Source organism: Momordica charantia (assembly GCF_013281855.1).
Source record: "Momordica charantia cultivar OHB3-1 chromosome 6 unlocalized genomic scaffold, Mcharantia_2.0 BLBB01000006.1, whole genome shotgun sequence".
In the NCBI taxonomy this organism is placed as follows: domain Eukaryota; kingdom Viridiplantae; phylum Streptophyta; class Magnoliopsida; order Cucurbitales; family Cucurbitaceae; genus Momordica; species Momordica charantia.
In genome coordinates this window covers 18,966,435-19,038,523 of record NW_028275164.1, presented here as the reverse complement: position 1 = coordinate 19,038,523, position 72,089 = coordinate 18,966,435, and the positions used below count along the sequence as shown (strand labels likewise).

At 38.4% G+C, this 72,089-nt stretch overlaps 4 protein-coding genes and 1 long non-coding RNA gene across 6 annotated transcripts; 3 read left to right on the top strand and 2 right to left on the bottom strand.

The window, feature by feature from the left end:
* Window positions 1-507: 507 nt before the first annotated feature.
* On the bottom strand, window positions 508-2,018 carry LOC148210865 (rubisco accumulation factor 1.1, chloroplastic-like). Its single transcript, XM_088126118.1, has one exon. It carries the CDS (start codon window positions 1,934-1,936, stop codon window positions 590-592), a length of 1,347 nt encoding a protein of 448 aa, XP_087982244.1. The 5' UTR covers window positions 1,937-2,018; the 3' UTR covers window positions 508-589.
* Window positions 2,019-24,494: 22,476 nt separating this feature from the next.
* LOC148210864 (uncharacterized) lies at window positions 24,495-26,423 on the bottom strand. Its single transcript, XM_088125226.1, has 6 exons — window positions 26,333-26,423; window positions 25,693-25,956; window positions 25,436-25,644; window positions 25,143-25,300; window positions 24,753-24,867; window positions 24,495-24,539 (listed from the first exon to the last, which is right to left on the bottom strand). The coding sequence occupies exons 1-6, from the start codon at window positions 26,421-26,423 to the stop codon at window positions 24,495-24,497; spliced, it is 882 nt and encodes a 293-aa protein (XP_087981352.1).
* Window positions 26,424-46,275: 19,852 nt separating this feature from the next.
* LOC148210863 (uncharacterized) lies at window positions 46,276-47,321 on the top strand. 2 transcript variants are annotated; one of them, XR_015791855.1, is made up of 2 exons: window positions 46,276-46,415; window positions 46,891-47,321. It is a non-coding gene; the product is annotated as an uncharacterized LOC148210863 (long non-coding RNA). The 2 variants fall into 2 exon arrangements; XR_015791854.1 differs by having other exon boundaries at window positions 46,276-46,611.
* Window positions 47,322-49,718: 2,397 nt separating this feature from the next.
* LOC111023488 (uncharacterized) lies at window positions 49,719-51,200 on the top strand. The gene is made up of 4 exons (XM_088125225.1): window positions 49,719-49,832; window positions 50,012-50,280; window positions 50,386-50,854; window positions 50,946-51,200. Exons 1-4 carry the CDS (start codon window positions 49,719-49,721, stop codon window positions 51,198-51,200), a joined length of 1,107 nt encoding a protein of 368 aa, XP_087981351.1.
* Window positions 51,201-52,289: 1,089 nt separating this feature from the next.
* Window positions 52,290-53,926, top strand: LOC148210862 (uncharacterized). Its single transcript, XM_088125224.1, has 2 exons — window positions 52,290-52,633; window positions 53,551-53,926. The coding sequence occupies exons 1-2, from the start codon at window positions 52,290-52,292 to the stop codon at window positions 53,924-53,926; spliced, it is 720 nt and encodes a 239-aa protein (XP_087981350.1).
* The last annotated feature ends 18,163 nt before the right edge of the window (window positions 53,927-72,089 follow it).

Below are 72,089 nucleotides of genomic sequence, written 5' to 3'. Positions count from 1 at the left end.
TTTAATATAAATTTATGCCTAAATGTCAATATATAAGTGTCATGTTGTAAGAGTTAAAATATATGTGACCAAAATAATATTATCGTGCTTGTCGACATATATTTTATGTACTCTTGGAAGTTGAATAACATAAAACTATGCAGGTAGATCTTGCCCGTAAGCGCAAAAAGTTGTATCATGCATTTCTCATTTCACATACTTAACATTAATACTCCCTTTCTCCATTCTAATTTGCAAACAAATATTTCTTTATGACCCATTTAATAACTAGTAAGATCCTATCAGTAATAACTTATCTTTTATGTCACCATCACTTGTCGAAAAATTGACAACTCAAACGAGTAAGAACTTAAATATTTTACTTATTACTTTGCATTTTCACAAATTTTAAAAGTGTTTCTAAGACATAAATAAAGGAGGTTTTAAGAAAAAACATAAAAATAATTTTTAAAATTTGGAACAGAGCTCCTGGAGCAGAGAAGAGACATGAAAAGTGGAAAAGAGAAGTGAAACAATATGATATGAAATTGAATAAGCAAAATAATGAGGCGAGGAAATGTTTGTATATGAATGACTAAAATGTGTTTATTCAGTCCCAATCTTCATCACTTAATTGGTCATCCTCCATCTCCTTTGGAGGCCTAACCACCAGCAACACTGTCCCTAAACTCTCCTTCACTCCCATTTCTATCAATGCATTTCCTCTCTGCACCTTCAAATCTTCACCGCCGCCGCCCACGGTCGCTGCCGTCAGATAAAACCCTTCTCCGGCCACCACCTCCTTCCTGCTCCGATCTGCCACCACCAATATCGGCTCCTCCTTGTACCACCTGTTCACCCGCCATGGCAGAGCCCTAGCATCCCCGAACGCCACCACTACTCCGCCCCTCCCGACCCCCACCACCGGTTCCCACCCCGGCAGCACCACCCACAGCCGCCACCCCTCCTCCGCCACCACAACCCCAAATTCCCCCTCGCTCTTCACCTCCCACGGCGCCTCCAAAATCCCCCTTCCTCCCTCCTCCGCCTTGCACACCGGCATCACCACCACGCTCGTCGCCTCCGCCACCTCTCCCATCTTCATCCTCACCACCGGAACCCTCACTCCGCCTTCCATTCCATCGCCGTCGCCACCCTCTTTTCCCTCGTCTCCCCCCTCCAGATCCTTCAGAATCAGGCTCTTCGCCTCCTCCGTCGCCGCAACCTTCAGTGCATCCTCCAACGCCGCCGTCCTCGCCTCCGATGGATTCCTGTACTCCTTACTCAGCCTGAAATACATAAACGCCAAACAATCCCCTGGAAAATCGTAATCGAAACTCTCCCAACCTTTTTCCCCTTTTCGGCGGGGAAAGTCCTTCATCGCTCGAGCCAGATCCTGCGCGCCCTTGCCGTCCAGCCTGTTCTCCACGATGTATCGAGCCGCCGCCGCACGCTTATCTGTACCGAGGAGCCGAATTTCATACAGCAATTCGGCGCCGCCGGTATCGAATTCCGCAATTACTTCCGGATCGGTGTTGGCCTGGACGAGGGACTCCCGAACCTGAGCGCCGACGACGAGGGCGTTCTGCTGGACTCCGGTGATTCCAGTGGCCTCTTCGATGGTGGGAGGAGTGAAACCCTCTTGAATCAAGGACGAAATCAGGGGTGCGTACTCGAACCAGAGGCCGAGGCGGCTACCGAGAACATCGAGCTTGCCGACGGCGTCAAGGGACCGATACTGAGGGGGGAGAGGAGAGGGAGGCGGCCGGAATGGCTGGTACACCTGTGGCTTCGCGGCCAACGACGATGGGGGAGTATTCAGAGTGGCGGAGATGATGGAGGAGCGGCGAGGAGCGCGGCGGAGGAAGAGGAGGAGAGGTGAGTCTCGGTGAGAATGGAGGAAGGGGTGGGCGGCGGCGGCGGAGAGAGAGTTGACGGAGGCGGAGACTGAGAGCATGGTGGAAGGGAAGGATGAAAATGGTGGGAAGAGAAGCGAAGGACTTTCGGGGGCGTATCTTATCTCATACTCGTTGCCCTGTCAGAAGCAGATATTTTAAGAATTGGGCAAAATAGTAATAATATGTATATTTTTTTAATGTCATTTAATTTTTTTTTCCTTTTGGAGAAAAATATTATTTTTTGCTCTCAACTCCATAAATTCACTTGTATAAATAAAAGTAAAAAACGTTGCAATATTTACCTTCTAACAAGTTTTAGATTTAAATAATCGATGCAAAATATATTATTGACGTCTAATAAATTATAAAACATATAATTAACTTTTACAAAATTGACACGATTTAGACTAAAATATTATTAGAATTGAATTTAAGAAAAAAATTGTAAGTTCTGGCAAAGTCAATCAAAATTAAACTTGTAGAAATCTTAGTTTTGATTTTCTTAAGTTTTTATATTTTTTTTCCGCTTAAATTAGTGGGTGAATTAACAAAAACTTTATAGAAGGTAAAAATTGCAAAAGTTATCTAAATTCATGGTCCAATTATTTAATGAAATTATAAATTTATGGTGAGAATTGGTACAATCAGCCAAGTTTAGGTTCAAATTTTTATTTTCCCCCTATTTTTTATTTATATTCCACTTATTTTATTTTTTTAAATTGTGTTTCCAATATTTTAATAATTTCAATTTGAATTCTCACCAGAAATGCTTAATGTGCAAATCATCTTCATAGATAAAGTCAAATGTTAATGATGTTTCATGTCTACGTGGCATCGCATGAACTCATGAAGTAGCATAGTCCCTTTTATTTACATAATAAATTGAAAGAATGTACACCACATCATAACATTTAACTACTCAAATGTTTAATATTCATACATGAAATAATATTCCCGATCTAAACAGACCGTACATTAACTGATTTTAGTGAAATGACTTGAGTTTCACGAGACCGCGATTAGTGTGGTTAATTTGGAAACTTGATTTGAAATAACTTTATACCGTTTAGAATAAAATTTTTTAACCATGTTTTACTTGGGTAATTGTGCTGGATGTGTGTGACATGATTTTACCTCTCAACATATGTCATCTACAATCCATGATGAAATCTATACTTAAACATTTTCCTACAAAGCATTTATATGTGTGTATTATATGATAATGACTCTAATTTTCTATATGTATTTAATAATCTTAAATTGAGATAATTATTCATAAAACATAATTTCATTAAAATTAAATAAAATAAAAACTTGGTCTTTTATTGAAAACGTAAACTTAAAATATAAATCTCCAACAGCAGAAATCATAAATCATTATGAAATAAAACAAAATAAAAATATGGTCTAGTCATAATTAAAAGTATCAATTAACAATAAATTCAAGCATGTCTTATATCTCCTCCCCATTAATGCCAATGTCATCCTCGACGTTGTTGTCGTCATCTATAATTATCTGTAAAAAAAATTGAAAACTACATTGAGTAAACATAAAAATATTCAGTAAGTAGTTCCTATCATAAAGAACTTTCATGCTCAAACACATGCATCATGCTTACATGGTTGCATATTTCAACTTAACATATAAACCATGGAACAACCTAACTTAATGTATTTGTGCTTGCTAACATAAACTTACATACCTAAATCTTTAATTTGGTGCCATGCTAAGTACGAATACCTCATACCATAACCGTCAATTCTGCATGCAATATTTATCAAGTACCTCGTAAATACCATTAACATAAACTAGTTTTTTTCATGGGCCCAGCTCTTAGCTGAAATCATACATGTCATATCATACATCTAGCTGCATAACATAATTGCTTCATTTGGATATTTCATGCCTAACATTAATCTTACCTAAATCCATGACATGTAAGACTACTAACTTAACTATAATGCAATGTGTCACACATATGTCATGCTGTACCTAAACAAGTTTTGCTATTGAACATACTAAAAATGAAATGATAAAGTCACATAACCATAACATGATTTGCAATACATCAAATTTAACCATAACAACCATTCAATAACAAAATATATTTAAGCAATATGAATAACATAATTTAATAAGAAACAAGGTAACATATTTTAAAGGATAAAATGTATGCCCTAGTTTATTGTATTGTACTTTATAGTATTGTATAGCACTCACTGCTACAAGCTTTTATACATCCCATTAGAGTTTAGTTCTTGGGTTTTATGCCCTAAACTCGTGGTTTGTAAATGCAAAACAAATATTTATACAATTAGCCTGTTATTGAAGTTCATTTTAGATTTGCATTAACCCAAATCTAATAAACTAAGATTCGAGGCTATGTCATGTAACTAGAATAGTATATAATCGATATAAAATATATAATTGATATACAAGGTATATATTTAATATACAGTATATAATTAATATACAGTGTATATATTTAATATACATTATATTCGATATACAAGTGGATAATGTTTCAGTAATAACCTAAAGGGTCTATAGTACATGGGTAAGGCTGGGTACCTGTTGCGTCCACACAACCATGTTGACAACACACGCAAGTATACATGAAATTACCGATTGTAGCACGAAACGAGGTCGAATCCACAGGGACTTCGTATTATATTCTAAACTATGTTTGCAGATACCAAAATGTAAAACCAAGGAAATATAGATGATTGTGTTGTATGTAAAAGGAATATCATAAACAAAATAGTAAATGATCTCAACAGCGGATACACTTCGGAAAGCTGATAATAGAAAGAAGTTATAGCACAAAATAGCAAAAATGAGGGTAGCAAAAATGAGGGTTAACAGATATGAAAAAGTGGGAGAGATATAACATGCTTTCACTGACTTTTCAACCTACCCTCTAGTATGACAACATTCATTAGTGCTAAACTCAACATGGTTCCCTTCCGAGACACCCAAACATGGATACCCACAACTCCCGTTGCTAAATTTCCAAGCAATATAAACAAGTTCTAAGCAGGATTAGGGAATCCCATTCTTGAGCATCCACAAATTACTAGAAAAAAGTAACTAATCACAAACAGAGCAAGTCAGCAACCCGTAAGCCCTCCCAGGTCAATACAGACGCTAGCATATAGAATAGAATGACCAACAACGTTAGGTAAGATTTAAGAAATGAATACAACTCTATTTAATAAGAAATGAAGCAGCTAGAGGTTTGCTTGTTCATCAATTACAGCATGTAAATCTCCCCCGTAATGGGGTTTAGCTCATGGAGAAAGAAGAAAATACAATGGGCAAAGGAAGAAGACAACCCATTTTAAGAAAATAGTAGAAAATCGAGAAAGTAGATGACAGCTCGAAGCAGCAGTCGAATATCTTCCTCTGTCGTCAGCTTTCTCCCCGAAAATGGAGAGATTCCTCCTCCTTATCGTTTTAGCTCTCAAAAGTGTGTCTCTATTGGGATCTGTGTGTGTCGGCTAGGGTTAAATGTCTCTTTTATATCGGGTCCCATTTTTAGGACACCCGGCTGGAGATTGTAAGGACATGGTAAATTCCTGTGTCTTGCTATTAACTGTGCAGTAAATCCATGCTCCAGCGTTGCTTCACTCCAGCTTTTGTCTGCTCTGTCTTGCAAATGCTTCATTCACTCTTTTCTGGTCTTAGCACTCTCTTCATGCTTTGTCTTTCGTTTCTAAACCTATGCATTTAAGCAAGAAATAAGAGCATTTAGCGCAATTTTTAGCCAAAGCATTCAAGACCTAGGACTTTTAGCTCGAACTTCACTTTCTAATATTATCTATCGTATTTAAGAGCTAAAATGGACACACTTTGACAATTCTTTGCAAAGAAACACCCAAATATACACTATAATGACTCTCTTTTGGAGAGTTATCATACCCCCAAACTTAAAATCTTGCTTGTCCCCAAGCAAGAGCATGCACTTTACCTTTGTTCACAAAAGAAGAATGTTAGAAATCTGTACTTCAAGCATCTACCCTTGTGCCTTAACCCTTCATTTTGATCAAAACTGCTAGAACTTACATACTCTGCTAAAGTACTTCAATTGGATCAAAGAAATGAAAGCAGCATAGGTTTGTTCACACTCTGGAAGACGTTATTTTCTGCCCAACTCTAGCTTCCTTCTGCTTCCCAACCTCAAGTTTAACTTCTCCTAGGGATTCATTTCTCAAGCCTCTTTCACTCGCCTAACCCTTTAACCCTTACACTACCAACTTGGGCTTCTTTAACCATGAGCTACTAGCCCTTCCTAATCTTGCAGCCTCTTTATGCTCTGGATGCGGGCTGCTAGCCCCTCCTTTATTAATGATTGTTTTTTTAAAGCTGAATTACAGGATTAGAAAGATTCATGGTTGTATACAAATACTAATAAAGGTATAAGAACTGAAAGTTCACTCCCCCAAACCTAAAAGGTTGCATTGTCCTTAATGCAGCTAATGACATCTAGAATGTAATGCTCTTGCACACCCCCAAACTTAAAACGCGACTAATATGAGACTAAGAGGAATGGTCGCTAAGTGTATACTACAAGAGTAAGGGGCGATTGCTAACAACTAAGGGGATCTAAAGGAACAGGTCCATGTTGGCTGTGTAAAGATAAGGGTTGGCGTTGGATATATAGCTATTGAAATTCCTCCCTAGGGTAAGTGATACCTGGGGCCAGTACTACTAGAGGGATGCTACGACATGGACAGGCAAACATGAACCAGAGGGCGAACATAAGAAAGCTAACCCTCAGCAAAATGCTCCAGCATCAACAGGAACACATCACACTAGTAGGCTCTAGCATTAAGACTACACAAAAGGCAGAACAACAAACAGATGTTGAAAAATAGGATTTCTAACTTCTTCTTCATTAAATTCAGTGTTGGGGGGGGGGGGGGCGGGTTCACATATTGACTGAAATAAAAGAAAAACAAAAACTACTCGACATCAAAATTAAAACAGAAATTAAATGTAGAAATTTTAAAACATAGAAATTTAAATCTAAGCTAAAAAATAGGATTTCTAACTTCTTCTTCATTAAATTCAGTGTTGGGGGGGGGGGGGGGGGGTTCAGTTGTTAAAGCAAAAAGGAAGGGCAACTCCCTTTTTGCCGATCAGGCAGATCTTCCTTCATTGCTCTCTTCCTCTTTCGAAGAGTCGCCTGAAGGCTGTTATTCCTCTTTGGAACTGCCAGATTACTCCAGTAGAACTTTCAAGCTAGCAGGCGATGCAGTTGATGTAGATGGGGTTGCTGTCTTCAAACGCTCTAGTGCTGCCAAAATGCCAGCTTCCCTCTTCTTTGCCTGATTGGCAAAGGCCGACTGCCATACGCGTTAATTGCTTTTGGATATTTACGAATTAGGCCATCATTTCATTGATGACCGTGGTATGCATAGCTCCATGCCGTGTAGGCTCTTAGTGTTGGGTGTGTTGCCCTAAAATCGTAGTTTGTATTATGTAAAAACAAATGTATATTCAATAAAGTTTTATTCAATAAATTTGTTGTTGAAACATAGCATTGGATCTGTAATTAGCTCACTCTACTGGATCCACAAACCTCTGAAAGGTTGCTTCGTGCGAGGGCACGATGTTGATTCTCTTAGTGGAGCTAGGTGTCGGTGGGACCTGCAAAATAGAGGGCATGCTACTGCGCCGCTTCCCCTCAGATGGGAAAGCGGACTTTACCGATTTTGATTTAGCGGGCTGCGCCTGAGGTCCTTTTGGGGCTTTGTGCTTTTTGGTTGGGCTAGGGCTGGATAGGCAGTATGAGGGGCATTTGGTCTTGCGTGTACGCGAGGTAGTACCGAAGGCGGAAGGGATTTTTGGGGCCACCAGCGGGTGGATTTCCTCGACAAAAATGGATGAATGGACAGTGGAGATGGGAGTGGGGTTGGTGGGGGTTTGTGAGACAACATTTTGGATGGGAGGAAGGGGTGGAGTTTCATGAGTGGAGAGCGATTCAGTGGTTGGGACGAAGGGAGGAGCAGTTGATTTAACGGGGCTGAACGACAGAGGGTTTTCAATATAGGGGGGAGGGTTGTCGGGTTGGACTTACTGAAGAGGAGCGGCGAGGTCAGAAGCACTTACAGGAGGGTTGGCGACTGGCGGAGGCGGCGGCTGGAGTTCTGAATCAGCGGAAGTGTGCTCCAAACTGATCGGAGTGTGCTTGACAGGGCTCCGCTCGCCTGAAGCTTCCGGCGGCGGAATCATCTCCGGAACTCATCGCTAGAGCCTTTGCTCGCAGAGACCTCCAGTGTAACAACCCGTATTTTCTAATACGGTCATTCTGACAAAATGCGGAAACGTAACTTTCAAGAAACCTTAAGAACTAAAATTATTCAGCGGAAGCAATTTCTTTACAGAATTTTTCTAAACTAACTTAACTAAATAGGAAGATGACTTTCAAACTCATGCCAGTATGCTAAACTTCACCTTCTACCAGAACGATCATTCAATCCTTCATCTGAAAAATATTTAGGAAAACAAAGATGAGTACAAAAATACTCAATAAGCAATTTCCATATCGAATTTCAAAATTCATTTTCCTTTCAAAACATTTGTAAAAAAAAAAATACGAACAGATCAAAACTTTTAAAGTCCTTTAAAATATTTAATACAATTTTCAAAACTTTCAAAACAAACTAAATTTTCAGAAACAAAGTCTTCAAATAAGGTAACATTTTTAGTCAATCAAAACAAACTTTCATTCATTCAAAACGAACTTTCATTTGATCAAACTCAAAATCCTTCAAAACAAACTTTCTTCCAATCAAAACCTTCAAAATTCCTTCTAAAACATTTGGTACAACTTTCAAACTTTCGAATAACTAAATCATTCAAACATTCAAAACAATCTTACATTCATTCATACTTTCAAAATCAGAGTGGAATGTTGCATTATTTGGGTAGCCTATAAAACATATGTGGTTACCCGTCGGTAACACCAAATCAATCAGAAGCTTCTATCAGAGTTGTCGTATTAATATCGACCAGAACAGAGTTGTCGAAATAATATCGACCAGAACAAAGTTGTCGAAATAATATCGACCAGAACAGAGTTACTTAGGTGTGAGGCCATGTGAGTGAATAACACACACATGAATCTTCATTCCCAAGGAATGTCAAACCACAAAAGTGCATTCCCACAAATAAGCCAGAAAAGAAATCCATCTAATTGGCTACTACCCCAAATAAGCAAAACGTTCCTCAAAATAAAATCATGGCATATCCGGATAGCCCTATGAAATCAATCAAAATATCTTTCAAATAAAATGCAAAACAAATACTTACTTTCAATATTAAATTAATTCAAAACATTGAAATAATTTAAAACAAACTTTATCAATCATCCCAAAACATGATTTTAAATATTTCACAAATAAACAAAATATCAATTTCAAACCTTTAAATACATTTAAACAAAACTTTATCAAATCATTTAAGAATATTTCAAATACTTTGCAAATAAACATAATTTCAATTGCCAAATTAGTTTTCAAATCTATAATAAAACTTCAATTTCATATGCAAGATATCAATTTCAAATCTTCCTATCAAATCCAAAATACATTTTAGTTTTTGAAATACGACAAATCACTTACAACACTTTTCGAAGGGATATGATAAATTACTTACAATACTTTTTCGAAGGGATATGGAAAATTACTTACAACACTTTTCGAAGGGATATGGTAAATTACTTACAATACTTTTTCGAAGGGATATGACAAATTACTTACCTCTTTCAGAAATCCTAAGAATCTAATTAACTTCTTCCTTGGTAGATGTCATCTTAGAGGCCTAGAAACAACCAATATCCAAAATCAATTCTTAAATCCTATCCAAGGATTTAAAATTCAACCAATTACTAACTCAAATCCTATCTACCCAAATTTCCCATTCAAAACACTTTTTTATGTAAAATAATTAGGAAAGTATGGATTTGGGGCTACAAAACCAGATCTGAAAACTAGGTTAAAAAGCCTCTAAATTCAACAATAACAAATTTTAAAACTAGAAGAATCGATATAAATCAATACGAACAAAATTTACAAAAAGTTTCTCAATAAAACCAGCTTAAAAACCTTCTAAACAATTGAAAATTTGGGGATTTTAAATCTGAAAAATTTTCTGTTTTATAAAATAAAACTTCCAAGAATTTTCCATAAAACAATTAATAATTTATTGATTTTTATAGAAAAATCAGATCTGATAACTTTATAGAAAACCTTTAAAATTTGGTAAAAATATATATTTTTTCATGTAAAAATCATAACAACAGACTATAATTTATAGGATACAAATAGGTAAATTTTTTATGCAAAACAACTCTCAAAATAACCCAAAAACAGTCTCATAAACAAAAAGATTCAAACAAAAAATTCTGGAAAATTTTTAGGATAAAAAGTCCTTAAAATCTTTTATTCTAAAAAACAAAGACCTCAAAACTTTTCCCAATAAACTGAATTAAAGAACTACAAATCAAGAAAAATAAAACTAAAACAATGAGAAGAAAATCTTACCGATCTTTGAGAGAAAATACCAAACTCTTCTTCTTTTCTTTTCTTTTTTCTCTTTGAGAGAAAACTAGGTCTAATAGTTTAAGAAAATAAAACCTAGGGTTTAAGGGCTTTTATAATAAATCCTAATGAATCCTTATTTAAAAAGGATAATAAAAAGATAAAGATTTAATAAAACTCTTTCTTTTTATTTTTTTCAAATTCTAAGAACAAATTATCTTTCAAAAATAATTTCTAAACCAAAAAGGTTTATCTTTGAGAAAATAAAAGTAAACAACTAAAAAATAATAATAATTTAAATATATATATTTATATTTTTTTTCGGTTGTTACATCTAGCTTATATGCCTTCTTCCGGTTTGCTTTGTGCTTGATTCTAGGCATGACGAGGTTAAGGTTTCTGGTTTGCACGGAGAGAGGAAGGGATTTTTGGGGAAGCTTAAAGGAGATTGGGGGGGGGGGGGGGGGGGAAGGGGAGGGGTAGCAGTTAAGGGAGAAGGGTGTGGGGAACGTGGGCCTTACGTGGGTCTTAAAAAGAAAAAACGGGATTTGCAATTAACACAAATCTTCCCTATGATTCTTCAATTTGAAAGTCCCTCCCAAAATCATAAATACCCCCAAATCATGATAATTATTTTCTTTGCCTCAATATCATGATAATTACTTACCTCTTTCCTAAAATGATGTAGCCGTATTTGCCTTAAATGCAAACCTGCGTGCCTGCCACTCTTCGACGCTCCCAACTGCCCTCTTTCTTTGTCTTCGTCAGCGACATCACTTCATCATTACTGTTGCCCACCTTTTCTTGTAAACCACTTTAAGCTTGATTTCAACCTTATCCCCTTGCAAAATAAAATTAACAAATTTAACTTGCAAGAATTAAAGACAAACCAATCAAAATATCTAAAATTCAAAATTAAAATGTGGGAGCATGGAAATAATTTGGCACTGAATCGTGCTCCGTTATTCCTTCGTTGATTGTTCTCAGTCTGCGGCGAAGTTGTGAGCTCCGACATTTCTCACCACGTTCTCGCTATAGAAATGCTTCAGCCTCTGTCCGTTCACCGTAAATTCTCTTCTCGAATCAATTTCTTGCACCTTAATAGCTCCATGAGGATACACATGTGAGACCAAAAATGAGTCTGACCATTTGGATTTGAGCTTTCTTGGGAAGAGCTTCAACCTTGAGTTGTAAAGCAACACTTGCTGGCCTTTTTCAAACTTCCTTAGCTAGATTCTCGCATCATGCCATCACTTTATCTTTTCCTTATATATTTTGGCATTTTCATACACGTCTCGTCTAAACTCCTAAAGCTCTAGAATTGCAAGCGACATAAATACCCTGCTGCAGCATGTTCCAGATTTAGCTTCTTGACGACCCAGAATGCCTATGCTCCAGCTCTAACGAGAGGTGGCATGGCTTTCCACAAACCAATTTGTATAGAAAAGTACCCAGAGGTGTTTTGAATGCTGTGCGGTAAGCTCATAGAGCATCATCCAGCTTTATCGCATAGTCTCTTCTATTAGTGCTGACTACCTTCTCCAAAATATTATTGATCTCTCTATAAGACATCTCAGCTTGCCCATCTGATTGGGGATGGTAAGCTGTAGATACCTTATGTCTAATGTTGTACTTAGCAAGGAGTGATGCTACAACTTTGTTGATGAAGTGGGAGCTTTTGTCACTGATCACAGCTTTCGGTGTGCTTGTTGGGAATTGCTCTACCTTTAAAAAGATTAGAGACTTGTGCAAGCGCACACGGTCACAAGTAATACTCAGAAGTAATCCAAGGTCGAATCCTCAGGGACTTGTTGCTTTTCAAAATCAAGTAATGCCGTGAAATGATTCAAATATGCAATTGCGATTTAGGAAGAAAAATGTGATGAAATATTGTTGTTTGGGGTTTTAACTAACAAGTAATTTAATAAAACTCAACCTCTTTGTTTCCTACCTTAGTTTTGATGCAAAACATGGAAAACACACTTTGTTGGGAAAATGCACCAGGGGCAATTCTAGCTTTTTTTTGGAAATCTGAGTTCTACTTTTTCACTACCGCGTTTTGTTGCTGCAGAGGCTAGGGTAACCTATAATCATATGTCTACGTGTGATTACAATCTTAGGGAATAATTATCAACTCACATGCATTATGGGTCAGAGGGCAGGTCTAGGACCATATTTATGCACTTATGTCTAAGTCACATCCCATATTTGTTTCCTAATATTTTACCTAACTCACCCTTCTCAGGGTTGCACTTTAGTGTATAAATCAAGTTCCTACTGGCCAAATGGAAAAAAAACGTAAAGAGAAGTTTTTAGAAACCAACCGAAAAAAGTGCTAGGCGCAATTATGGACAAATCCCGTGCGTGTTGAAAATCAAATCATTTTGACTAAGGCATTCCACAAAGAGGTTGATAACTAATTTAGAACATCTTTAAAGGATATAAAATGCACGAAAACGTAAAGGAAGTATTTTTCATTGAATTAAAACAAATAAACGAGTCGTACAATGAGTTCTAGCTTGACCCTCTTATCTCCCGAGTGTGAGGGGAGTGTAAACTCACTAAAGAACTTAAGAAGAACATAATAAACGAAGAACAAATGATAGAACTTGAATTAAAAACAATAAAGTATGAAAATACAAGCAAATAACAACTAAAACTTGAATCTAAGACTAAGAACGAGTTCTACAATGAAGAGAGAATGTAAATGAAGCTGAAAACGAGCATGGAAGGGATAATTTGCAAGTTGAGGGATGGCTTCCTTATATAGCACCTTAGGACGTGGGTTGAACTCTGCACCATTTTAGGTGGAAATGGGTTGAGATTTCACCTAACAAACCCTCTTGGACTTGGACTCACGGTTATACTTTGATTCAAACACATGGAAAATGTCCTCCTTGCCCCTCATTAATCAAAACGCACGTTTTGCCCAATTTGGTCTTCAAAATTGCGCTAGGCGCAATTCCTGCAAAACATGGAACTGTTATTTTCTTCCAACTTTGACTGTATTTCCTCATATTTTTCCTAAAGTACTATAGTTTGACTTTTATGCATAAATGTTCTATGCATGTTCTACTTTAAGAATATGTGGTCATTTTTGGCAAATAATGATAGAAAAAGGGTAAAAAAACATGGTCAAACAGGGCTACCGACACATGTTTCTGCAGTAAAAAGTCAACCCTAACAAACACACCCCCAAAATTAGCAATTTCTTGTCCTCAAGCAAAAACAACAACAACCAATCTAAAACAATCAACATGCTAGAAATATGAATGAGCGAAAATCCTAAGGTTATAAGTAAATGAATCATATACGTCTCAGGAAAGGCTCGACAAGCTAAACGTCCTAACTTTAATCTCAAGCCAACAAACCATAAACCATCCTTTGTTTTGAAAATAAAAATGATTCTAAATCCTCTTCTTTCTAAAACACAAATCTCTTTACAAAACCGAGGAATATGCACACTTCCTTTTTACTTCAAAAAGTTTTACATCCAAAAACACACATGGACCGGCTACTAGCCCCTGAGGTTTTCCACACACTAACATTGGTTTCAAACCACAGCCACTCATAGAAACTTGTTAGGTAACAACGCGGCATAAAATGATGTCGACAATAGTTTTCACGAAGTCACCTTAATATGTAGGCTACTACCCACAAAGATGCTAACGCCACCCATTTAAAGAAAATGAATGTCTATAATGGGACTTGCGAAAAAGTAAGTGCGTTTTCTTGCCACTCATGTTTTTTACCACCTTGTCTTTCTCTCACTTTTATTTTTCTTTCCCCTCTCTTAAGACTTTTTTTTACTTGTTTTTTCCTTGTTTTGAACTCTTTTTTCATAAGATTCTTTTTATTGCTTGCATTTTCTTGTTGACTCTTTTTCGAAATGTAAAAAGCATTTTCTTTCTAAAACAAAAAAACACACACTGTCCCCCCCCTCCAAACTTAAGCGAAATGGTGTCCTCACTGGGGAAAGAAATTTTGAGAGATGCAAAATTTTGGCACAAAAAGGACAATGACTTCCAAAGCAATGAAAAAGCTTAGGTTTCAAAACAAAAAGAAGCAGAACAATAACCAAAACAAAAAGAATGGAAAATGACTTATGACTTGATCATAAAACTAGGAAATCTAACCTATTCATGCCCTTAATTATCCTCATTGACATGATACAAAAACAAAGAACAAAGGAAAGCATTTCATTAAAAAGATGAATATGTTGAAAGTTTAGAAAAGATGCATTGAAGAAGCTAATGACAAACTAGTAGCTAGAATAAGGAAGCATGCAAGCTTGAACTTTAAACATATGCAAAAACACAACTTATATACATCCTTAAACATCTTTTACAAACAAACAGGTATACCGCCACACAGTACTCTTTGGTGAGACAACCAGAAAGACTTTGTCTGATCCACTTGCTTTCTCGCTTGACTTGAAAACTGGAAAACCTAACAGCACAACATCCCAACAACTAACCTAGAACAAAAACTAAGCTTAACAACCTATCATGCAGACTAGAAAAACAAAAACAACCTACACAACCTAACATACAAAATAATCTAAACAACCTATATATTAAACAACCTAACATACAAAATCAAGATCCAAATATCAAAGCAAAGAGAGGGAGATACTCCCCTAATCATCATCTGAAAATTCATCATCGGTGGAATTGGTAAGAAGACGGGAAGAAGATGGTAAGTCGGTTGCAAGCTCATCGGGGAAAGAAGGTGCATCATCACCGTATATCTTCTTAAGGAACTCGCATGTGGCATGTTGAGTAGCCAAAAGAAGCTCGTACTTGTGCCTAAGCTCATCATATTGCTCCCTTGTCACCACTCCTCGGGTATCAGGATCAAATACCCCCAAACTCTCCTTAGGGATGTGACCGGCTTCTTGAGCGTCACTACATTTGAATCATCGGCCTCCACTCCCGCCTGCAAGCATAACTCAGTTATTATTCAAGGAAAAACAAGGGGACCTACCATTTTCTCCGAGCAACTCCGTATCTCATTTCTTATGAGTTCTCCAAAATTGAACTCAACGCCCTTCATCGGGATGTACACCACCATCGCCCTGTTGCTCTTAATGGAGGAATCGTGAGAAGTTGGGATCAACCCATTTTTCACCACATATGACCAAACCGTTGCTTGTTCACCAATGTCAAGGGGCTTTAGGGAAAGCTTCCCCGTTGGATGGATCAAAATTTCATTACCTATTGCATTAAAGACGTCCAAAAAACCATAGTGAGTGTTAATAATGGAAGGCGAGAATTTTACCACTTTACCCCGTACTCTCACTACATTTCCTCGGTTCGGGTTGATGGCAGCATAAAATTCCTTCACCAAGGCCTCAGATACACGCGTAGTTGGGGCAAACAACGTCTCCCCACTAGTAGAAAGTCGGCCTTCAATGACAGTTAAAATCTGTCATTAACATAATTCATGACAATTATGTAATTGACATCTATTAAAGCATCAAGAAAGATGAGAAGATGACAAATTTGAAAAATTGTCATCAATGCATTTACAACTACAGTTATACTTTGTCATGAATAAATTTTCCATCACAATTAATAAATGTCACAGAAAGTCATTTAATCACAATTTATAGGTGTCACTAAAACAATAAAATAGTTTTATCCTCCTGTCAATAAAGACCTAAAGATGACAGTTTATAAATGTCTCGAATTATTTTGTGACGACTGTTTATAATTGTCATGAACTAGTATTTAACGACGGTTCAAGATTGACATGATTTTTTTTAACGATTGATTATAAATGTCAAGAAAAAATTAACAACGACTATTTACAATTGTCATGAAAACTTTTATAGTGATAGTTTTAACAGTTAATATTGCCAGTTTTAACTATCACAAAAAATTGTATAATGACAATTTAAAAATGTCCTGCAACATTAAATAATAACATTCGATATATGTCACGGAAAAGTTTATAATGACAATTTAAAACTATCATGATATACTTAATAATGTCAACTTTCATGTTTCAGAAATGTCAATAGAAGGCCTTCAATCACATTTTTTAATTGTCACGAAACGGTTTTGAATGTTTTTTTTGTCACGAAACCTATTTTGTTGACATTTATAAATTTAACTTTTCATATAAACCTGTTTTGAAATGTTTTTAAAAATCGCTTTCCATAGTTGTACCTAGTACCTGTCAATTGTGACGTATTTCACATACAAAACATATATATCCATTAGTACACCAGCCCATTTGCAAATATAAAGTGTATACATATAGTAAATTATATATACATCAACGAAGGTTTTTCATGTCCATCAACCTCGTACATAAACAAACTACATACCAAGTAACTGCTAACCCAACAAAAAATGGCCCAACAGTCATTTTTAAATATTCCAAGTAGCTACGCACCATGGTTCTCCAGGCTTTTCTTGGAAGACCTAAGCAATGGAAAAAAAACCTCAAATATTTCAGAATAGTATCTGCGAAAGGTTAAACTACAACAAATGTAGCTAACATATTACTATTATATGTTGTTAGAGTTCATATCGTGTAAACGTGAAAGGTCAAACTACAAAATGTAGCTAACATATTACAGAAACTCTCGCCCCTGCTTCCTTCAACCCTTGCTCCCACATGTTGAACAACATATTCAAAACAAACAATTAAGAAAACACGAATCTAACTTCGGCAAATATATTCAAAAGTGGAGAACCTAAACTTTCAAATCTCTTACATTGAGTTTACTTCATTTTTCTAGTCATTGTAAAGGTTAACATAGTAGAAAAGAAAATTATATTTCAGACGTTTGAGTAAACTTCGTGAAAAAACAACAAATACAATTTAAGCTAATTTCAACACTGTCAACAAACACATTTTCGAAAATCATAAGCTTGTCTACAATTGATAAGAATGTGACACTTATCTATAAGAAACTACACCTAGATACAAATTTTTGGATATCATAGATACAAATTTTTTGTTCAATCCATAAAGGATCTACATCCATTTTAGGTCATCCACTATGTAATCAGTTTTAACAATTACAAAATATAAACAGAAGACCAACAAACCTTATTTCTGGAATCAACACACTTTCATAGCCTTTATTTAGTGCCTCAATAGAGAGCTAACAATCACAATAAGCACCTAAGATCTTTTTCTTCCCCTCAAAGCATTCACACAAAACTCTTATTTCACAAAAACAAAGAAGCAAAAAGACAATATCAAACAGTTTTTTAAATTCTCCAAATACTAAAGACTTTACCCAAATAAAACCGATTTATGAACAACACAGATGTTGAACACTAACAAGCAAAAACAATCTACTTATCCAAATCTTAATTGGCTATCTTTGCTGCATGATGGCCACAAAATTATCCAACTAGACTTTCAACTATATGCATGACACAAATATAAACAATAAGTCTTAATTGGCTATCTTTGCTGCAGGATAGCCACACAATTATCAACCTAAACTTTAAACCACACAATTATCCAACTAGACATTATACTATATGCATGACACATATATCCACTAAGTCTGAATTGGCTACTTGCACAATCTTACATAAGCAAGTGAAGCCTAAAATTAAGGCACGATATTCACAAAAGAGACCATAGAAGCAGCCAGAACGGGAGAAAAAGACAACCAGAAACAAAATATGAACACACAAATCTAAACAACATAGCTTTAACAAACACAAACAAAAACATTACCTAACACATTTCTCATTTCTCATTGCAAGAACAAGCTTTCAAAATTAGTAAAAGTAATGAAAGCAAAGAATATGAAAGACAAAAAAGTTTGAACACTCTCTACTAGTGCAAAAGTGCTAACTTACAAAGAACGATAGAAAATAGAAACTAAAACTGAGGGAGGGACAGAAGAAATGAAAACTAAGTGTTTCCTCCCCTCCCAATAATAAAACTAAGGGAAGGACCACCCTCTGCCTTTTGCATTATATATATGTACATCTTTTTCTCTCATTCAATTCAATGCAATTTATTGCTTTAGCAATCATTTTGATCTCTTCCAATCTAGTACCCTATATAATATGTATTTTATTTTTCTTTCTACACACCAAAATGAAACGAAACTATATATACACACACATTCTTCTCGACATGCATTACATCCAGACAATGTCTAACATGCAAATGCTTCGCAACCTTTGTCAAGAGATGCTATTTTTAGAACTGACATGAACTTCCTAAGGGGCAAGAAAGACAGCAATAAGTTGAGTTGGCAAACCGCCAATCCGTATTGGAAGAGAAAATCTGCATTCTTTCAGCTCACACATTCTTCTCCTCTTTTTTTTTTGTTTTCTGTATGGATGATATCTTGGTAAAAATCTTCTATGTCCCATGTACACATTTTTTTCCCATGAACCAACCGTATTGAAGAAGTGGCAGTGCCACATATCGGGCAAGCTTTATAACCCTTCACAGTGCATCCACATAAGTTTTCATATGCTAGAAAGTCATTAATAGTCCACAACAGTGCATATGATTCTTGTTTGTGCGTATCATAACATTGAACTCCATCTTCCCACAAAAGTTTCAAGTCCTCAATCAACGGAGCTAGATATATATTTATATCGTACCCCGGTTATTTCAGTCCTGAAATTGACATGGTCAACATCAAGAACTTCCTTTTCATGCACAACCATGGTGGAAGGTTATATAGTGTTGTTATCATTGGCCAACAACTATATTTGTTGTTCATATCCCCATATGGGTTAACACCATCCGTTGATATGCCTAAACGTAAATTTCTTGATTCCAAACCAAAATCCAGCTAAAGGTGATCTATTAACCTCCAAGAGGGAGAGTCAGCTGGATGTCGCAAAACCTCATCTAGTGTCCTACCTGTACTGTGCCATTTCAAATTGTTAGCATGATCGAAGCTCCTAAATAGTCTAATGAATCTTGGAATTATCAGAAAGTACCATAGCTGATTTTCGGAAACTCCTTCTTTCTCCTTATTTGTATCCTTATTTAATTTCGTAAGATGAGCCTAAGTTGGAAAATCTTCATCCTTTACAGTAGCTCTATGTACTTTGTACTACTTTCTATTGGGTGATGTAGTGTAGCCCCACTAGAGAGACTTGTACAAAGAAGGTATTCGTGAACATAAATTTGATTATAATAGTATGGTTTAATTATCTGTTTATTGTATAACATATCATCTATTTTACATTGTTTCATTTATGTTATTTTACATTGTTTCATTTTTCATGGAATGTGTTTATTAGTTTCTTTTTATTGTTTTTGAGTGTTTGTTTTATTTTAACTTGATGCAGATAAAGAACTTTGGTAGGATCCGGTTTCTAAATCGCATATTCAGATTACAGCTACAAACATAAGTCAACTTCTTTAAAAATCCTAAATCATATAACAATTAACCCTATGACATATCCCATCAACGTGATGCTATTTATTGCCACACATCATCTCATAGCTTGTCAAGAAACCAACATCATCTCATAGTTCGTTTCTTAGTTTATGAAACCACAAGAAACCAAAAACTGGGTCCGAAATACACCTACCTTGAAGGGCGAATTGCAGCAGTGCAATGAAGTTGAAGAGATTGCAGAGGAAAACGAAGGTGCAGGTACCCTGCAGAAAAACATGAAGCTTAAAAGAATCCAAACAGAGAAGGGGTTTAGAGCTTTGTATGAAATCGAAAACGAAAACGATACATGTGAAGAAGAAAATCGACAGTAGTGAAGGGAAGAACACGCCCTTCGTCGCTGCTTCGCGTATTGCCGGCGATGTGGAACAGATCGTGGCGCCGGTGGTCGAAGAACAAGATGCTACCATGGACCACTTGAAGGAGATGGAGGTCCACCGCGAGTCCAACGGGATAGCCGAATCTGGACGGGTTGTCGATTCTATGGAGTAACGGTGGAGGGCGCCGCGTCGGTAGTGGGAGGTGGCTGGTGGCTTAAACTCGATTTCGGGGGTACACGAGAGGGAGAAGGGAGGAAGAAGTAGAAGGGGCTAGGGTTTTCCTTCTTTTCCTTATCTTTTATTCTTCTTTTCCTTTTTTTCTTTAACAACATCAATCTAAACAAAAAAAAAATGTATATAAATGGCTAAAGACCTAAAATAAGAGGAATAAATTCATTTTTTGTTGGAAGAAATCTCACTTTAAAACCATTTAGGGGAAATAATTAATTCCCAAAATCCAACCAAAAAAACTAAAAGGGAAAATTAAATTTCCAAATTTTTGGAATAAGGTTTAATTAAAAATATGTTAAAAAAATAAAAATAATTTACCTCAAACATGAGAAGTTAAACTTAAATTATAATTTACCCAAAATTAGAACTTCAAAATTAGAAAATCCAAGAATGGAGGATTGGACGAGCGACGACATTGTATGGCGAATGACAGACCGGCAAAGCTAAGTGATGGTGGTGGGGTTGGCCGACAGAGGTGGGGCTGGGTGACGATGTCCCAATTATTTCTTGATTTTTTTAGTCAATAGTCGGGAAAGTCCCGAATATTATTCTTTAGTCGGGAAAAAGATGTTTGCCCAGCGTCGAGAATAATAGAGTCGGAAAAAACTCATAATTCTTGTAGTGCTAATGATCGATTATGTGAATTTGCGTCATCTAAGTAACGAAACTAGAACAACAACACAAGGAAGATGAAGGATGACGGCAAAGGCAAAAAGAGCGCGAGGAAGATAACGTTTGGCGTATCCATAAGTCTCACTGATCTTGAGTTCGATTCGCACATGTAATTGAATATGTTTTTATTTATATGTTTTAATTTTTTTTTTTGATAAAAAGAAATATCTACTAAGTTTTTTTTTATTTTATTGAAAAAAATTGTTTCTATTTTCTTTTAAAAATTTTCAATATTAATATTCTTAAAAACTTAGGCTGGAATGTAATTGAAAAAAAAATTCAAAACTAAGATTTAATTTCTTTTCCTTTTCTTTTATTCTCCTTTTCCTTTTTTTCTTTAACAACATCAATCTAAACAAAAAATAAAATGTATATAAATGGCTAAAGACCTAAAATAAAAGGAATAAATTCATTTTTTTGTTGGAAGAAATCTCACTTTAAAACCATTTAGGGGAAATAATTAATTCCCAAAGTCCGACCAAAAAAACTAAAAGGAAAAATTAAATTTCTAAATTTTTGGAATAAGGTTTAATTAAAAATATGTTAAAAAAATAAAAATAATTTACCTCAAACATGAGAAGTTAAACTTAAATTATAATTTACCCAAAATTAGAACTTCAAAATTAGAAAATCCAAGAATGGAGGATTGGACGAGCGACGACATTGTATGGCGAATGATAGACCGACAAAGCTAAGTGATGGTGGTGGGGTTGGCCGACAGAGGCGGGGCTGGGTGACGATGTCCCAGTTATTTCTTGATTATTTTAGTCAATAGTCGGGAAAGTCCCGACTATTATTCTTTAGTCAGGAAAAAGATGTTTGCCCAGCGTCGAGAATAATAGAGTCGAAAAAAACTCATAATTCTTGTAGTGCTAACGATCGATTATGTGAATTTGCGTCATCTAAGTAACGAAACTAGAACAACAGCGCGATGAAGATGAAGGATGACGGCAAAGGCAAAAAGAGCGCGAGGAAGATAACGTTTGGCGTATCCATAAGCCTCACTGATCTTGAGTTCGATTCGCACATGTAATTGAATATGTTTTTATTTATATGTTTTATTTTTTTTATAAAAAGAAATATCTACTAAGTTTTTTTTTATTTTTTTGAAAAAAATTGTTTCTATTTTCTTTTAAAAAATTTCAATTAATATTCTTAAAAACTTAGGCAAGAATGTAATGAAAAAAAAAATCAAAACTAAGATTTAATTAATAGATTAATTTTCGTAAGTAGCCATTTTTTCCGAGCAAAAACGCGCCTCTACCTTTTCGTGACATTTTTCACTATCATCGAAAATTCGATTTTCGTGACAGTTTTTAACTGTCATAAAACTTGAAAAATCTGAAAAGTTCCATTTTTTCCTGCCAAAAACGCGCCCCAATCATTTATGATAGTTTTTTTTCCTCCCGATCTTTTTATTGTTCACAATTATCATGGAAGCCCATGTTTCTACTAGTGCCCAACCATTCTCCATAAGCCTCCTCCTAACATATTCTGGGACGAGCTCTTGTGCTTCATCAAAGCCCCTCTCAACTAGGATATCACGTTCTGTGAAGTCGGGCATTCTCACTTCCAATCTCACCATTTTGAATCTTGATGGTGTTTGTTCGGTAGAATCGTGCCCCTCTTTGTTGGCCTCCTCAAGTGGCTTTTCTGCCAATCTTGGCACCCTAGTCCTCTTGGCTTGTTTAGATGGACCAGCTTCGACCTCTTTTTGGGCAGCCAAACGTGCTACAGTGGCTCGGGTCCTTGGCCTGGAAATTGTGTCAGGCGCAGTGGCGCAATTTCTGCAACATTTTTCTTCTTTCGAGTTTTCTTCTCCACTTGGGTCAACCACACCTCTTCCTCTGAGGTCTGTGTAGTAGCAACAAAGTTGGGGTCAGAAACATTCAAACTTGATAAAGAAGGGGACTTACCTTTTGAATAAGAAGATGAAGAGGAGTCTTCCGTGGCCTCATTAGGGATATCCACAGGATCAGATGTTCCTTCTTGTTATTGTGTAGGGGGCTCGTCATCATCTTGCTGAGATTCGTGCACCGAAGTTCGTACTCTTACTTCATATTGAGAGATATCGTCATTTTCTTCTTCCTGCTCATACTCATCCCCATGTACTTCTTGGGGTAATTCGCCTATATCTTCATTTTCTCCGTCAACATCTAATCTTTCTTGTGCTTCCCCACTGGTTCCATCATCCTCCAATGGATCTTTTCCTCTCGCTTCTTTCAAAGCCACCAAAATTTCGGTAACTTTTGACGTTGTCTTTTCCAGCTTTGAATCATAAAAAACTAAGGGCGTTTTAGTCAAGATAGGATCTGGAAAAGATAGAGACAAAATACCTTGTAGAGTGGCTGGTGGACTATCCTCCAAAATTGCGCCAGGCGCAATTTGGCAGTGTATTTTGACCGTGGCCAAATCTGAATGCTCCAAGGGCTCCGTGTCGTGTTTTGAGTCTCCACTAACATGTTCTTCACCTTCAACATTTATAGCAACAATAGCAGAAATAAGGAGAGGGATAGATACTTCTAAAGATTCGGAAACGGGGTTATCTTGAGAATAATTCAACCTACAACGTATACTCATACTATTTAACTCAAGCTGAATCTCTTCACTCACTTTCTTTGAGTTTTCCATGAATTCTTGCCATTTTATGTTTAGTTCTTCAATCTTAACACAAACTCTCTCATTTTCATTATCCCTAATTTCTTTATTTTTATTTACCATGTCCGCTATATCATTAAGCCTAACTATTTTCTCATCTAAAGCAACATCTCTTTCCTCCAAAGATTGATTTTTTTCGAAGATAGACCTTACTAACTCCCCCTAATTTCTTCTCACAATGAACTTCTTTGTTACCCCTAGCATCATGCGATTCTACATTGATTCTTTCAGAATTTGCACCACCTATTCATAGATTCCTTCTAGGGCTCATTCTTAAAGCTTCCTCATATATTCTTCTTTGTTCCTTAGGATAAAAAACTAGCTTTTCATGAGAAATCCTAGGAGGTTCAAGAGGAATCATATCCGGTTTAGTTGGTGGCGGCAACAATACCCTCTTCTTCCCCTTCTCTTTGTCACAAGGCTTAGAGGAGTAAGAGCCTTCCATGGGTTCTTTAGCTTGCTTCACGATCAACAAAGAAAAACCCCTCAATCAAACCCTAAATGTGCCGAAAAGAGAAGAAGGTGAGAAAAATTTAGGATTCTTGAAGATTTCTTAAGAGAAGATTTGGAAACAAGTGAGGGATTTGGGAGGTGGAAATCGCAAATGAGGGTTTTGAAACTCTAGGGCTTTTTGTTTTATGTTTTAAAACATATTAGAAACATAATTGGGTTTAATGTTGGGCCTCTTTTTGATTTAAAAATAACCCAAAGCTCATTTAAACATAACCCACATAAAGCCCACGAAAGCCCTAGTCCATAACTCAAAAATCGATTTTTCTCCTCTTAAATTGCACCTAGTGCAATTTTGAGGTGGGCCAAATCTTGATCCTGCAACATTCAAATGCAAAAACAAAAATTAGATTTGGAATCTACACAAAAAAAACCTTCAAGAAAATGTAAAAATTTCGCAAAAAGAAGACAAAAAATATTTTACATAAAAATGCCTTCAACACCAGTTTTTCATGGATCTTTCAATAGTACAGAGGTTTTGCCTCTATCAATATGCTCACGAAAGTATGTCTTAACTTGATGCCCATTTACCTTAAAAATATTACCCTTCGAATCACTTAAATCCACAGCTCCATGTGGATAAACACGTTCAACTACAAATGGGCCAGACCATCTAGACTTAAGCTTACCTGGGAACAACCTTAATCTAGAATTGAACAACAAAACTGAGTCTCCAGGTTCCAAATTCTTATCCATTATTTTTTTATCGTGCCATTTCTTGGTTTGTTCTTTGTACATCTTAGCATTCTCATAAGAAAACTAACGAAATTCATTCAACTCATGTAACTGTAGCAATCTTGCTTCACCTGCAACAACATAATCAAAATTTAGTTTCCGCGTAGCCCAAAATGCTCTATGCTCTAATTCTAACGGAAGATGACATGCTTTACCAAAAAAATGCGATAAGGGGACGTGCCTAACAGAGTTTTATAAGCAGTTCTATATGCCCACAAAGCATCGTCAAGTGTAATAGCCCAGTCCTTCCTATTTACATTCACATACTTCTCTAAAATTGACTTTATTGCCCTATTGGATACCTCTGCTAATCCATTAGTTTGAGCGTGATATGCAGTAGCAATCTTATGATGAATGTTATACCTTTTTAAAAAGTTACTTACTGCTCTATTTAAAAAGTATGTGCCCTCATCACTAACCAAGCATCTAGGTGTACCATATATAGTGAAAATAAACTTTTGCAAGAAGAGAGAAATTACCTTGACATCGTTAGTCGAGATGGCCAGGGCCTCAATCCATTTCAAAACATAGTTAGCAGCCAAGAGAATGTAATTCTTACCGAATGAAGGTGGGAACGGACCCATGAAGTCGATGCCCCAAACATCGAACAACTCTACTTCCAATATTGGGTTTAAGGACATCTCATGTTTCCTTGTCAAGTTACCTGATCTTTGGCAGCGGTCACAACCTTGAGCAAATATGTGAGCATCTCGAAATAGGGATTACCAAAAGAAACCACTTTGGAGGACCTTTGCTGCAGTTTTACGTCCAGCAAAATGTCCACCATATGGTGATTTGTAGCACGCCTCCAAAATCTCCTTCTGTTCATGCTCAGCAACACACTTGCGAAGAATATTGCTAGGTCCCAGTTTAAACAAGAAAGGTTCATCCCATTTATAAAACCTAACATCATGAAAGAACTTCTTTATCTGGTGCTTACTCAAATCATTAGGAATTATATTGCTAACCAGATAGTTCACATAATCCGCATACCAAGGAACTTCAGAAATAGTTAACAGATGCTCATCAACAAAAACGCTCTTTCATCTCACTACTATCATGCTGCAAAGAAGACTCTAGCCTAGATAAATGATCTACTACTTGGTTTTCTCTTCCTTTTCTATCTTTTATCTCTAAATCAAATTCTTGTAGCAATAATATGCATCTAATTAACCCAAGCTTAGCTTCTTTTTTAGCAAATAAGTATTTTAATGCAGAGTGATCTGTAAAAACTATCACTTTAGTCCCAATCAAATATGAATAAAATTTATCAAATGCGAAAACAACAACTAAAAGTTCTTTCTCAATCACAATATAGTTTAACTGACTACTATTCAAGGTTTTACTTACATAATAAACAGGATGAAGAACTTTACCTTTTCGTTGACCTAACATCGCACCTACAGCAAAATCACTTGCATCACACATTAGTTCAAATGGCAAGCTCCAATCTGGTTCAATTATCATAGGTGCTGAGCTAAGTGCATCCTTAAGTGTCTCAAAAGCTTTCAAATAATTTATATAAGAAACAAAGGGTCGATCCACTTCCAACAACTGACACAAAGGTTTAGAAATTTTCGTAAAATCTTTTATAGAACGGCGGTAAAAACCCGCGTGTCCTAAGAAACTTCTAACACCATTTGCAGTAGTAGGAGGGGGTAATTTGGCAATCACGTCAATCTTGGCCCTATCGACCTTAATTCCTTTTCCTGAAATTCTGTGACCTAAGATTATACCTTCACGTACCATAAAATGACACTTCTCCCAATTAAGAACAAAGTTAGTCTCTTCACACCTTTTTAAAACATTATCTAGATTCTCTAAACAAACATCAAGCGACTCACCAAACATAGAAAAATCATCCATGAATATCTCTACCGTGCTTTCTATCATGTTAGAAAAAATAGCGGTCATGCATCTTTAGAAGGTGGCGAGAGCATTACAAACACCGAACGACATCCTCTGGAATGCAAATGTCCTGTAGGGACACATGAAAGTGGTATTTTATTGGTCTTCCGGAGCTATTGTACCCGTCTAGGAAGCAATAACACTCTTTCCCTGCAAGACGATCAAGCACTTGGTCAATAAAGGGTAATGGAAAATGTTCTTTTCGAGTTACCTTGTTTAGGCAACAGTAGTCCATACACACTCTCCAATCAGTCATCGTCCTAGTCGGGATCAACTTGTTGTTATTGTTTGTAATCACCGTCATACCACCCTTCTTGGGAACACATTGAACCGGCCTAACCCAGTTGCTATTAGAAATGGGGTAGATCACCCCAGTGTCTAACCATTTTATTATCTCCTTCTTGACCACCTCTTTCATTTTTGGGTGAGCCTCTTTTGGCACTCGACATAATTGGTGGCTCCTTCTTCCAGGATGACCTTGTGCATGCAAAAAGTAGGGCTAATTCCTCTTATGTCCGCTATGGTCCAAAACATGGAAAGCACACTTTGTTGGGAAAATGCACCAGGGGCAATTCTAGCTTTTTTTGGGAATCTGAGTTCTACTCTTTCACTACCGCTTTTGGTTACTGCAGAGGCTAGGGTAACCTATGATCATATGTCTATGTGTGATTACAATCCTAGGGAATAATTATCAACTTACATGCATTATGGGTCAGAGGGCCTATGTCTAAGACCATATTTTATGCGGTTATGTCTAAGTCACATCCCATATTGGTTTCCTAATATTTTACCTAACTCACCCTTCTCAAGATTGGGTTATAGTGTATAAATCAAGTTCCTACTGACCAAATGAAAAAAAGACATAAAGAGAAGTTTCTAGAATCCAACCCAAAAAAGTGCCAGGTTCAATTCTAGGCAAATCCCGAGCGTGTTGAAAATCAAATCATTTTGACTAAGGTATTCCACAAAGAGGTTGATAACTACTTTAGAACATCTTTAAAGGAAAGAAAATGCACGAAAACATAATGGAAGTATTTTTCATTGAATTAAAACGAATAAACGAGCCGTACAATGAGTTCTAGCTTGACCCTCTTCTCTCTTGAGTGTGAGGGGAGTGTAAACTCGCTAAAGAACTTAAGAATAACATAATAAACGAAGAACAAATGATAGAACTTGAACTAAAAGCAATAAAATACGAAAATACAAGCAAATAACAACTAAAACTTGAATCTAAGACTAAGAACGAGTTCTACAACGAAGAGAGAATGTAAATGAAGCTGAAAACGAGCATGGAAGGGATGATTTGCAAGTGGAGGGATGACTTCCTTATATAGCACCTTGGGACGTTGGTTGAAGTCCCCACCATTTTAGGTGAAAATGAGTTGAGATTCACCTAACAAACCCTCTTGGACTTGGACTCACGGTTATACTTTGATCCAAACATGAGAAATGTCCTCCTTGCCCCTCATTAATCAAAACACATGTTTTGCCCAATTTGGTCTTCAAAATTGCGCTAGGCGCAATTCCTGCAAAACATAAAACTATTTTTTTCTCAAACTTTGACTGCATTTTTCTCATATTTTTCCTAAAGTACCATAGTTTGACTTTTAGGCAAAAATGTTCTATGCATGTTGTACTTTAAGAATATGTGGTCCTTTTTGGCAAATAATAATGGGAAAAAGGTCAAAAATGTGGTCAAACAGGACTACTGACACATGTTTCTACATTAAAAAGTCAACCCTAACACTGTCAAACCTTGTAAATATATGTTTGTGTAAAAACTTGGCGACCATATTTGCATCAATACTAGGGCATGCTACTGCCTCGACGCATTTTGATACGTAGTCAATCGCTAACAGAATGAAGAGATGTCCATTAGATGGAGGGAAGGGTCCCATAAAATCCATGTCCTAAACATCGAAGAGCTCCACCTCTAAGATGTACGTGAGCGGCATTTCAGACCTCTTGAAAATGTTCCCAACTCTCTGACATTCGTTGCAATGCTGGACTAATTCATATGCATCTTTGAACATTGTGGCTAGAAGTATCCGCTCTGGAAGACTTTTGTCGCTGTGCGCTGCCCTCCAAAGTGCCCACTGTAAGGTGTGGAATGGCATTTGGTCAGCACTTGACGTGCTTCAGCATTGGCAATACACCTTCTTATCATCCTGTCTTGGCAAATCTTATAAAGGAGTGGATCATCCCAAAGGTAGAATTTGCTCTTATGCAAAAACTTCTTCAGCTGTTGTTTGTTCATATCAGATGGCAATATCCCACTCGCAATATAGTTGGCTAGATCAGCAAACCATGGCTCGTCGTCCTCCTCATTCAGGACTTCAATCGCCAACAACTGTTCATCAGGAAATATCCCTCTAATTTCTTATTCTTCCTTGGAGCTTAGACCAGTCAACCTAGACAAGTGGACTAACCAAATTTTCCTTTCCTTTCTTGTCCTTGATCTCTATGTCAAACTCTTGCAACAGTAAAATCGAGCGAATCAGTCGAGGTTTAGCGTCCTTCTTTGTGAACAGATATTTCAATGCTGCATGGTCCGTGTAGACAGTCACGTTGGATCCCACCATATATGCTTTGAACTTTTCAAATGCGAACACCACTGCTAATAATTCATTCTCTATGGGGGTGTAATTGATCTGTGCTTCTATCAGAGTTTTGCTGTCGTAGTAGATTGGATGCAACAACTTTCCTTTTCGTTGAGCAAGGACTGCTCCCACAGCATAGTCACTGGCATCACACATTACTTCAAAACGCTGCATCCAATGTGGTGCTGTTATTATCGGTGCATGGGTGAGAGCATATTCTAGTGTGTTGAACGCCTGCAAACAATCAGATGTGAAGTTTTCTGTATCATTCTCAAGCAAAGAACAAAGAGGTTTAGAGATTTTCGAAAAGTCTTTAATAAATTTGCGATAAAACCCAGCATGCCCCAAGAAGCTACGAATGCCTTTGACATTCACAAGTTGGGGCAATTTCTCTATTGCCACTATCGTTGCCTTGTCTATTTCAATGCCCTTGCTGGAGACTCTGTGCCCTAGCACAATTCCCTCCTGCACCATGAGGTGACACTTCTCCCAATTTAATACCAAATTTGTTTCTTCACATCTTTGCAACACCTTCTTCAGATTTTCCAAGCACTCTGCAAATGACTTCTCACACACTGAAAAATCGTCCATAAATACCTCGACCGCTGATTCTACAAAGTTAGAAAAGATGGCCATCATGCACCTTTGGAACGTTTCTGGGGCGTTGCAAAGCCCGAATGACATCCGTCTGAACGCAAACGTCTCATAGGGGCAAGTAAATGTCATCTTCTACTGATCTTGAGGGACTATCGTAATCTGATTGTACCCACTGTAGCCATCTAGAAAATATTAATAATCCTGCCCTGCAAGTCTATCTAGCTTTTGATCAATGAATGGGAGAGGGAAGTAGTCATTCTTTGTGGCATTATTCAGCTTGCGGTAGTCCATACATATACGCCACCTCGTCACCGTTCTCGTGGGTATTAACTTATTCTTCGCATTCTCCACTACGGTCATGCCTCATTTCTTAGCCACACACTGCGCTAGGCTTACCCACTCACTGTCTGAAATCGGGTATATGATGCCTGTATCTAACCACTTGATAATTTCTTTCTTCACTTCTTCCTTCATTGCTGGATTAAGTCTGCGTTGGGGCTCTATGGAGTTCTTGCACGCTTCTTCCGACACGATCTTATGATGCAAAAGCTGAGGCTTATTCCCCTGATGTCAACAATAGTCCACCTGATAGCTTTCTGATGGGTTTTCAGCAGACTCAGCAACATCTCCTCCTTCTCCATGGGTAGGTCTGCTGCTATGATTATTGGCAATGTCTCTAACGAACCCAGTTCATATTCTCTAGGTAGATAACCTCAAGGTCCTCCTTTATATTATCAGCATCGCTTCCAGAGTCGACAACTTCAAGATGCTCTAACATGGCTTCTGCTTCCAAATTTTCCATTAATGCTTCATCCAGAATCTTTAGCACCAAGCACTATTCTGATTCATTTGGAAATTGCATTGAATTGTACAGTGAGAATTTTACTCCTGATCTTGAACTCGCATTATCAACTCCCCTTTGTGGACGTCCATCAACGCTCTTCTCGTTGGAAGGAATGACCTCCCAATGATGATAGGAACCTCCTTATCTGCATCATAATCCAAAATAATAAAGTTAGCAGGGAAAATAAATTTATCGATTTGTATGAGGACATCTTCAATTTTTCCCTCTGGATGCGTGATGGATCGGTCCGCAAGTTGCAACGTTACAGTCGCGGGCCTTGCTTCTCCTATACCGAACTTGTTGTAAAGGGATAAGGGCATAAGGTTGATTTGGCTCCCAGATCACACAGTGCAAGCCCTATTTTCTGTCCTCCAATGGAAATAGGTATGATGAAGCTCTCAGGGTCCATCTTTGTTGGAATTTTGCTTGTGAGGATATTGCTGCAGGCCTTAGTCATTGCCACAGTTCCATATTCTCCCAGCTTTCTCTTCTTTGTGAGTATCTCCTTTAGGAACCCCACATAATTTGGTATTTGCTCTAGAGCCTCCACCAAAGGTACGTTAACATGCAATTGCTTCAGCACATCTAAGAATTTCTTAAACCGGACATTCTGTTATTTCTTTTGCAATCACTTAGGATATGGTGGTGTCGATCTGTATTCTATTGGAGCATTTTCATGCTATGCCTGCTTTCTTTTCTCGGGCACTCTAGTCTGTGTTGATCCTGCATTGGATGCTTTAATATTCACTGGGTAGACCTCCTCACTGGAAGAATTCTGAACCTCCTTTGGTTGCTCAACAATCTGCATTGGTGGGGTGGGTGAAACTATCTCTGCTGGCTCACTAACTTTTACTGACTGAGATTCTCCTTGTTCTTCCTGAGTAGGCTCGCTCACTGCCCCTAGAGCATTTGGATGTATCGGAGATAATGCTTTTCTACTTTACAGTGTGAGAGCCTTACATTGCTAGTCATCTCTCTTTGGTACTTCAGTATTGCTCGGTAATGCTCCGTAGGATCTGCTTTTCAAATCGGTTGCTAACTGGCTTACTTTTAGCTCTAGATTTCTTTGTGATGCGGCTGGCTTTGCACAGTGGCGTCATTGTTGGCGATGTACTACTTCATCAGCTTTTCTAACGATCCAAATGATCCTTCTGACGGCTTCTGTGCTACCATCTGCCCTTGATTCGCGAAACTTAGGGGATAACTTCCTTTCTGCTGATATGTCGGAGCATTAGATGTACCAGCATTATTTCCTCCTTGATTTCTACTCAAACTGAAGTTGGGGTGATTTCTCCAGCCGAGGTTGTACGTATTGAAGTATGGGTTGTTTCTACTGTTCTGTGGATTTCCCAAATAGTAAACCGAGTCTGGATTGCCAGGGCAATTATTATAATGATGATCTCCTTCGCAGAAGGAACAAGAAAAAACTTGGATGTGGCTAACATTTTCTTTGCCGGCAGATGCTCCCCACTGTACTTGGTTGCGTCATGCTTCTCATCACTAAGTCTGTCAGGTTCTCAATCTTTAAGTTCAGAGCAGAGTATGACTCAGATTCGTTAAGTCCCTTGCTTCCCCTTCCTTGTATAGCTCTATGGTCAGACCATGAATGGTTGTTCGAATATATCATCTCTAAGATGTTGAATGCTTCAGCATAGGGTTTCACTAGCAAAGCCCTATTTGTTGCACATCTATGACTAACTGCGTAGCATCATCCAAACCATTGTAATACGTTTCGATCTAGATGCATTTTGGGATTTCGTGGTGAGGGCACTTTTGAAGAAGTCGCTTGAAACGCTCCCAAGACTGGCTCAAGACTCCCTAGCAAATTGCTGAAAGTTGTTAGCATTTTTGCTGGGTGGGAAGTACTTCATCAAAAAAAATAATAATAAAAATAAATTCAGCCAAGTCATCCCAACTTGTAATTGATTAGGAAGAAAGTGACTTCAACCAAGTTCTGGCTTCATCTCTTAGTGAATAGGGGAACAACTTAAGCCGTAAAACTTCTTTGCTACATCCTTTATCCTTAAACGAATTGTATACTCCCATAAAAAACTTTAGATGCGAATGTGGGTCCTCTGTAGGATGTCCGTGAAACTGGCCCACTGTTTGAAGCATCTTAACATTACCGGCTTGAGTTCAAACTTTGGGGCTACAATTTCAGGCTCCGTGATTACTGGGTTGAAATTATAAAATGTCGGAGCTGCATACGCCCTGATTTCTCTATCGATGTCATCTGCTAGTAATACAGCACTGACCTCAGGGTCAGAAGCAATAGGAACCCCATCTACTATTTCCTCAATCCTCACATTCGGTGGTGGGGGATTCATATTTGCTTCAACTTGAGCTCTCCTTTCTTCTCTTCGATTCCTATGGAATTTATGGTCTATCTTGTGATCTATAATATATTTAATAATTCCTTTTATGCATTAATCAAGAAACTTGATTCTTATTAAATTAATGAAAGCTTTTTGAATTTTTAATTAATGATTGAATTTCCAGAATTTGAATAGCAAGATAAAATTTATGACATTTATCTAAAATTAAGAATATGAAATTTAAATTTAATTACTCATACAAAAATAATTAGATATAAAAGTTCAAATTACTCGTTTAAACTAAAAAAAAAAAAGCTATTTTTTATAATATATTTGAAAAACTAAAATAAAGTTTGGAATAATAATATATTCAAGATGACGCCGGAGTATCAAAAAATGGCTTTGTATTAAAAAAGGAATGAGGAAAAAAGCTTCAGAAAATAAAAAATCGACTGAATAAGGGATTCCATCTTAGGATCGTGGTATGGACAAAATAGTTAAAAATATATAAAAACCAGCCGACAATGAGATTTGAACGCGGGATCACAGGACTCGCCCATGTTAATATAATGAATAATAACTTAGTTTTTAACTTTCGATTCAAAAAAACTCTGTAATAATAACATTATAAAAGGGACGATGATTTACTAATAATAGACAAAAGATGAGGTCCAATTGTTCGTGGAGAAAAGGTGGAAGAAAACATCCTTTTATATTGAGGTTTGGAAAAAAGCAACAAAACTTTTGGAATCCCATAACTTATGAAGTCACAGTATTAATTAAAACTAATTATAACATCTTTACGGCATTTGGTAATGCAACAACTAAAACTTTCATTTCCCCTTTTTGCATTCCATGTATTTATAAATGTCAGTACCGAATGAATATGTGTCCCGTACACCTACCCTTTCGATATTACAACATTTTAAATTTTTTGAATTTATTGGTATTGTTAATTAATATTTTATAATAAATTTAATATCTGTAATAATATATTAATGGCATGGTCGGTAAGTTAGAAAGTTTAGTAGTGCACAAACGTGTCCAACAAATGCTTTCTATACATCCCCTCTTGTTAGAATAGTATATGTGTGTATGTATATATATATATATACATGTTAAACTAAAATATTCGTTTTTGTTATGTCGTATCCCATTCCGAATCCCGGTTCCGCGGGCCCGATGCAGTTTAGAATTTCAATCACTTTAATTTATTATAAGCCGTCAAGATCGTTCGTCTTGAGTGCATGCAAACTGTTGCACGCACGGACATGCGGTACTATAAGTATTTGTGTACATTGATTTTAGGCTCATTGATTAAACGATTACTCAAAATTTTCTCGGAATTTCTAAAAAACGACAGAGAGTGTCAACAGTTGTTGGCCTACTTCTGAAGACACCGTTGTCGACCCCGTCTCTGTAACACAGGAGACCGATATGGCGAAGGCGGAAAATACGATTGCTGCCTTGAGGAAGAGCTTGCGACTGCAAAAGCCAGTCTTGAATACCACCGACGGCGGACAAAGAGATGGATCGACTAAGAAGGGCGATACAAATGTTGGAAGCCCGTCTTGCCGATGCAATTGAACGGGGGAACGGACAGAATATTCGAAGGCGACTTAGATGATTCAGTATTCTGGGGTTTTTTCCCTTTGTTTTTATTGTGTGATTTTGAAAGCCCTATACTGAACCATAACTTTTTGAAATATAGTGCCATTTACATGCTCTTTTTGATTTCGTGATCTATCACCACCACACTCATGCTAAGTCAATACATCTATTTAGTTAGGTTTTCGTCGCTCGTACATAACTTCTTCATCGTCTTCATCCCACAACTCATATTGGTCTTATTTCCCCTACTTGTTATATGTCGTCGATATCGATGGGGACATAGCATCCGACTAGAACGAAAGTTTGACTAACCAGAGAACAAAAAAAAAAATTATACTGAAAAAATAAAGAATGTATCAAACGTACTAGGATAAAACGGAGGTTGCATCCTCCCAGAACGAAAGTTTGACGAACCAGATAAAAAAATAATAATAATAAAATAGAATACTTGAAAAAAAATATTAAACTGAAAAGGGTAAAACGTTAATGGTACCATTATCGTGTTGGTCACAGCGAATAAAGATGTCAATATCTTGACGAACTAGAGAAATAGGACAAAAGAAAAAAATCCGGTAAAAAGAAAAATATATCGGTAAATAAACATACGCTGCAAAAAAATATATTATAAAAAATAAAAGATAAAAATAAATGAAAAATAAATATAGAAATAAAATTAAAAATTAAAATTAAAACTAGAACTAAATAAAATTAAAACGTAAAACGGTAACACGTTAATTGTACCGTTATCGTGTTGGTCGCAGCGAATAAAGATGTCAATATCTTGACGGACCAGATAAATAGAACAAAAGAAAAAAATCCGGTAAAAAAAATATATTGCTAAATAAACATATGCGGCAAAAGAAATTATTATAAAAAATAAAAGATGAAAAAAATATAAATAAAATTAATAATAAAATTAAAACGTAAAACGGTAACACGTTAATGATACCACCATCGTGTTGGATGCAGCGAATAAATATGTCAATATCGTGACGAACCACATGAACATAACAAAGGAAACAACTGGAAAAACAAAAGAATTATACTGGAAAATAAGTATATTAAACATAATGAGGTAAAATATTAAAGGTGTCGTTATCATATTGGTGGCAGCAAGTAAAGTAGTCAATATCTTATACCGAGGAGGCGCATGTACATCCGTACCCATGTATTTGAGATGTCTTTTGGAAAAATGAGTTAGTGATTTCGTCGTCGAAATCGTCGAGGTTTGTGCAACTGCATTCACATATATTGTGTCGAGCATATATTCTATAATCAATTTATTTACAATTTACTATAACTTGTGTTACAAAGGAATGGCTATCATATATATATATATATTATTGGAAAAAAAAACGAATAAGACATAGAATTCAGTGGAAAGGAAATTAAAAAAAAAAAAAAAAGAGGAGGGTTTAACAACTGTATGGGATAGAGGAATTAAAATAATAATAATAAGACAATGATATGTATTCAGATTAATCCAACACATAATATCCTATACAGTTGTTAAACCCTTCTTTTTTTTTAATTTCCTTTCCACTGAATTCTATGTCTTATTTCGTTTTTTTTTCCAATAATATATATATATATATATATATATATAAAATATGAGAAATTTGTACTTTTCCGAAAAAAATTGATAGCCATTCCTTTATAACACAAGTTATAGTAAATTGTAAATAAATTGATTATAGAATATATACTCGACACAATATTATATAATACCACTAAGAAGGCCACATAACCCACTGTTTCAACCTAACCGTTTAATTCCAACATCTTATTCCTACCTCGTGAGTTCACAATGATGAAACTGTAATATAGAAATCACATTCTTTTTTTTTTTTCATTTCATATTGTTATTGATTAAAAGATATATAAGTACCTTAATTTTTTTATTTTGAGAATGTTATTCCATCTAATATGGGCCCATTATTTTGGTACATTAGTTTTATAAAATATACTGTTTTTTTATCACCCATTCTCAAAGCCAATCAAGCTAGCATTTTGTTATATATTAAACATTTTACGTTATACTAATTTAACTTCATATTATAATTAAAATTATATTATTAGGAAATTAAGAGACAAAAAGTTGTATATTCCAGCCAAAAGATTTCATACAAATTATTGTTGATAGTTAATTCGTTGACTCACTACTTACCATTAATCAAAAGATATAGATAAGTTAAATTAACAAAATTAGAATGAAAAAAATTAAGTGAATTGTAAATCATAGAAGATTAAAGATCAAATAAGGGATGCATAGATTTAATTGTGTGGATTTGATAAAGTAATGAATCTTGATGTGTGGAGAAAGAGTTGCCAAAAAATAGATCCCACAAAAAATAATCATCTGTACGACTTCGAATAATTGTCGAACATAGTATACTTGCAGATGTCATGGAATCATGATAGTTGAATACCATACTATAGTATGTGGGCAACAATACCAAAAAACCAAAACAAATGAAGGGAAGGAAAAGAAAAAAACGGACCGATGCGTGCGTGCGACTGATGATTTAGTTTTTGGTACCGACGTCCAATGCGCAATATCTCGAGAGATGGAATCGATTACGTCGGTGTAAATGCACCCTAATCAAGGACATCGACGCCTACGCCGTCGCCGTGTCAGGATGCAACCATAATTGCCACGACGAGACACGTCCCAACTACTGCAATTAATGAAGCCGCCGTGATCATCGTCAAATAAGTTTCTCGAAATCTCTATGGACATCGGCATCAACTCATGGAACTTAATGTTGTCAATGTCGATGTCAGTATGACAGCACGATTGTAGACAATGGAAAGAGTTGGGAGAGGTGTGTGGTACACGATGTTGTACTTCCTCCTCATTTTGTACTGCCGGCAACTGACAAACCGACAGTGAAAAGACGATTATCAGTTTAACTTCCTCATAACCAAGAATAAATGAATCGTTCTTAATGCGGGATTGTATTTATTGATAGCCATTCAATCCACCCACTGCACATGGTGACTGATGTGAATCGATGGCGTTTTAGGGGACACGCGATACGCATATATCAACCTATATATTATTCTCTTCGTCTCTACAGCCATTACACACCTCCAGCACATCCTTAATACTCCACTTGCAACCGGAATGCAGCACGCGATGGCAAAGAGCAGTGCTCACGGCTTGGGCCTAGATGACTCTTGGGAATGGCTAGAAGAAGCCCTGCTGGAGCTCACGCGTCTTCAGCAAAAGGGTTGTTCGACGATACGAGAGTACGAAATCATGCAGGCAAGAATCCAGTACATGAAGAGGGTCCTTAGCTATACACGCAAGCAGATTGCTAAACTGGAGGCACGTCTTCCCACTAAAGAAGGACGCCCATAGGCCATGGAGTCAGGTTCTTTACATCACTCTTTCCGTATCTCCGAACACCTCTGTGATTTTAGTGCACCCAGTAGGGACTATTTTTATATAATGTAGAATGATGGGAGTAGGTAAATGGAACAAGGTCGGAATATGATAGTGGAATGAAGAAGTGATTCAGTTCTAATAATCTCGGAAAGCGCGCTTGGTGCAAAAGTAAATGCAATTTTGCTGTTTGAACTACGAAACCCTAGGTATTCAATGCATATACGGGTTGAGTCGGCCTATATAACGTATGAGAGTTCACATCACTTCCAACCACTCGTGTAGACATCTGATATGGAAAACGACGGGGCAGACATTAACAGAAGGCAATGGATGCCCTACGAGCGGTCGAGACAAAAATAAACGACGCACAGATGGAATTGGCATTAAATGAGTCAATGTTTGAGATGGCGAGGGAAGAGGAGAGCGATATGAGTATGGAGTACAGGTGTTGGCTTTTTGGCCCTTAATCTCAAATTAATTAATTTTAATTAATTAATTAATTAATGTTTTGATGATAACAAACTTAATTCTTTTATTTGAAAATTTTAATATTTTAAAGTGTCCACAGTGTAGAGCTTGATACGACGATTCCAACGAATTTTGAATCACCCAAATCAGAGCTCAAACGAAGAAATTATGACAAAAACAAATTGAAAGGAAAAATACCGAGATGATGACGTGGCGGATGAATCAACTAAGTGGACCAATGAAATAGTGACACGTGGCAAGATGTATTTACTGAAATTTTTTAGTTTATAAAGAAATGGAAAAGAAAAAGAAATGAGGAAAAAGAAATGAAACAAAAAAAAGGAAAGAGAAAGTGAAAGAGTCGTTTGAAAAAAAAAATCAGGCGCTAACAGGAAAAGAAAGAAAGAAAAAAAATTATTATTTTATTATATTATATTTTCAAAATCAATTATTATTTTATTCAATTAAAACTCAACCTTTGATCTTCAATCATTAAAGATCTAATAGTCCAAATTCAATTTCGATTTCAAATTTATTTTCTATTTTTCCTCACCTATTTAAACCTCACTTCCCTCAACATTTTAATAATTATTCTCTCCCAATTTTCTCTCCAATTTCATCTACTATTTATCTCTCCAAAAATTTCAATGTTGTTCTAATTTCTTGTGAGAGAAATTTTATTTGAGAGATCCATGTGCTCCCAATTTTATTTGTCTTAGCCAAATTGAGGGCTTTTATTTTGTAAGAATTTTTCTTACAAATTTGTGAGCAAATATTTGTATACCCACACTTTGAGAGAGTTTGTAAGTTGGTTCTTAGATTTCTATATCATTTGTAAGGGTTGCTCTTATGCCCAAAAAAGAGTAGTTGTAACGGTTTGATCCTGAACCGTGGAAAGGATCGAGTTTCTTCTTGCTCCCGGGAAAAGAAGACTTTGTACCAGTTTGACTCCTATCGTGGAAAGAGTCAAGTTCCTTAATCGAATACCCAAGAGGCGTTTGGGGAGTGGAGTAGGTCGGTTGTTGCCGAACCACTATAAAATTTCTGGTATCATTTTCTCTAACCCTACTCTATTTAATTTTTGCAATTAATTTTCTTTATTACAAATTGTATGAAATTAATTGTTCGAATTTGTTAATCATGTTTAATGGTCAATATTTATATTTGAATTATTTGGGTGGTGAAATTAATTAGGGTGTTTGTATTTCTAATTTATTGTTTAATTTGTGATAAATTAATTGTTCCCAAAAAGTTTACTTATTTGTTTAAATTTGGGCCCACCGTAGTAAAAAGTTTAAAAAGTTTCATTAAACCTTATTCACCCCCTCTAGGGTTATCATACTGATCTAACAACAGGGAACTCAGAATGAAGGAGGATTTTGACGTTGTCTGGTTAATGCGGGGTCATATTGGACGAAGAAAAGGACTAGATAAACTACTCGTCCTTATCTTTTAATTTACATGTTTCCTTCACTCTCCCATCTGTGGTGTTTGCTTAAATGTGTATTTTTTGTTATTTCAAGTTTTTCTAAACTACGTGTTTCAACCTGTGTATGGTCCGGTTCAATAACTTAATCATGTAGTTGTTACTTTCTTTACTCTGCGTTGTTATTGTACCTATTGCAATGCAGTTTCGAATGCCCAAATTATGTCACGGCTCTGTAGTTTACGCCTTCAACTATGTTGCGCTCATGTTTCTGAAAATGTTATTTCGTATTTCATATGATCCATGCATGACCATATTCGATTACAATGCACGCATACAGACTATTAAGTGGAGTGAGTTGACTCAAGATGGTTGAACAAAATCTGGATACTGATACGATCCATCGATAAATATATCCATATCATTGGAGACGTAGATAGGATTTCCAACAGATTATGGTGACGATGTCGACGTGTATCGCTTGGACGATATCGTGATTGTACCGACGTGCACAGCACGGCATAACACGATAGTATAATAATAATAAAATATTAATAATAAATGCACTACTAGCAGTTCACCTACCAAACCCTACATTATCAATGCAGCCAGTACTTGTTTAGCTTAAATAGGACTGTCGATCCCAGTATGCATCCAATGCTTCGGTGAATACAGGCAGTATGGCAACAGACGACACTGACGAGATATGGAAAGCGATGGATGTAATCCGGGCGGTTGAGAAGCAGATACAAGACGCGCGGCTGGAACTGTCCCTGACCGAGGTGATGCTGGAAATGGCAAAAGAGCACAACACGAAGTCAGTTTGGCGTACGTGGAACTCTTACAGTAGGAGCAGCATCTAGAACGCCGTGTCGCTGCTACGGAAGAGAAGGCCAAAGTGGAAGCCAGGAATAATAATAGAGGAATCAACTACTGGTATGTTTCGTTATATCTACATTGTTTTGTGGGTTCGGTCTATATTTTTTTTTCTCCATTGGGGTATGAAACCATATGTTGTTTCATTTCATGGTGTCAAATGCTCTATTTGACTCAAAAGATTTGTGTCGTACGCAGCATCTGGAATTGTTGTGGAGGAAGAACCGTTTTCATGAGTTAGAAAGCGTTTTGGAATTTTTCCACATTAAGTTGTTTTTTTATTCACCTAATTGGTTTCACCGGTATGCCAACCATTGACAAACTCCATCTCGTAACAACGAAGGGATACACAGTGCAAAAAGATAGTGCTCTTGCTGGCCGTGGACGTCGTTAACTTGTTCGACGTCGATATTAGTACGTATATGGAGACGTTTTGACGTGTCCGTAATGCGAGAAACCTACAGACGGTAAGTTCGATTTCACGTTTAATATGGTTGATATCGATATTGATAAACCTACATTGACATCGATAAACATGTATCAACATTGATCCACCAACCTACGGATGGTAAGTTCGATTTCACGTTTAACCTATGGCCAATATTGACATCGATAAACTTGTATTGACATCGATAAACTAGTATTGACGTCGATAAACATGTATCGACGTCGATATACCAACCTATGGTCAGTAAGTTCGATTTTACATTTAACCTATGGCCGATATCGACATCAATAAACCAGTATCGACGTCGATAAACCTGTATCGACGTCAATAAAACCTGTATCGACGTTGATATACCAACCTACGAACAATAAGTTCGATTTCACGTTTAACCTAGGACCAATATCGACATCGATAAACCTGTATCAACGTCGATAAACCAACCTACGGACAGTAAGTTCGATTTCACGTTTAACCTATGGCCAATATCGACGTCGATAAACCTATAACGATGTCGAAATTATTATACAGGGGCGTATATCAACCTGTTCGTAACACGAGAAACCTATGGACAATAAGTTTGATTTTACGTTTAACCTATGACGTGCCAAAAACAATAAATTATTGTTAATGCTGGAGTATATTAATTCATTAACATCCATCAGACCCACCAGGCATAAGATTAAAGTGAGTGGGGTAAATGCGGGATTCTACGGAAGGTAGGAAACAACACTATTAATAAAGACCACAGACTAATCCGTACTTCTCAAAATCGCCATACAGGGTTTCATGAGAGATTGGCAACAGAACGACTGAACCAATCAACAACAACTGGTTAGAAAGGGCACATGATGTTGTTGAAGACGTCGATCTAGTTTTGGCGGGCCTTGAAATCGATGCACAGTCAACCATGCAGAAGTATGAGACCATTAGGAAGCGAATAGAGTGTCTGGAGTCTATTGTGAGGAAAATACGCGAACAAAACGCTAGATTGGAGGCCGATCTAGTGATTGTAGGGGGACGCCCGTAGTCTGCATCATAACTGCGTTGTTTTTATTATTTTTTTCTTTTTCCGTATGTTTGATTTAGTTATCTTATGAATGAAACTTCGTTTTGTTGTCCATGCTGGGTTTGTCCAGTAGCAGGTTTAATTTTATGTGTGCAACACTATGGTTTCAGAACGATTTGCTATGTCATTTTTCTTTTCCGGCACAGTCCTGCATCTAACGTGGAATAGTTTGAACAAAATACAATATAAAAATTGATACCACATACTCTACAAAATCAAGTAGTTAGTTCTAGATTGTACAATAACATTAATTAAAGGAAGAATATAACAAAGAGGAAAATGAGGAACGAAATTGGTTTACATGTTGTGTGATGTATGAGACTCAGACGCCTGTTTTCAACCTGCAATTCGGCAACCCTGTCCATCAGACACATGTTTTGCACCGAGAGAGCTCGAACATCGTCGCGACACTGCATCATCTCCGACACGGCAACCCTTGCCTCCACCTCACATAGTTTGCACTCTACTTCCAATCGACGAACGAAGGACTCGTTGTCTGTCTTAATATAGTTGTACTCGCTTGATAAGTTGTATTGACGCTCCAACTCTGTTAAACGATTCCAATATCGAGTGACCTCATCATTGAGGTAAGGAGGATCGTGCGTCGACTCGTCGCTCTGTCCGACATGACACCGTCTGAATCGGAAGAAATACGAGTGAGTGCAATATGCAACTCCGGTGTTGGAGGAACGTGCAGTGTGGCACCTATATATACAACATGCGACTATTTGGTTTGATGACTTACAGATTTGTGTTAAGGAAATGGCGTATGAGCATGATTGAAGGTAGATGTAGCCCAATATTAATGCGATGCTGACTAATTGGATGGTAGTGGTTAAACTGCATGTAGACGGCGGTCATTAGATGTATGTATGAAGGCGAATGCGAGAACAGTAGCAAGAGTGTTGTGGAACACTGTCGATCGAAGACGATACCGTGTAAATATTATTATTATTTTCCTCGAGGATAATGGTACAGCAGCGTTCGGGAGGACAAGAGATAGTCGACATCGATATCTTTAAACGTCGATAGAGACGTTGCTAACAAAGACAATATCAACCCCGTCAAAGCAATTGGTACGTGTATATATGATGTGTGCCTTCTATCGTTATAATCGATACCGACATCACGACGATGTACGACAATGCAACCTTTTCCTCCATCTCGCGTACTCTATGTTTCGTTTCATGCAGCTGATCAATGAGGGACTCTTGATCGAATTTGCTATTACCTAAATCGCTTGATGAGTTGTACGGACACTCTGTCTCTATGTAGAGATTAAACTCCTGACTGACCTCATCATCTGACGAGATGCGGATTATGTGGCAATTGGTTACCTCGTTAGACATCGTACTATTTGCACACACATGAAAAAAAATAAATGTAATATGAAAACTCGGGTTTTTTTGTGCAGGGTTAAACAAATTTATATACATGCGAACTGTGACTGGTGGTTGATTGGGTTACAAATTTAGGCCATGGGTTGTGAGCACGAATGAAGTTAGTTGTAGGACGAGTATTAATTTAATTGTGACCTGATTAATGTAGTAATTGAATTCAGTTGTGCTACTGCTACTTATATGTATTGTACGTAGACGGTATCATGGTATGAGGTCATCGGGATGCAAAAAGGGAAAGACGGTGGCGATAGCAGTATAGAGCCACATCGATTGCTTGCACCGCGGATGTGCTGGTAAGAAATATGTGGTCCATGAATATACCAGATGATAACGACGCCGTTGTCGTACACTTATAAAATATGACAACATCGATATCTCAACAATACGAGCGGTAATATAGGACATGCTCTACGAAGGGTCGATACAAATGGGTCGATGCTAATGTCCGACACATAGCTCGCTAACATGTAGGATCGCTGATGTTGATGTCAATACCGATCTAAATCTGCGTGCGTCAAAACCGTTGAGATCTTCTTCGTCGTGGGTCAGGTAAAACCTTATAGACAATAAATTCGATTATATGTTTAACCTCCGCTCGGGTACCAGTGACTCTGCGTTAATGTGATATTTTATTAATGATCGTTTAAACTACCCACTGCGTAAAATAAATACGGTGCGATAAGGTGCGACGTCGTCCGATGCACTAGACAAATTGTTTTAATATCTTGTTTTTATATTTGTTTATTTATTAACCTAAAGAATCGGTGTCTTCATGTCGCTTATATGTGACACGTACAACACTATTTATATTTATTTTGTTTGCCCTAGTTTGTGGATAATAAAATACAAAAGAAAACAATAGGCGGAATGAAAGAGAGTGATAACAACTACTTCAACTCTGGTACTTCAACGCCAATAAAAGAGGGATGGTTCGAAAGGGCCAAGAATGCGATGGAACGAGCCCAACTGCTCCTCACAGGGATTCGGCTACAGGCCAGTTCAAGAATGCAGGAGTATGAGACGATACAAGAGCATAGATGCAGAAGAGAAACATAGAAAAATATATGGTGAAACGAGAGAACCATCTAACAACCCTAGAGCAACACACATAGGCAACGACCCTGATCGTCGTGGCTGTTGTTTTTCGGTTCTAATTATCTGTACTTAGGATGCATGTTTAATAGAATGACCTATATCTGTCCTAATTTGCAGTAAAGTGTACGAATGTTTGATTTACCCATTAATAAATTACAGCGTGCATGGTCGTTGATTTCAACAAAGGATAAAAAAATATAAAAATAAATACAAGATAGATACAGAGAATTAACAAAATATATAACAAACAAACCAGACCCAAATAAGTCGAGTAATAATAACAAAATTAATTAGAAGCGAGATACCAGAGGTAGACTCGTTTTTTGGAACTTTTTAACTTTCTTTTTTTGTTTTACCTTTAAAGCACCGTCTCGAGTTCTACAAGGACGCTTTTGAGGAATACCGCAAAAGCATTCTGCTGGCCATAGGCGATAAGCAGGATCTCAGGCTAAAGATCGAGAACCTCGAAGAGAGAATCCCGCTGCCGATGAGAAGGAAAACCGCCGCGCTCGTTAGGCTTTCAATCATCCCATTTCTTCAACCTCAATATGGACAATGCTTTTTTTTCCCTAGGAACACAGTCTATTATTTCTTCAACTTCATCTCCCGCAATTTCCTCTATAATAATATATTATATATTTGCCCATTGTTGTCAACACATATCTCATCGCTTCCCAGTATAAAGTAAATATAATTTAGTTTTTAATCTTAAACAAATATATATATAATAATAATTTAAAGTTATCCGTGTCGATATAATTGCCTTTATGTACCGATGTCGTCCTCCGTAGCTTTATCGACATCGCGAACTATTCCTTGCGTTGCGTCGCTACTGCATGTTGTTATCGATACCTTAATTTTTTATCGGCACTGTGTATTGTTTCCGCTAAGAGTTGTGTCGATCTCGATGGTATCCGAATGAAAGTAAAAAGTTGATCGGTAACGACAGAGGCGTTACCTTTGCCTACAAATGATACAGCTGTCTTTAAGTCGTTATCTATGGTGATGTAACATAATAATAGGATAAAAAAAAACCAGAGGCAAAAAATAAAGGGGGGAAACATATTGGAAAGTCGAGGATGGGCGGGAACAATATTAAGGGATGAAAATTAGGAGATCAAGGATGTATTCGTAATTAACGGGTGTCAGGAGGGTTAGAATAACATGTTGTTGAGAATGGAGCCAAATTAAAAGAAAGAATGAAGGTGGCTTAATGGGCTTAAATAAAAAAAAGGCCCATTACATTATTTCTTCTTCATTAAGTTGGCAATTTTCTTTTGTTAAAAAGCAAGTGTCTGCCGCCCACGATTTTAACAACCCCGAGAGAGAGAATCAAGTGAGAGAAATTTACAGAGAGAGAGTTTTGGCGAGAGTTTCCTGGTGAGGCTTCACAAAGAAGAAAAACGTGAGCTTTGTAAGTTTTTGTTTCCATTGAAGAATTTTAGAAGCTTATAAGAGTGATTCGTGAGCATTTTTCTTTGAGAGAAAAGTGAGAGAAATCATTATAGAGCGTTGTAAACTCTGGAAGATTCTCCTGACATTTGGTGGAACCTGCAACGGTAGCAGAAAACTGGAACTTAGCCCACATTGGGTGAACCAGTATAAATCCGGTGTCGATTTGTCTTCCCTATATTTTATTGTTCTTGTTGCTTGAGGTTTAGGTTGATTTATCTACTCTTTGAACATAGTTCTGATTTGATTTATTTCCGTTATAATTGGAACCAGAACCTGATCTGGGATTAGTTAACATATATTGTCTGGAATTGTGATTGAGATAATATTTGTTAGCTTGTTTTATTCCTATTACATGTTTCATGGATTAGTGTCATATCTCATTGATGCCCGTAATTTATGTCATTGCTGTGATTATCCCCTTTCTTTTCCCGCAGTGGTACCAACTCTGATCACCCACACGCGAGCGGCGACTCCAGCTACCCACGAGCAGCGAACTCCCTGCGCCACGATGAGCCAGGACGTGTCCTCACACGAGAACCGGAAATGACTCCTCACGACATCCCGTTGCGGCGAAGTCCTCCGGAAACCCGACTAGCCCATGGTCATCATTAGCTTTTTGTAAGTTCAGTTGATGATTTTATTTGTTGGGTTTTCTTCTGCAAACCTTTCTGTGGTCCTTTTGTGGTTGTGGTTCAGCGGGGATTGATTACACTTAGTGCATAGATTCTCCACAGACTGCAAGTGCGGTTCTTGAATGTATTAAAATGTAAACGTTTGTTGCTATTCTGAGTTGGGTTTTACTGTAATTTAACGTTTAATGGTAATTGCAGTTTCAATGAGTTGAGTTGTGGGTGTTTTAGGTTTACTTCTTGAGTTTTTTGTTGATTTTCCATGATATGGGAATGTTGGAAGAGGAGGATATATCCTTAATGAATGATTTTAAAGGGTGAATATTGATTCTGAAAGATGATTTTGTTGGGTTGGTTTTATTATTAAATTTGCCTATTCTCGTTTAATCGTCATTCGGTTGCTTTCTGTTTGCTAATCTTGGGATGAGCATCCATAAGCTTCGTTTTCCATGTTCTCAGTTGTATTCTAGTGAGGTTTCGTACTTTTTCTGTTGTTTGATTATTGAGGAAAAACATAAATAAATGGATTCATGAACTTTAGCTGTTATTTTTCTAAGTAAGTTGTGACTTTTTGTTCTAATATTTTTGAGTGGATGGTTGTATAGTCAACACTTACGAGGGAAGTGGCAATGGTTACAATCTCCTTCCAGTTTTATGGTTAAAAATGATCTTTCTGATAGATTTCTAGTATGTGTAATTGAAGCTCAATCATGGTATTGCTGAATTGTAACTTAAAATTACCCAGTTTATAACTCCTTCGGTTGGAGTTGAGTCAAAGAATGCCATTGGTGCCTGAGTATACTACATAACATATATTTTAAGAGCTTTTATGCTTTTGTATTGTTGAACTCATCTAGTTTTAGTTGTTTGCTAGGAAATAATGTACCTTGAAAGGGTAAAGCTAATTGATTTGAACTTTTATTTTTTGTTGTTAATTTCTGATGACTGTCATCTTGGTTATTGCAATTACTCAAAAAAATCATGTATCTATATTAGATTCAAAAATGAAATCTACAAGCCAACTTTAACATGGACTATAAATCAATTTTTCTCATTTTAATAACTTGTACGTGGCATATTTTTCGATCTTATGCTACGAACATACTGCCCTTTTATTTGATATTTTTCGATCTAAACTCCAACCATAAATCTCAATTTATGGAACCAAGTAAAATTTAACAATCACCATCCTTTCAATTTACACCTGCGTCATTTTTCAATTCCCAAACTATCTCAAATGTCCAACAATGCTTATAATACATATATAGCTATTAAAATGGTGCAAAGTACTACAAAGAGCCCTTTTATAATTTTAAAATCTTTAAATATTTCTTCGCCATTTGATTTACAACAATACAAGCATCAACCATTAACCATTAACTTCACAAGTACGGCCCATTGAAAGTGATGTTGTTTGGGGGAGAAATATCCCTTCGCCACGTGGAGGACGGGGATTCGCCGTCAATGGAAGAATTAGAGGAATAAGCTTACGGAGCTCCATCTCGGATCCTTCCGAGGTGGGATATTCACCACTTCCTATTAAGGAATTCATTCGACGTTTCCAGGAATGTGTCCAAGGTCGACCTGATCGAACCCGACACATCCGACCAAGGTAACCCTGTCGTAACCCCTGTCGGAATCTAAACCTATAAATAGAGGGCCTCATTTCACTATCAGGTATCGAATTTCTCTTCGAACTTAATATTAAGTCCGAACTGCTTGCTGACTTGGGCGTCGGAGATTTTGCCCTTTTGTGCAGGTCTTCCCTTTACATTTCGGATCGGTGCTAGGACTGGGTTCGAGCTAGATAGACGTTGTGCAAATCCTTGCATAAACATTTGGCGCCGTCTGTGGGAAGGCAAGTATAAGTCGTCCCAGCAACCAAAACATTTGATCCGAGATGGTTCAGCCAATAGAATCTGCAAACACGGCAGAACGAAGAGCCTTGAACGGGAACAACGACGCTCAGCATGAGCTGGACGCCAAAGTGACTGAAGAGCAAACTAAGGCAGGGCAAGAGGTGGATCCACCTCGGAGGTCCACACGCAATGCCAACACTATCCTGCCACCAGCACACCCGAGGTCTGGCAAGGCCAACCGAGGTCGAGGTGGTACCTAGAGAAAGACCTCTCGAAGGGCCACGCCGGCCGCGGACCTTGAAGTTCTCGCAACCCTCCAGCAGGAATTAGATGATATGGACAATCGAGTGCACACTATGGAGGAAAGTACAATGAAATGATGAGGGCGAACTGAACTGGGTCCCATTCCAAGGCCCCAGGCGGGACGGACGACCTGCCGGAGGATGGAGATGACTTGGATCCACCCATCCACCCCGATGACTATGAACCCGCTGTTGAAAACAAAGGGATTGATTATAGTCTGAGGGATCACGACCTCCGAAAACACCTGGTTGATAAGAAGAAGAAGGCCTCACGGGGCCAGGGATCTCTCCGTCATGCTCTAAAAAATACTCCAACTCCGACCTCAAGGCCCAGTCAAAATACACACCTTTAACACCAGAGGCCGTAATTACGAGGGAAGAGTTCAACCTGATGAAACACAGATTCGACGAGTAAGTTGAAGCACTTAAGGCCAAATGCGAAAAGAAGGAAAGCCTGTTCGATGATGGCGATATGGGTGAATTGTCATTCACCTCTGACGTATTGGAGGCTGCAATCCCTCCGAAGTTCAAAACGCCAGCCATGAAGCCCTACGACGGGTCTAAGGACCCAAAGGACTACATAGAGGTCTTTGAGGGCCTCATGAACTTCCAAGCGACGTCTTGACGCCATCAAGCCTTTCAGATCGCTCTCACGGGGAGCGCTCGGCTCTGGTACAGAAGGCTACCGGCGAGGTCGATCTCGACTTATGGCCGGCTGAGGAAAGATTTCATTAGCCCATTCTCTTCTCGGCATTACGACCAAAGACTGCCACCCACCTCGCCACCATCCGACAGAAAGAAGACGAGACTTTGAGAGAGTACGTGACCCGCTTCAAAGAAGAACAACTTAAGGTCGCGCACTGCTTTGACGACTCGGCCATGTGCTACTTCCTTACTGGCCTGGCCGACGAGACTCTGACGGTTAAACTGGGTGAAGAAGCACCGTCAACCTTTGCTGAGGTCTTGCAGAAAGCCAAGAAGGTCCTAGATGGGCAGGAGTTGCTCAAAACCAAGCTAGGTCAAACAGACAAGAGGTCCGACTAGAGAAAGTCAGGCGGTCAAGACAAAGGGAAGTTCGATTCTAAATCCAAGGACAAAGGATCATCTTCTCAACCCGTACAGAGCCGATCTGAATACAGGAGATCCAACTCGGACTCTAACCGAAGGGGGCCCTATGAGAGGTACACCCCAACCACTATTCTGATCTTTGAGATTCTTACCAATATCGAGGAGAACGGGTTAGAAAAGCTCCTCAAGCGACCTGATAAGCTTAGAGGACATCCGGAAAAATGCAGCAAAGACAGGTACTGCCGTTTCCATCGCGACGACGGCCATGATACCTTGAGTTGCTGGGAATTGAAGCACCAAATTGAGGACCTGGTTCAAGATGGCTACTTCAAAAAATATGTAAGCAAGCCGGGCGCGAGCTCGGCACAGAAAAAAGAAGAGAGGAAGCATTCAAAGACGCCACCTCGGAGAGATGACCGACCTGCGATCATCAATACAATCTTTGGTGGCCCTAGTGGGGCCCAGTCTGGAAACAAGAGAAAGGAACTGGCCAGGGAGGCTCGGCGTGAAGTCTGCACTATTCAGAGCAGAGGCCGGCCTGTCCCATTTCCTTCTCTGACTCCGACCTGGAAGGGTACACTTGCCCCACAATGATGTCCTGGTGATCTCACCGTTGATCGACCATGTCCAGGTCAGAAGGGTGCTGGTAAATGGGGGCGCTTCCGCCAACATTCTATCTCTCACCACTTACCTAGCACTGGGATGGACCAGGACACAGTTGAAGAAGAGTTCAACCCCCTTAGTTGGATTTTCGGGAGAATCAGTCACCCCGAAGGGTTACATTGATCTTCCCATCACTATCGGCCAAGGTGACACTCAAGTCACTCAGATGGCCGAGTTCGTGGTGATAGATGGCAGGTCGTCCTACAATTCCATTTTCGGATGACCTGTTATCCACTCACTTTGGGCCATCCCATCGACTCTGCACCAAGTTATGAAGTACTCTACGATCAACGGAGTCGGCATGATTCGAGGAGAGCAGAAAACATCCTGGGAATGCTATACCTCTACACTTAAAGGGTCAGCAGTTTGCACTTTGGAAGAGCAATCAAACCTTCTAAGTCCAGCAGCCCGCAGCTCCGAGGACGAGCAGCCCAAGACCAACCAACGCGAGGTGGCTGCGTCCATTAAAGAACTGGAGCTTGTCCCTCTGCTCAGCTCGAAAAAGCAAGTAAGCATAGGCACCAAGCTCGGGACCATCGTTTCCTTTCTTAGGGCGAACTCAGACGTGTTCGCATGGTCTCACGAAGACATGTTGGGCATTGATCCGAAGATAATGGTTCATCGCCTCAACATTGACCCATCATTCCGACCTGTCAAACAGAAAAGAAGACTTGTAAAAAGAAAGATGAGTGATGTAATTGTTGAGGAAGTAAACAAACTTCTCAAAGCTGAATACATTAAAGAAATTATGTATCTCGAGTGGCTCTCTAACGTTGTTTTGGTTAAAAAATTCAACGGAAAGTGGAGAATGTGTGTAGACTTTCCAATCTTAATAAGGCTTGCCCAAAAGATTGCCTCCCACTACCGAGGATTGACCAGCTCGTGGATGCTACGCCGGGCATGAGCTGCTCACCTTCATGAACGCCTACTCTGGATACAACCAGATAAAAATGTACGAGACAGATCAAGTCCACACCTCTTTCATAACCGATCAAGGCCTATACTGCTACAAGGTCATGCCCTTCGGTCTAAAGAACGCGGGGGCGACTAATCAAAGGATGGTGAACAAAATGTTCGCCAACTAGATCGGACGCAATATGGAGGTCTATGTGGATGACATGCTTGTCAAAAGCAGACAGTCCAGGTCGCACCTGGCCGACCTGATTGAAACCTTCGAGGTACTCAGAAAGTACCAAATGAAGTTAAATCCTGCCAAATGCGCCTTTGGAGTCTCGTCTGGCAAGTTCCTAGGGTTCATGGTTAATAATCGTGGCATTGAGGCTAACCCAGAGAAGATAAATGTGTTCTCGAGATGCAAGCGTTGAGGACCCTTAAGCAGCTACAATGCCTTAATGGGAGAATTGTTGCCCTCAACCGGTTCGTCTCCAGATCTACCGACAAGTGCATTCCCTTCTTCAAAGTGTTAAGAACGAATGGACCATTCGAGTGGACAGATGAGTGTGAGGCAGCTTTTGAAAAACTCAAACGCTACCTCTGCTCGGCACCGTTGCTCGTGAAGCCCATGTCAGGAGATCAACTACATTTATACTTGGTCGTGTCAGACAGTGCTGTCAGCTCAACCCTGGTCAAACAAGATGGAGTACGGCAGAGTCCTGTCTATTACACGAGTAAGGCCATGACCAAAGCCGAGACCAGGTATCCCTAAATGGAGAAACTGGCCCTCGCCTTAGTCATTGCGGCACTTAGACTAAGGTCGTACTTCGAAGCCCCATACCATGACCGTGATCATGAACTTACCCTTGAAGCAGGTTTTTCATAAGCCAGAGACGTCTGGACGGTTGATGAAATGGGTTGTGGAGTTAAGTGAGTACGAAGTCCAGTTCGAGCCCCGAACGGCTATAAAGGGACAGGTCGTTGCGGACTTCGTAGCCGAACTCACTCCTCTACCAGCTCAAACCTCCTCATCCGACCAGCCGTGGACGATGTACGTGGATGGCATGCGTTTTGAATATGCCCTGCGCTTCAACTTTCGTACCTCAAACAATGAGGCCGAGTATGAAGCCCTGTTGGCTGGACTACGCATGGCAAGAGGGCTGGGGCCACCCACCTTCAAATTTTCAGTGATTCACAACTAATAGTGAATCAGATTAAAGAAGAGTATCAAACAAAAGATTCTCGGATGGAGAAGTATTTGGGAAAGGTCAGATCGAACCATGCTTACTTCCGGGCCTACGAAATCAGACAAATCCCGAGGTCACAAAATTCCAACACTGACGCCTTAGCCAAATTAGCGTCTACTTACGAGACCGACTTGACGAGGTCGGTCCCAGTGGAAATATTGGACAATCCTTTTATTTTGGAGTCGGACATGATGGAGGTCGACTCACACCTTCTGTCATGGATGGATCAGATCAAGGACTTCCTAGAGCGTAAAGTCTCGGTAGACCCAAGGGAAGCCAAAAAATTGACAAGGAAAACAACTCGGTACTTGCTCCGAGATGGGACACTATACCGGCGCGACTTTTCCTTACCTCTCCTTAAGTGTATTTCCAAAGAAGATGGAAATTACGTTCTTAGAGAAGTTGACTAAGGTGTCTGCGGCAACCACTTAGGGTCAGGTCCCTGTCAGCGAAGGTCATTCGTCAGAGTTACTACTGGCCCACGATAGACCGAGATGCAAAGGAATTTGTGAAAGCATGTGACAACTGCCAGCGCTTTGCAAATCTCGTCCACCAACCTCCCGAGCTGCTGACTCCGATCTCAACATCGTGGCCCTTTGCGCAATGGGGAGTTGACCTTATTGGACCTTTCCCATTGGGCAAGGGACAGACCAAATATGCAGTTGTTGCCATAGATTACTTCACCAAATGGGCCGAGGCTAAAGCCCTCTCGACAATCACAGAGGCTAGAGTCACGACCTTTATTTGGACAAACGTAGTCTGCCGTTTCGGCATACCCAATGTTATCGTGACTGACAATGGGAAGTAGTTTGACAATGTCAAGTTCAAAGACTTCTGCCACAAGCTTGGAATTAGTCACCTCTGCTCGTCTCCAGCTCACCCTAAGGCTAACGAACAAGTGGAGGTGGTCAATAAGATCATTAAACGCAGCCTTAAGCTACGACTCGACACCAGGAAAGGGCGATGGGCGGAGGAGCTACCCGAAGTACTATGGTCCTACCGAACTACGCCTCGAGAGTCTACTAGAGAAACTCCCTTTTCCATGGCCTTCGGGTCCGTGGCCGTAGTGCCTGTAGAAATTGGGATGCCAATGGAGATAGTGCACTACTATGAGTAGGCTAGGAACGAGGAGGAGTTACTTCTCAGCCTCGACCTCATCGATGAGAAGAGGGAAGCAGCCCAGCTACGTTTGGCCGAATACCAAAATCGAATGGCAAGGCACTACAACTCGAGAGTCCGACCTCGGAGTTTCCAGGTCGGACACTTAGTCCTCCGCAAGGTGCAGAAGCATGTTGAGGCGTTGGAACCGAGTTGGGAAGGGTCATTCGAAGTCAAGGGCATAGTCCGACCTGGGACATATATGCTCACCGATCTCGAAGGAAAGTTACTTTTGCATCTGTGTAATGTAGAGCATTTGAAGAGATATTACCCTTGAAGCGTTAAAAATGGTCCAAAAATGAGTTGGAACTTGTAAAAGTTTTTAAGGGCTAATCCCAGTAAAGGACTCCGTGTTATTTAATTTCATGTCTCCTAAGCGTGCGAGTTCGATGTGAAATTAAATGGGGCCAGATGTGGATTAAAACACAGAAAAATTCGAGCCTCTAGAACTTGCGAGTTCGAGGTGAGATGTGGATTAAAACTTAGAAAAATTCGAGCCTCTAGAACTTACAAGTTCGAGGTGAGATGTGGATTAAAACTTAGAAAAATTCAAAACCGCTAAAGAACTTACGAGTTCGAGATATGAAACGAATAGCAGGATCAAAAGTTGGTTTTCAATAAAATATTACATTAGCAAGTAAAGTTTTGGCCGAGGTGTATAGACCTGGTGACCAAGTACAAAAAAGCAAAAAGTCGAAGATAACATGAGAAAGCTGTAAAAGAAGGAGGAGCCTCAGTTGCTTCCGAGGTGTGACCCTAGCTTATCTTGGTACCTGAGGATGTCGACTTCCTGGGAGTCTACCATCCCAACCTCTTGGGAGGAGTTCACACCGGCAACAAAAAAGAGAGTCTCATCAGCCACTTGGGAAGAAGGGTCTACGTTCTCTTTCTAGTCGAGTTCGGCCTCAGAATCAAGCTCCTTCCGGCATTGATCTATAAGGTGCTAGGGGCCAGGAGTCCCGTTTAGGCCAGAAGCCCACTTTTCGGCATCCTGAGCTTGATAGGCTCAAGTCGAGCTCTAGAGCTACCTCCTTGACTCCCTTCATCTGGAACTTAAAACCCGCGTCGCTGAAGTCTTTGGCGAATCCGTCAAAGTCAGGGTGCTGGCGAAAAATCTCCTCCAGGAGAACCCCATTACTAAGTTTGGACTCAGTGAGCTCAAGCTTAGCCCTTAGTTCTGCAATCTCGGAGTCGCGACTTTGGAGCTTGCCTTCCAGGTCTTCTCGGAGGCGTGCGAGTTCGTCATTTTCCTTCATCAGCACGAAATTCTCCTTCTCGAGGCACTTGACTACGACATGTTCACCCCTCAGATTCTCCAGGTGCCGAGCAGCTTCTAATTGGACACTCTTGAGCTCGGCTTTGTCAGCCTCAGAGGTGGATCTCCACGCTTGAGCCTCTGCACGAGCCTCCTTGAGTTCCTCCTCCAAGGCAGCAACAGCCTCCAAGGCAGTTGAGGAGGCCTCCCACTCCTTCACAGTAAGAAGATCGCGCCCCTCCAGCTCGGCCTTCATCATTATGGTAGTCTGGTAGGCTGCAGCGTGAGTCTGCGAATAGGAACAAAGGGAACTTAAGCATTAGTATAAATTTAATGACGAAGAAGCAAAGGAAGGCAAGCAAGATCTCACCTCAGCAGTAAAATACAACAGTCGTTGGATGGCAGACCCAGGAGCGTTGACAAACTTGGAAGCCCTCCTCCAGCAGCGGTCGAAGCAGGAGCTCGACATCTCCATAGCCCTTTCCCTTACGCCAGCACTGGATGGCTCAACCTTGAACCTCATCTCGATGTCGGTGGTACCACCCATCCTGGCTTCAGGGTCGTCAACCAAGTCCCCAAAAGGACTAACCCGAACCCCAGCACTCTACTCCCGCACCTCGTCCTTGGAGTATTGGGTCCTGCGCTTCTTCTTCTTGGACCTTTTTGGGGAAGTCTTCCTCTGAATCTCCCTAAGGGGAGGAACTTCGAGGATCTCTTGATCCTGAGAGGTTCCAGCCCCAGTCGCCTCCTGCGTCGAAACGGCTACATGTCTGACCTCAACCACCTCGACCTCGGTGGGAGGGTCAGCAATAGCAGGGCTAGGTGCCTCTTTATTCTTAGAAGCCTGCCCAGCGCGTGGACGCTTACGCCGAACATCGTGGGAAAAGCCGCAAACCATGGCTGCGAGAAGAGTAATCGTAAGTCAAACACAAAATGAAGAGCATCCAATGTAAAGCATAAGAACTTTTAGGAAAGGCAACCGACCTAGTTCAGAGTTTGGTCTTTGGGCTTTAAGTGGAGATAAGAGAGGGTTGTAGTCAAACAGTCCCGAGGCAAGGAAAAGCTTGTCTGTTATGAGAGTGCTGATTTGCTTGCCGCTCTTGAACTTGCCTTTGAAAAATCTCAGGTCATTGAAGGTTGGCTCGAAAGGTTGGGGAATTGGCCGAATAGCAATTGAAAACATTAAAGTCATAAGTTATACAAAGAAAGGAAACAGCCAAAAACGAGTAAAAGACTCCGCTCCTTACCTAAATTCCCAAACCTACGAGGAACGCTGAAAAAAGGCAGGTCGGACTCGTTCCTAGCCAGCCATGCCCCGAAGACAAATAACCACTCCCCAACCCATTTTTTTATGGAGGTCGGACCTTTGAGAATGCCTCCCGCGCCCTTCCTAGCGCCCAGGTAGCACCTACCCAACTTCCTAGAATTTCGTTTAACTTCGAAGCAAGCAAGAAGCTGGTCAACTCCAAGGAGGTCCAGATCGTCCACCTCCTTGCACCGTAACTAGAATAAGGTGGCTAAACCAAAGACGACTCCCCACCCACTACGGGCCACTTGCGCAGGAGCTAGTCCAGTTCGGAACAAAAATTCTTGTGCCAAGGGGTGGACAGGAAGGCAGAAGCAGTATTCAAACATTTTTAAGTAAAGGGTTACACACCCTTCAGGTGGATTATTAGCTCGTTCCTCTTCCTTGGGGAGCCTATGGGTGATGTTGTCTGGAATGCTATATCTCCTACGGAGGGGGCCGAGGTAGTTCTCAGGCATCTGGGAAGGGAATTCTAAGCCTTGCCCTGAGGTTGAGGTATCACTATCATCCCCATCATCCTCTAAGAACCTAAAATTGTCTACCTCCTTCTCTAGCTCAGAGTCTAACCTACTAGCGAACTCCTCAACGGAGTCGGCCCTTCTAGGCGAATGGTCTTGATTCCGAACTGCCCCACTGGATGAACTACTGCTACATGAGTTTGAGGAACTAGAGGACGTCGACATGACTTTGAAAATAAAAAAGAAACTTAGCGAAAGAGAAGGAACGAGACTGACCTAAAGATTCCGATCTGATGAGATCGGACTCCAAGATTTCAGATAGCGTAAAAAACAGAAACAGATCCTTAGGGGTATTTATAGTAACCCATAATTCAATCTTAGCCGCACACGTGTCCTAAATTGGATGTCTCAGATCGGAAGAAGGCTGAACGTCAGAGGTAATCAAGTGTGCGCCGATTGACAGTTCCGTTTTCGAGATTTCCCAACAGTAACATTTATCGTAATACTTTCCTTTCATTTTACTTATTTAAGATAAAATTTAGTGCACTCAAATACGACATACCAGAGATACAGCTACATAAGTCTCGAAGGCCAACGATTCAAACAAAAGCCCCAACCTTGAGGTGATTGACGTTTGCAAAAGACGATCTTAATAGAAGCCGAAGAAACCAAACCCAAAAAATAGATGGTAAATAGAATACAAAATGACAAAAAAAATCGATTGTAAACAGAATACAAAATTGCCAAAAAATCGTTGTAAACAGAATATGAAAGGAGGCTGGCCGTGGGAAGAGAGGATATGAAGATTTGATATTGACCTGAATCAAGATTTTAACCTAAAATAGGGAGATTTGATATAACATAACTAACACGATTTATTTGGTAGGTGGACAACATCGTAGGCACTTATTTCTCTAATTCAAAATGTCATGTCATAAATCTGTTAGTCCATTAACAGTAGTTTAACGACAAGGACTAAAATGAACCTCTTTTAAAAGTATAAGGACTAAAATTGACGTTTTCAAAGTACAGGGACCAAAATGAACCAAACCTAAAAGTACAGGGACCAAAGTAGTATTTTAACCTTAATTAAATTAGATTTAATTAATTATTCATTTAATTAAATTTGTTTTAATTAAATAAAAGAAAAAAAATGGGAGATAACCTCCCACTTTCCACCAGGGGAGGTTTTTCCATTTGTATACAACACTTAACATTTATATTTACTAAAGTAATATCATGCTCAATTTTATACCCGGTATATAAGAGAATATATAGTGGATTTTTATGGGTCATTCTCTTATATATAATTGATATACTCTCGACATACAGGTGAATAATGTTCCAGTAATAACCTAAAGGGTTTATAGTATATGGGTAAGGTTGGGTACCTTATCCTGGTAACACTATGGATACGGCCCACTTCATAATAGTTCCAAACGGCTTAATCTAAATCGTTAATGTGGAGACATGTGAGTGGGGGTATCCTATACAATGAATTTGTGTAAGATCGAACCGCGAAATAATTAATCTTTAGCTGTAAAACACCGTTAACTAATAGATTATTATTTCATAGGAAGACCAGGTAACTCAATCTCAATCCTGAGTGAGTTATGGACTCCTGCCTATAAGGGATCATTCTTTGATTAGTATGCGTGAGAGTTGTCTGGGTTGCCGACTCAGCCTTCCTACCATTTTGGGGACGAGATGGAGTGGGGAGCTAGAAACGTAACTACACAAGATGGAATTCACCCCTTTCAAAATTTAGGGTAAGTAGATAAGGGTTCTCTTAACTGTTGACTCAGGGACTTGAACAAGGGACCTCACCCTCTCACTGGCCCGAAAGGAACTTCTGTTTAATGGTTAGACCATAAACCTATTGTTCATTAGAGGATCAGTTGTACTTAAGGTGAAAGAGGTAACTCAAGGGTAAAACAATAATTTGACCCAGCTGTAGTTACGAACATTCGTGAACGATTGACTTATTGTTAATAGTCAAAATTCGTGGACACAAGTTATTCTACAATGAGAAGAGTGTAGCTGTGGGTCTTTAGTGGAGTGATCAACAATTAACAAAATGTTGATTAATATGGTTAATGAGTTTAATCGATTAATCTTGTATCGTTGGAGCTTATGATCTGTAGGTCCATTACGTCCCCTTGCTAGCTCACAACGGATAAAACGAGGATCAATAATTTGAAAGAATTTGAAATATTCAAATTATATATAAGAAAATGTATATAATGATACATTATATATAGTTTATTTTGAATAAAGATTAAAAAATTAAACTATATGTTATGAGAGAAATATTTGAATAAGATTCAAATAAAATTTAATATGAATTGGATTCATATTAAAACTATAAGTTAAAATGAATGTGCATAAGATGCACACTAAAACCAAACCAGAGAGATGCATTTGAATATGATTCAAATATATGGTTTTAATTAAATATTTGATAATTAATTAAAGTTAAATAGTTAATTGTTAATTATTTATTTAATTAATATTTGGATTTAATTAATTAGATTAATAATTAATAATTAAATTAGTTAATTATTATTTTTTAATTAATTATTCTTTATTAAAAGTAACTCCCCTAGAAATTTGCGTGGGAGTGGGGAGCGGTGGGTGGGGGTTACCCCCACTCACTTATCGATACATTTGTAGAACTATTCTGCAAATTTTCGCTTGTTGTGATTTTACACAAAACCTCTCTCCCTGCCTCAAACAAACTTCAATGCAAAAATAGTTCCCTACTTTGGTTCTCACCAACTAGATCCTCGACCGAGATATAGCAAGGAAGACTATAGTGGGGTTGTTGATTGATTACAGTTAAGAACGGTTATTCAAAGGTAATACCCACTTTCCCTGTATTTCCTGTTTTATGTGTTCCAATTTCAAAGAAAAATCGAACAAAAGCGTAACTCGCTTCGGCTTCGGGATTCCATCCCTTCAAAAATACCATGTTGATTTTTAAAATTCTTTTTAAAATAAATTTTTTTTTACTATGAAAATGTTTTCATTATTAAACTTATTTTACCACAACTTTTTTTTTAAGTGAAAAATATTATACATGTTAACGGCGAATTTTGAAGAGGTCCATGTGTCCCTCGAACGAGAGTATGTCAAGAAGTAAATGAGCCTGCAACAAGAAAACTCAACGTCGGTGCGGTGTCCCGCCTAATACACTCTGACGCTCAAGTCAGTAATCGGAGTAAGGAAAAATATGGATAGACACCTTAGGCTTTCAGTGACAGGTTTTTTACTTCCTTGATGTTGGAGAGAGTCCTTCCTTTTTATAGGCACGGATGACTGACCAAGAAGGACGTCGGTTGTGGTGGCAGAGGTGCGTTGAGCTATACGATGTCCTGACGGAGGGGTGTGCACTCCTGACAAATAGTGGTTGGTGCTTCCATTTACAGGTCTACAAACTTCCAGCCCATAGGTTTCAGGCTACAATTCACAGCGTCTCCTCCGTACAGTAGTGGTGACGACGCACCTATATGCCTATGTAGTGTGTGGTGGTAACCGTTTGTGGTCTCGCGCCTCGTTGTCGCTCTCAAAATCCGACGTGCGTCCTGCTCAAATTTACTCTCAATAGTTAGCCCTCATTCTGGGTTGGGTTACCCTGCTTGGGGTGGCAGGGTTCGAAAGCATTGAAGTGGAGTGGTGCACGTGCGAGTCGTGGTGAGACGTGTGGTAAGAGATCTTATCATATTCGGATTAGAGGCACAGTTTAGTTAGGAGGCGTGACAGCCAGACGTCCGCTCGTACGGCCACATTGATGTGGGGACACGTGCCCATAGCTGTTTTGCGTGCGGTCGTTGGGATTGGGATTCTGGGTTATTTTGGACATTTGTTGAGATCCGAAACGACACTTGGCAAGGCCTTTAAATCTCATTTCGAGGGGAGGGTGATGATTATTCACATCGCCTCCCTCGATCTTTGTTTTCCTTGGTTCTCTCGAATTTTTACCTAGCCATTGCTACTAGTAGAAACGCTTCCTTTGCTGGTAACCGCCCTTTAGTGGCCCACATCCCGACTCTAGCAACGTAGGAGGACCTGCGGGATATCCGATCGACCTACAACGTCCCCGACTATGTCGTCATGCGCTTGCCGGCAGAAGACGAGAGGATTCACTGCTAGAAAAATTGGTTTAGACTATGGTAATATAACCGTAGTTTATTTTCATAGACTATGATTTTTCGATCGTAGTATATGGGTACTATAGTTTATACTATAGACTACGGCCAACGTCAGTCGTAGTATATAGTATTATAGACCCCAACTAACGTTAACCGTAGTTTATAGAATAGACTACGACTGACGTTAGTCGTAGACTATAGTATAGACTACGACTAACGCTATAGTCTACGACTAACGTCAGTCGTGGTATATAATACTATAGACTATAGCTAACGTTAACCGTAGTATATCATATAATAGACTACGTTTGACGTCAGCTGTAGACTATTGTGTTATATACAACGACGGGCGTTAGCCGTAGTCTATAGTCTTATACTACAGCTATCATCAGTCGTGGTCTATACTTACATATATTGTTATCGAAATAATGCAATAAAAATTTGAATATTATGGAAAGAAATTTTCAATCGACAATAACTATGTTAGCTTTAAGAAAAATAAAACTTATCCACACTTTTATATTAAATAAAAGAAAGGTAAATTTACACAAGTTAAAAAAAGGTAAACTAGTGAAGCTAAGTCGCTAACTAAAACTATCAAATTGCCCCAATTCAACATGTATTTGGGCAATCTCAATTTTAGTATATGTCTTTTTTTCTATTAAACTACCAGATGAAAACAAAATCAGAGGATTTAGCTTGCAACTATTTGATAATTTCTTGTTGTACTCTAGCGCCATCCCAAGTGGTTGACAATGCAATACATGATTTGACATGTCTTCAAATTTACAATAGCATGCATTCAAGCATTCAAACATACCAATAGAAATTAACAAATAATGATTAAAGTTGTGGATGGTTGCGAGGATTAGCCTCAATTTTGGTATTAAAATGATAGAAACAGCCTGCAGGCAATACAGAGCCGACCCACCTATTCGAGAGGGTGGGTGTTCTCTCCCTTACAACTTTTCTACACTCAAAACAAGACTGATCCTCCTCAATTCTTAAACAACCTTTTTAATACTTGTTGCCCTATTACAATGTTGGACCGCACTCTAAACCGTTATTCCCTCACGCACGTCATTCTATTGTCCATAATACAATTCCCTTTATGCCCTTCCTATGGTAAGTCTTCACAATGGGGGGCCTAACAATGGTTTAGGACCTTTGCGAAATGTCCTATGTTGCAAGGGTAAAGTATAAGGATAACTTTTTATCTTGAATTGTCTATAAACCACAGTTGTTATATCTATTGTGTAAAGGTATGCTTTAGACCATATTTTTTTTTCCTCAATATGTAGTCTAATATATATTATTAAACCATGGTTGCTAAAAACTATGGTCTATAAATTCGTGTATTTTTTTAGACCATGGTAACATCATTTTTTTGAACATTAGATTACAATTTTTAAAAAACCGTAGTTAAATATCTAGAAGCTAGTGTAGTCTATTCCATATTTTGTAGTAGTGATTGACTCCCCTCGTCCAGGGTGGGTGAGTTTTTATCCTCAAATGTTCAGCAATGGGGTCAGGTTGCCGCTCTCGCTTTTTGCCCAGTATTTTCTGTCTTTCGCCAGGGTTGCACCGGCTCAACTTGCCCCCATTGCTTAGGAAATGATGTTGGTGCAGGCTATCATTTGCCTGTAGTTTAGCGACGGGCAGTACATGACCCTGGTCTTGCTATTCGCCTTGAAGATGTTGAATATGATCCCTGACTTCCCAGGGTTTTACAACTTGAACTCCCGTTATCGGGAAGTTTTTATGCCTCCCTCCTCAAACAAGCATTAGAAGGGCCCGTGGTTCTTTGTTGGCGAGACTTGGTTGGCTATAGAGGAGTCAGTCTATGGGCATGTCCCCAGCCAGTTCAGAGAAAATGGTAAGTTCATCGTTGTTCTTCTTCGTCTAACTTCATTTCTTTGAGTGCGTCTTAGTGTCCCTAACTAATGCTTTCATTCTTTTGTTCAGCATTGCCAAGTGGGGTTCTACCTCTCTCTCCTGAGACCTTATCGATACTTCAGGCGATTCAGGCGCTTCCTGTCATCGAACGGGGTCTCGCGGTATCATCACGAACGATAAGCTAACGCTTTGTCACCTAGACGGCTCAGTTTGAAGTTGTGACTGCTTCTTTGACCAAGCTGGACCATCGACAAGTAAGGCTTTCGTACTATGTTCTTTTTGAGGAAGTAGAATTTGTTTTCTCATGGTGGGTCATCTTGTGCAGGTTTGGTTCGTGCACGCCTAACTTCCCAGCTGGACTCCACAGCCTAACTCGTTTTACAAGCGCACCAAGCTTCCCAGGGTAGGGGTGGCAGCGTCCACCAGTGCCTCGGCGGTTATATCCCCTCTCATCCTTAGGATTGATGCCAAGGGGGGAGCTCGTCAGTTGAGCTACTTGTCAGCCCATACGAAGTGATGATGCCCCTCAAGCAACGTCGCCCGTCGTGGAGTGTAGTTTTGTCTTCTGGGTCGGATTTGGCCAAGCCGTCGATGACAATACCCGCTGGAGAGCCCATTTCCCGTACGGAAGATGAGGTTGTCCCTTCTTCAGATGATGCAGTTTTTCTCAATCCCCACACATGACGGAGGTAGACGGTGCGGACGACAAGAGTCCAGTTTTGGCTCTCAGCACTGTCTGCGATTCGACTGGATAGAAAGGAAGAGCGAGGTGGAACGCCGTGGCCAGGGATGGCTGCACAGTTGGGGTTGAGGTTCCCGATGACCCCCCTACCAGCCATTCGACAGTTCGTGCTACAGGAGCTAACGACGAGGCCTTTTAGTCTAACGCTTCGTCTCCACGATTCGATAGGGCAATCATGGAGTGGAAGCCTTCCATTCCTGTTTCAACCTCCCCACCGACCCTGTCCCTCTCAATACCTACCAGGTCCTAGGGGACATCCGAGTGTCGACTAGAGTCATGACGAGAGGCTCTTCTGCCATCGGCAAGTTTTAGGTAACTACAACCTGCGGAGCAGTGCCTTGATGGGGCCTTCGAGTCACGGTGAGTCATGATTAGACTCCTTTATTTCCTTTCTTTTAGTCTAGGAATAACATTTTTTTGTTGTTGTTGTCTTTTCTCAACTGGTCGGACGATTTCATGTCTTATCACTGATCGTCCAAGACAAGTTGGCGGCTTGGAGACTGCGCGATCAAGACAGGGAAGTAGAGCTCCAACGCCTCCATGATCAAATGAGGGAGGCCGGCCAGTCGACCATGATGCATGCTGAGGCCGAGTGGCTTCAGGCCGAATGATTAAGTGCCCGACAGGACACCACAAAGGCCGAGGAGAGGCCTGCCTTTCTACACATGAAGTTAGATCACGATGGACAGCCACTGCGGAGTCCCGTGTAAGTGCTCTCACAGGTAACTTAGAGGTGGCTTGGAATAAAGCGTCGTCCCACGACACCAGGATTTTCAATTGGATGGGTGGCTGTCAGAGGCGAAAGAAAGGCTACTTGGGGTAGAAGAGGGGCGAGCCTTGGCAGAGTCCGACCTCGTCATGTTTAGGGAGGTGGAGAGTACAACCCTTGATTCCCTTGGGTGCAAGTACGCTCGGGCGACCAGTCTCGAGACTGCTCTAGGGTGCTGCTAGTCGAGCATGCCACTACGCTTTGCCAACTGGAGGTTGCAGAGGTTCCCTTAGACAAGTCTATGAGGAATTGCAATCATCTAGTGCGAGACTGGAGGATCCAGAGTTTTTGGAGTCCTAGTTTCCTTGTTCAGCTACTTTCCGATCATTGGAAAGAGAGACTCAACAAAAAGAGGTCAACTTTATGCTGGAGCGGCTGTAGGGTAGGTGTCCTAGCGAGGATCTTCAGTGCGTTGTTGATGATTTTGAGTACCTTTGGACTACTCCGACTAACCGCGACTTTGAAGAGCACCTTCAACATCTCATTTTCGAGGCCCTTCCTTTTTATGAGCGGTGGTCGAAGAACTGCCAAAATAACAAGAAGGCAAATTTTGTGTACAAAACTAACATATTAACAAAATAAAATCACAAATTATGTACAAAACTAACTAACTGACACGACCCGCCCTAAACACCTACTAACTATAGGACAAGTCGTGCCAACTACAGACCTTCAACCATCTACCAAGTCTATAGTCAATTTCTTCTTAAATTTCTAAAACTAATTTAGATTATTTTTCAACATATAAGACATAGAGTGTAACATAATTCATTTAAAAAATAACTATTCGGCCACGACTTCTAAACATGTTGTATGACCACAAAAGGTACAACTATTCCAGTATAAGTCATTCTAGATGTATATACAAAATGATATGCAAATTCTGAGACGGTGAGTGGCAGAAACTGGTCGGCTATCTCTATGAAACTCAGGTGCAGCCTGGAGGAGAAAAACAATGATAAACAGTGAGCTAGGAAGCTCAGTGAGTGGCATTTTAATAAGGAAATAATTTCGTAAAACTTCTTCCATAAAAATAACTGAGATTTAAACTCTTATAACAAACTTCTCTAAATTGAAATAGTAAGCTTTCTCAGCAAAACTTCATATACTTTCTAAAAAAAACACATTCTAAATACATATCAAATATCTTCTTTCAAGCCTAAAACAGATTAAGGAAACTCAACACCATATATGTATCCACATTCTATTCTGATCTACTAGCGCAGAGTAATCTCAATGCGCACAGCAGAATAATTCTATTTCTTGTCCACTGGCATAAAGTAATCTCAATATACACTGCAGAATATTTCTCTCAACGCGCGGAGTAAAATGGTCCCAAAGACCTTCTATTTCTGGGTATACTATAGAAACACATTCACATAGCATACGGGTAATCACCTGGATACAACAATATGGTGGTTTGAAAACGATTCTCAGAAAATTCTCAATCTCATAAACAGTTCTAAAAATTCCTTTTTTCTTTCTTTCTAAGAACATTTCTTTCACAAATCACTTCTAAACATATTTCTTTCTAATCATATTCAGTAAACACAACAGCTTCTCAGAAATTCTCAGCAAACTCAATTTCTCAACAGAAATAATCAAACATATGTAATATGTTTTTTTTTCTTAAAGTTCTATAATAGATTCTTAAAATATTTAGTAAAATAACCACTCACAAATTTCAATAATAATATCCAAAAAAATTAGTAAATTAACCACTCACAAAGCCTATGAACAAGGTGAATTTGGTTGGTACGCTGCTCCAATTCCTGTATGACCTGAAATATCGATTCGAAACCAATTTAACTCACTTAATTCCAATTTCAACATAACTTAATTCAAACTTTAATCATAATAACTTCAAAATAATCCTATTACCCAATTTCCTCACTCTCTCTCTCTTCATTAAAACTCATTACTTTTTCTTCTTACAAGTGGGTCCCACCAAACCCATTCAATTTCTCTTTCTTACACTCCATCTCATGCAAATATACCCTTTCCTTTTATATATATTTTTTTATCTTATTTTATCAATTACCTCTCTCCTTGATTTCTTTCTCTCTCTTCAACACCAACCCTCCACCACTCCTCTCTCTCTTCCCTTCTTCTACAGATTCCTTCACTTCTTCCGCCTTTCTTTTGCCTTTCTTTCTCCCATGGAACCCTTCTTTACCAAAACCCATTACAATACCAACATTTCCTCCTAACATTTCCACCATAAAATCCAACCAAAACATACATCCTTTGTAAAATCGAACCCACAAGTTTACCATTCCTTCTCAGCCAAGAACAGCAGGAGTTTCTCGTTCATTGAATACCCATAGAACTCAAACTTCTCATGACATTTTTCACAAAACCTATAAATACAAACCTTACCCTCAATTTCTTCTCCTTTCCCCTCTGCTTTCTTCTCTTCTCCTTGCTCCCTTTCTTTTCTGTTCTTTTTTTTTTCCTTCGTTTTCTCCCCTTTCCGTTTCCTATTCTTTTCTTTTTTTTAACACGTCACACACACACCAACCTCACACTACACACACGTGTCCCATGTTTTTTTCTTTTCAAAAGACCAAAATACCCTTCCAACTAAGATTCCAAAATTTTTTTTTCTTTTTTTTTTACTGAAAAATTACAATACTGCCCTTACACTAACTAATTAACCAAATAAAATCATAGATTATAAAACTAACTAACAAGTTAATAAAACAAAATCATAATACATATAAACTATGGAACAATCTAACTTAATATAGTTATGCTTACTAACATAAACTTACATATCTAAATCCTTAATTTGGCACCATGCTAAGCAGAAATACCCCATACCATAACCGTCAATTCCAAATATGATAGTTATAGGGTAATTACCCCCATAATTTACCTAAATCCATGACACATAAGACTCCTAACTTAACTACGAATGCAATGCGCCACACATATGTCATGTTGTACCTAAACATGTTTAGCTATTGAACATACTTAAAATAAAATGATAAAGCCACATAATCATAACATAATTTGCAATACATCAAATTTAACCACGGCAACCATTCAATAACAAAATATATTTAAGCCACATCAGTAACATAATTCAATAAAAAACAATGTAACATATAATATAATTCACTTACAGTCCAATCAATAATTAACAAAACATTCAAAGTGGTAACTTATGATAGAATCCACTTACCTGAACGTCGTAAATTAATGCTAAATCCTTAATGTTCATAATAACAATTAACATAACTAAAATTAGGACTCAATTGCCTAAATTTAGCTTTCTAAGAAAATCTCATCAACCAGCTAGGTTCACTACTTCACTAGTATAAGTTCCATATTAATAAAACTCAAATTTAAACTTGTAAAACTAATTTTTAATCTAATATTAGCCTCTGATTTTTTGATAAACAATATCTATCAAATGACTTACTTTTACCAAAAATAGAGAAATCACATAACACTAGCTTTTATCCATTCTATGTAAAATTAATTTTAATACATTAGAAATATAATTTAGGCTGCTAGTCACGGTAAAAAAAATTAGAATTAACAAATTCAATTTTTCATACTAAACAAGCTAAAACTATGAAAATAACATAAACCGTTAAAAATCGTTATGAAAAAATTTTATGAACATTTTGGGGATATTTTTAATTCTGATTTTTCAATATTAAAATCAACAAAAATAAGAGCTATACAGTACCTATTTTTCTTAATAATTAACCCTAAAAATAATTTACATAATGCTTAAAGTTAATGTGTTTTCCTCTCTACCATAAAAGATAGAATGGTCAAATTTTCAGCCACTATGAAAGCTTGAAATGATAATAGAAACCTTAGAAAAATTGATATGAATAGTCTTTGAAGAAAGACTCACTGCCAAAAATAGATTAAAAGAAATTGTTTGATACTGATGAACGGTCTTTGAAGGAACTTGGAAAAACAACTACAATTTCTCTAAGGTGTGATTTACAACAGTATGATAGATAGTGGAGAGAAAATTTTCAGATTTGTTTAGAAATATTCTTTGAGGAAAATGGAAGAAATATACCTATGAAACATAAAGAGGAAGAATCTTCGAAGATGAAACAAACTCTCATTTCTCTCCTCCCTGCGTGGCCGAGTAATTTATGGGGAAGAGGATAAACTTTTTTATCTTCCTAACAAACTTAATTAATCAATGTGTCTCTTGGGTGGAAGATGAATTATATTTCTAACTATGGTCATGAGATAAGTAAAAGTTTTTATATTCACCAATTAACTTAGTTCACCGAGATAAAAAGAAAGAAAGAGAATGGTAATTTGAGTTTTTACTTGGCCAATTACCATATAATAAAACTTTGGGTAGATTGTACAAAACTTTATAAATACTAACATAACTCCACCATTAAAATTATCTTAATTTATCATATTTATTTTAATGGCTAAAGCACTATTGCTAATTTTGTTAATTAAATACAATTATAATCTTGCTAAGCTTGTTAATCTCTTATACATATTTATTTTTAATTCTCATACATAATTAATTAAACATAGATGAGAGAAATCACTAAAGTTTATTGTACATTTCATTTAATAAGTAAGAAAAAAAATAACTTCAACTTAATTAGTTAGAGCATAATAAGCCTAAATTTATGATTGACCTAAAGTTAATTATACTTGACTAGCTTAGCTAAAACACAACAACAATATAAAGTCATGAAAATGCCGTCAAAGGTAATGCAAGGCATCCCAATTCATTGAGCCTTCTGATACAATCAAATAGAAAGCCCCAAGGGTGCCATATTATGTTGGGTAAATTTATGATGTATATATAAACTGAATAACACTGACAAATACATTACAACGTAACTAGCTACAAACAATACAAATTCTGATAACTTTATGAACACCAAAACTTGATAAATATAGTCGAGGCACGCTTCAATATAGCTGAACTGAAGACAATTATTCGCTCTGCACAAGTTGCTAGTAGACTACAGCGATCGTCTCAGCAGGATACAACGACTAACTCAAGTAGAACAGCAACCTCGAACAACTCGGATCTGATAGAACTCTTAGACACTTGCTCTCAACACAAACAAGAACAACAACTCAAAAGAAGAGAGAATTAATTGTGAGAGGAGGAACTCAAATGAAAAATGCTTGGATATCTCAAATGAACAAATAACAAATATTTATAGTTGTACAAACATGAAACTCCTCACACATGAATTAAGTTCGACTTTAACAAAAATGAAGAAAAACTCCTCATTTAAAAGATAACTTCACCTTTAACAAATATGTAACTTTAACATATTTGTAAATTTAACAATTTTGAAGTTACGTGACAAAAAGAATGAAACAAAACGACATATGAAACAAATAAACAATTTGTTACAAAATAACATTCAAATTCTTAATACACGAATTTAATTTCCGGATGTTAAATTCGTATATTCAACGGTTTTTTCAATATCTTCAAGTTTCACTTTCTTTCACACATTAAAAAATTCTACAATCCCACTCATGAAAGAAAGTGAGATAGACAACAAAAATCAAGACGTAGAGAGCAAACAGATAAGTTATGCATCAGGAGAGGTGTCTTTTGGGCTTGAACCTTTCTTAGTGTATATGTATCGAATTTACCAAAGAAATAGTGAGAACTAGCTCTAGAATTATGCTTCTCATGATAAATTAAGACAACAAATATCACACATAATTTATCTTGTATCTTTGGGTTCTATATGGTTGTGTCCATTTTGGTCCTGGACAAGATCTTGAATTCATGAGAGGTTTAGAGAACATAAGCCATTTGAAAAGGTATCATAGAACCGACCCAATTCTACTCTCACATAGGTGATATTGATTAAGAGTATTCTGTCACTACCCCTCTTGTAATCAATATATCAATATGACCTTAATATCAATAGATCACACACTTCATCACGTAACATCATAAAAAGGGGGAAGAAACTATAAGTTTCTTAGTGTGTCAACTATGAATTATCCAGCCAGTGTGTCTATTGAACCTAGATCTTAGGATCTCTAGTTAACTTGGTTAGGTTACCACCAGATACTTCATCTAATAGACTTTAGCCCCATTTCTCTCGATGTATATGCAACTTGCTCTATTGACAATCCTTTCGTGAAAGGATCTGCAATATTCTCTTTTTGTTTTCACATAATGAATGGAAATTATTTCATTAGAGAGCAATTGTCTGATAGAATTTTGTTTGTGTCTTATGTGTCATGACTTCCCATTATAAACATTATTCTTAACTCTCATTGAGCCTGCTAAGCTGTCACTAGGGGTGAGCATCGGTCGGTCAGGATCGATTTTTGGTCGGTTTTCCATCATGGAAACCGATTTTTATGTCGTGCCATTTTGCACCAATTGACCGAGTAGTCGGTTCTGTAGGTCGATTTCGTCGATTTTAGGACAGTCTTCTTGGAGGATGTCGGTGCTGGAGTACTGGTGGCCGGTGGGCTTCTATAAGAAGTGAAGAATAAAAAAAACAAGATGTAAAATCGACGATATTGAGAAGGGAAGAAAAAGAATGAAGAAGATGATGAGGGAGAATATGGTGGGACGAAGTGAGAGACGAGACGAGAGAAAAACAAAAAGAAAGGGAAGAAAATGAGAGAAAAACAAAAATAAGGGAACAAGAAGAAGAATGAGGGAGCAAGGGATGCGTGGAGAAGATAATAAAAAAAGGTGAAAACATTAAAAATAAATAAAATAAAATAAATAAATATCTCGGAAACTAGCGGCCATGCTACTAGTTTCCAATGCTGCTTGTACTGCAGCAACGCCGCTTCGGCAGATCGCAATAATGCAGTCTGCCCTTATTTTAATTTTTTTAATATAAACAAGATATAAATAGTCGATCGATTCAGTCGGAAATCATTTTTCCGACCAAACCGACCGATAAAAATTGGTTTTTGAATTTTAAAAATCGATTCCGATCTATTTTTCTATCAAACCGACCGACCGACTTCGGTTCGGTCGGTTTTGATCGGTCAGAACGATTTTCTGAGTTATTTGCTCACCCCTAGCTGTCACAATAAATACATATGGCACTTTCAGGCTTCGGCCACAACGGAATATCTTCAAGAAAGTTTCAAAGTCATTATGCTTCTTCTCCAACTTTATCAAGAGCTATAAACTATGATTCCACAGTAGATCGTGCTATGCACATTTGTTTTGAAGATTTCCATGACACAACTGCTCCACCTAATGTAAATATATACCCACTA

Excerpts from the sequence above, each read along its gene's own strand:
- LOC148210865 (XM_088126118.1), bottom strand. The coding sequence starts at position 1,936 with ATGCTCTCAGTCTCCGCCTCCGTCAACTCTCTCTCCGCCGCCGCCGCC.
- LOC148210864 (XM_088125226.1), bottom strand. The coding sequence starts at position 26,423 with ATGATAATTGAACCAGATTGGAGCTTGCCATTTGAACTAATGTGTGAT. Across the intron at positions 25,957-26,332 it reads GATGTTAGGTCAACGAAAAG|TTCCTTGGTATGCGGATTAT; the intron begins GTAAAGTTCTTC and ends CTATTTCTGAAG. Across the intron at positions 25,301-25,435 it reads TCTCGACTAACGATGTCAAG|ATTGCTACTGCATATCACGC; the intron begins GTAATTTCTCTC and ends ATTCATCATAAG.
- LOC111023488 (XM_088125225.1), top strand. The coding sequence starts at position 49,719 with ATGGGTGAATTGTCATTCACCTCTGACGTATTGGAGGCTGCAATCCCT. Across the intron at positions 49,833-50,011 it reads ACCCAAAGGACTACATAGAG|ACTGCCACCCACCTCGCCAC; the intron begins GTCTTTGAGGGC and ends TTACGACCAAAG. Across the intron at positions 50,855-50,945 it reads TTCAGAGCAGAGGCCGGCCT|GTCAGAAGGGTGCTGGTAAA; the intron begins GTCCCATTTCCT and ends GACCATGTCCAG.
- LOC148210862 (XM_088125224.1), top strand. The coding sequence starts at position 52,290 with ATGCAAGCGTTGAGGACCCTTAAGCAGCTACAATGCCTTAATGGGAGA. Across the intron at positions 52,634-53,550 it reads ATGACCAAAGCCGAGACCAG|GGTCAGGTCCCTGTCAGCGA; the intron begins GTATCCCTAAAT and ends GCAACCACTTAG.